We start from the raw sequence: 72,089 nt of genomic DNA on the forward strand, positions 1-72,089 counted from the left end.
TACCACCAGTTGACCTGGACCATACCGACCACACTTAGAGAAACAAAGGTCCAGGGCTGTACCATCCAATATAGCTAGGCAGCTCTAGCTACTGTGGCTTTGAGCACTTGAAGTGTAGTTGGTCAGAAATGAGAGTTGAAATGTGCTGTGGGTATAAAAGACACAATGGACTTTAACTTAGAATAAAACAAAGAATGCAAAAATCTCCATTTTTAGAGTGAATATAGGATGCGATGATAATATTTTGGATATACTGGGTTAAATAAGCTATATGATTAAAATTAACTTCACTGTTTCTTTTTTCCTTTTTTGGAATGTGGTTACTAAAAAATTTTAGACAACAAAAGGGCTCAGATTCTCTTTCTCTTGGGCAGCCCTGATCTACAGCTCTCCCCAAACTTTAAAGCTATGATTCTTGGAAGTATTCTTAAAGACCATTTTATATCCGATTGCCTCTTTTTCGAAAATCCACACAATTTCTCGGCTTGTCAAAATGGTCTTGTCATCCCACCTCTTCTCATGAGAAAGGAGAAGGAAAAGGCTAATGGAACCAGATATTTATCTGCCACAAGTTATCCCTCAGCCTCGCCAAGGCTTCCTTTGAAAATTATCATGGTGGCCTCTGATTGAACATATCCAGTTCCAGGTATCAGAGGCTCATCCTTTAAATTGATCTTTAAGTCTATCCTACTAAATACTAACCTGCTATCACCCTCTGATAAAAGCAACAAGCATGATTGGAGTCCCCAGCTGATACTTTGCTTGACCAACATGATTAAGCAAATTGTTTTTTCCTAATGATACTCCTGTCCCTTTTGTTACCAAGTCCAAGCTTATACGGCTCGCTGCACAACAGGCCAATAAATCAAGAGCCAAGTTTTTGGGGCAAGGAATATTGACTTTATTCAGAAAGCCAGCAGACCTAGCAGATGGTGGACTAGTGTCCCAAAGAACCATCTTGCCTGAGCTAGAATTCAGGCTCCTTTCATACTAAAAGGAGAAGGGGTAAAGTCCAAAATTTCTTGGTTCTGGCCAGACTCCAGAGAGGTTGTGTTACTTTCTTCCTTCCTGCAGCCATTCGCAGGTAGGCCTGGTCAGGATGTTTCCTGTGAGCTAAACAAAGGTACTGTAGCTTAATGCTCATTATCTGGGAGGCAGGGTTCCCAGAGATGGGCCACTATGTATAATTTAAGCTTATAGGCAATATCCCTTTAGTGATTAACTTGTAAATAGAACACAAAGGCTCTTCGCTATTACCGGTTCAGCTGAAAATGAACAAAACATCTCATTAGCTGACATTTTTATTGAAGTATAGTTGATTTACAATATTGTGTTAGTTTCAGGTGTACAGCATAGTGATTCAATATCTTTGCAGATTATACTCCATTATAGGTTATTACAAGATAATAGGTATAATTCACTGTGCTATACAGTGAATCCTTGTTGCTTATCTATTTTATATATCACCAACGTTTTTGAAGCAGAAGGATTGTTTGTTTTAGGCTTCAAGACTGAGGCAAACATTTGTTATAAGGCTCCAAGGGATTTTGCAAACAACTTCCACCCATGACTTCCAAAGCTTATGCAACATTTTGTGCAAAATGCGTGGTCTGCTTCCATGAAGAAAGAGTTTCCAGAGATGTTTACTTTGCAGAAGTAAGCATGCATGTTCGCCCATTCCCTTGAAAACTTCCACATGTCCACACAACAGCTGGAGTGTTGAGCAGACACATGCTCTCCTCTCCACAGATGGCCCTGGCCCTCTCCATGCCTGTCCTTTAATGAGCTGACTTCCTGTGACTTGACCCCTCTGGACTGGCCGTGGCTGTCACCTTGTGAACTGTCATCAGTTAAGACTGATTGTTCACAGGCCAGATATAGATGGGCTCTCCAGCTCTCTGAATGTAAGCCATCCAACCAAGTCTCAGAAAGGAAAGGCCCTGGACAGTCCTAGGGCCGTGTTATGCATTGAACTGTGTTCCCAAAAGAGATATGCTGAAGTCCTAACACCTATGCTATAGACTGAATATCTGTGTCTGCCCAAAATTCATATGTTGAAATCCTAACCCCCAAGGTGATGATATTAGCAGGTCAGGCCTTCAGATGATGATTAGGTCATGAGGGTGGAACCCTCTTGAATGGGATTAGTGACCTTATAAAGAGACCCCAGAGAGCTCCTTCACCTCTTCCACCACGTGAGGACACAGCAAGAAGATGTGGTCTGTGAACCAGGAATCCGGCCCTCGCCAGGCACCTTGCTTTTGAACTTCCCAGCCTCCAGATGGTGAGAAATAAATTACTGTTGTTTACAAGCCACTCAGTTTATAGTATTCTGTTATAGCCTCCCAAACAGACTAGGACATCCCTGTACCTCAGAATGTGACCTTATTAAGAGATCGGGTCTTCACAGAGGTAATCAAGTTAAAATGAAGTCATGAGGGTGGGCCCTAATCCAATATGACTGGCGTCCTTATAAAAAGGGGAAATTTGGACACAGACACACACAGAGGGAGAGCTGTGAAGAGATGAAGGAGAATAACATGAGAAAACTGGAGTTATGCTGCCACAAGCCAAGGACCATCTGTGGCCCCAGAAACTGGGAGAGATGCCTGCATGGATCCTTCCCCAGCACCATCAGAGAGAGCACAGTCCTACCAACACCTTGATCTCAGACTTCTACCCTCCAGAACAAAGAATAAACATCTGTTGTTCTAAGCCACCAAGTTTATGGTACTTTGTTACAAAAGCCCTAGGAAACTAACACAGACCAGAATTCCAACAGTTCCCATTATTGGTTTATTCTCCATCACTCAGACATGTCAGCCCAGCTTGGGCTCCAGACCCACATCAGTGATTTGGCAGCTCCCATATATAGCCCCAGGTGTCCTAAGAATGCATTAGATGTAGAGTTATCAATTTCATAAATAAAAACACAAGATACCCAGTTAAATTTGAATTTCAGACAAATAGTCAATAATTTTTAGTATAAGTATGTCCCATGCAATATTTGGGATATATTTATGCTAAAAAATTTATTGGTTGTTTTTCTGAAATTCATCTTCAACTGAGAATCCTGTATTTTATCTGGCAACCCTGGATAGGGAGCATCTTCGGAATACTTCTGACTCCCTGGGAAAGACATGTACTTGGTGCTACAAGACGAACTGGGAAAATTTCCACAAAGCTGGGCCAGAAGACAAGGCTTGTTGTTTGGCATCAGGTCACTGATGCTCACAAGATGAATGGCAGAAACTTAAGTACTCTTAACTCTGGCATTTTCCATGTAGGTGACACATTTCTGTTGTTGCCATTTATCTTTTTTTGTTTTGGCCATGCCACATGGCTTGTGGGATCTTAGGTCCCCGACCAGAGATTGAACCTGTGCCCCCTGCAGTGGACACACAGAGTCTTAACCACTGGACAGCCAAGGAATCCCCTGTTGCCATTTATCTAATACCTATGTTGTAGTTCAAAATATAGAGCCCATCTCTGTGACCAAGTTATTCCACCTGAAATGAGAATAATCACCCTAACCTGTTCAGAACAGAGAGGGCCAGTCACACAGGGCCCCGCGCTCAGAAGGGCCCACACAGCTGTTGCCATACTGAAGTTCTTAATTTTTGAGCAAGAGTCCCTGCATTTTTCTTTTGCACGGGGCCCGCAAATTACATAACAGGTCCTGAAGATAAGTGTAAAGACAAAGAAGGAGGCTACACTAAGTGCTTTCATGACTAACAACTGCCAGGTTGCAGCTTTTAAAGCACCGTTGTTGCTGGTAGCAACTTGGAGGCTGGGTGGAGATTCTCCTAAAGCCCCCTGAACCTGCAGATTTGGGCTATTTGTCTTCCCACCAGTGTTGATTCCCAAGCTGTGTTACACGGAACCAAGTCTCTACCATCAGCTATGATGGTTTTCCAATGTCTGCTTTCCCTTCCTTCCACACACAGCTTTCTGTTTTCCTCTTTCTCCCAGCCTTTCTCTCTAAATTTCTGACACACCCCTTTCTTTGTCCTTTCCCCATTACTAACCCCTTCTGTAATTCCTGTCTTTTTGCTTGGCTCTCTCTCCAACAAAGGAAACCAAAAGATGAAATTCAAGTGTTTTCTGCTGAATGTTAGTGTCCCTTAGTGCCTTGTCAAGGGCACAGTTCAGGGGCAGAAATTATGAAAGTTGATTTTCCAATTCATTCCATTTCTACACCAACCTCTTCAGTGATTACATCATATGAAGGGCATCAGAAAAGAAAGACAGAATTATGACTCGAAGTCTCTGCTATGGGGCTTCCCTGGTGGCGCAGTGGTTGAGAGTCCGCCTGCCGATGCAGGGGACACGGGTTCGTGCCCCGGTCCGGGAGGATCCCACGTGCCGCGGAGTGGCTGGGCCCGTGAGCCATGGCCGTTGAGCCTGTGCGTCCGGAGCCTGTGCTCCGCAATGGGAGAGGCCACAACAGTGAGAGGCCCATGTACAGCAAAAAAAAAAATTAAAATATAAAATAAAATAAAATAAATACAAAGTCTCTGCTATGTAACCTTGGATAAGGCACTTAACCTCTTAGGATCCTGGTTTCTTCAGTTCTCAAATAAGGGCGTTAGATGAGATAATGATCTCAGATGAGTCTATAATTTGAACATCAAAGTTAAAGCTAATCAGTCTGGTGAATTGGTTTTCTCCCAGGACCACTACGTACAATTGCTCAGGTTGTGCACTACCCAACCCCAGGGACTCCACGCACATAGCCATTGTGTTATGGTGCCTAAAAACTGTACAACTCAGCAAGCATCCCTTCAACAAATTATCCCTCCCTTGTCTTCATGCTAACTGTCCACGGGGACTTTCTCTCTGACCATAGTTCTCAGTCTCTCCCATTCCCAGTGCCATCCCCATCCTGTCCCTTACAGAACCCTGCAACTGTCTGTGTTAATGTATTTCCACCCCATTCTCTGCCTTCCCTGCCCACCTACACCTCCCAGAAATGTACATACATCTAGCATGGATGAATTGCGGAAAATAGGCTTCTATCTAAGCAAGGAAACTTTAAGGAGCATGAAGGTTGGAATGGGGAAATTAGTTGGTAATTGATGGGATCTACATGATGGAGAAATTCTGAAGAGGGATAATGAGACTCTGGTTGCCTACCTAACAGAACTCCACCCGGAGGACACCATGTATATGGTGTTGCATTGGAAGGGACTTGGGGTTATCATAGACGCACAAGCAGAAATGCATCGCAGATGCGGGGAGGCTGGTGCACCGAGGACTCTGAGGCTGCAGATGCCCCTCTGGGATATACCGTACTGTTTAGCATCCCTGTCATTTTTTTCAGTTGAGGTGAAATTCACACAATATAAAATTAACCATTTGAAAGTGAACAATTCAGTGGCACTTAGTACATTCACAGTGTTATACAATCATCACTTCTATCTAGTTCCAGAGCATTTTCATCATCCCCAAAATAAAACCCCACACCCATTAAGCAGTCCTTCCCTCTTCTCCTCCCACACAGCCCCTGGAAAGCACTAATTATTTCTGTCTCTTTGGATTTACCTATTCTAGACATTTCATATAAATGGAATTATACAATATATGACCTCCTATACCTGACTTCTTCCATTTAGCATAATATTTTCAAGGTTCATCCATGTTGTAGCATGTGTCAGTACTTCATTCTTTGCTATGACTGAATAATATTCTATTGTATGGGTATGTTACATTTTGTCCATTGATGGACATTTGGGGTATTTCCACCTTTTGGCTATTGTGAATAATGCCACCATGATTGTTCTTGTATGACTATTTGTGGAGTCCTTGTTTTCAACCCTTCGGGGTCTATACCTAAGGATGAAATTGCTCTGCATCCCCAATATTTTGATTTCACAGCAAACCCTGCTGAGACCTTACATTTCAGTGTATTCTGTGTAATATCTGCTCATATTTTCAACATTTATCTTGAATCATTTTGCTGTAGATCAAAGGTCAGCAAACTTTTCCTCTAAGGACCAGATAAGTAAATAGTTTAGGTTTCATGAGCCTTGTGGTCTCTGTTGCAACTACTCAGCTCTGCCTTTGTAGCATGAAGCAACCACAGACAATATGTAAAATATTCATGGTGCTCCGATAAAACTTCATTCACAAAAATAGGCAGCAGGCCAGATGTGGCCCTCGTGCTGGAGTGTGCCAACCTCAGCTCCAGGATGAGCACAAAAGGATGTGACCTCCTTCTAGGTGCTGCATCCTCCAAGGATGGACGGGACAGGATAGGACAGAATGCATATACATATACACATATGGGTATAGGCACAATTACATCTCCACTGCCAGGGAGGATGCCAAGGGAAGTGAACTTCACTAGTGGCAGAAGCGTCTCGAGACAGCACCTTAAGAACTTCTTGATTATGAAACATCTGAAGTCCTGGGGTGTGTCCCCGACATGAGCAGCTGAGTGAGTTTGAGGGAATGTGGCCACCCTCTGGCTGGGCTGGTTTTGAAGATGAAAGGCCAATGACTTCATTGACAAATCCCTCAATGTCTTTTCTAACATTCACCCTGTCTAAGATTCCTCAGGGCAAGAAAGGGGCACCCAAGCTCAGAAACTCATTCATCCAAAAAGCATTTATTGAGTGCCAACCGTATATAGGCACCATGCTACATCTTGAGTATTCCAAATCATGCATTCCAGGAGGTCTTCTTGGGCAATTTGGTTACTTCCATTAGTGGAGAGCTCATGACCTGCACAGAGCAGCCTACCCCATGGTGGACAGTGCTTTGCTTCCTCAGAAACACCTAAACCTCCACAGCATGATTCCACACTTGCCTCCCACCAGTCAAATATCAACAGGCACCCCCGCCACATACAGGTACAAAGAAAACAGGCAAGGACACAAGGAAATAGCAGGCAAACAAAGGAACACGGACAACAGCTCTTATCACTCCCGATGTTTTTAAAAGCAAAATCGATTTCACATCTGATGACTTCCTGGGAAGTTCCCTAACTCGGGCAAAGTTGACAATCAAATTCTAAGGAACTGTTTCCCACGTAGAAGAGCACATCCTCCCTCCAAGGACACTGTCAGAGCTCTTGCCTTAAACCGTGGTTTCCAAAAAGGCAAAGAGAGTCTGGATGGAACAGAAATGAAAATCACAGTCCTGGGGGCCAGGCAGGTCTGGGCTGGAGGGGCTGCCCTTTCCCCTACTTGCTGCAGGACCTGGACCCGGGGCGAGTTAGCAGCTAGAGAACTGGGTGACAACCGAGCAGCTTCACAGAGTTGCCTGGATGAGCCACCCCATCTGCAGTGACCACGAGGCTAGGCGCTAACAGTCAGAGGCCTTTCCCACCTGGCCGCTCACGAGAGGCTAAAGAGAATCCAGTGCAGGCCTGGGCAGAGGGGACCCCATGGAAACCAAGCAGCTGTGGGGTGAGGGATTAGGCTGACAGCCTGAGGTTAAAACAAAAAAAAATAAGTCTGATGGAAACAGAGGCAGACAGAGGTCAAGGCCAGGAGACAAGGGGAGGCGCTCCAATGCTGAAGCCACAAGAAGCAGGCCCACCCCACCCCAGCCCAGGAATTCCTTGGCTGCATCACAAGCCTCAATGCATCCTGCTCATGCCTGTAAGATCTGTTCCCCAGCAGCCATCTGTACGGGGGCTCAACCCCCCAGTAAGTCATGAAATCAATTGAGATATCACAGCCAGCAATTGACAAAAATGAAACAAGAATGGAATAGAATAGAATATGTAAGAATGCATAGCATATGTAGGGTGAGTGTGTTGTGTTACACTGTTTCAGCCACATGCACATGTGTATACATGTACATACATGTGTACACATACATGTACATACATGGATACACACATGGATACAGGTATACTCACATGGCCTAGAACCAAAAATGTCAGCGTGTGTGTACTTTAATTTGCAGAAACCTGCCCAATTGTACACACACACACACACACACACACACACACACGTATATATGTATGTATGTATACACATATTTTGCTAAACTTTTCTCAGTTACAGTTGGGAAGGATTGGAAGCCTCTGTCTAATGCATCCCTCAGGACCTCTGGGAGCCAGTGAGGGGAAACACCTGTGGTTCAATTTCATGACCCCATCGTGCTGTCTGGGGAAGGTAAACAGGGCAGTAGAAGCAGACAGTAGAGCCAATCAACAAGTATTTTATGTATGGAGAGCCATGAGGTGTTCATTTATTTCCTGAAGAGACAGGTTCATGAAATTAATTCTAAAGGCAACAATGAAATTCCACAGTCAGCTGAAAAATGTGGAAAAGAGCTCTAATCGTTACCAGCCAGTGCCTCTTTGCATCTTTCCCAGTCCCATTCGCATAAAGTATAAGCCAAGCTTGTACCCGAGAAAGATCTGCATTTTCATAAACCCAGTGTTCCTATGCTCAGGAAGCACAGATTAGAATATTGACTTTTCTAGCTTTCAGCACCAGCTAACAGCACCTGGCAGGGGGCAGTGGGCATATAAACTGCAACAAATCCACTAAAATATCAGTGCAAAGAATAGAATCCTGATTTTACAACACTCATGTAGAGATACCAAAACCTGTGGGCCTGTAAAAAATTTTCTAGTCACCAATCAGCCTGTTGTTACAGCAAAATATCCAAGTCTGAGAACCCCAGGCAGGTGTCACCAGCCTGGGAAGTCCATGATGAAGCAGGACCCATGCAGGTGGTGCCCAGGACTCCCTCTCAACCTGTCCGTTCATCGTGCTAGGGTTATGAGGTTTGGGCTTTATGTCTTCCCTCTTTTGAGGCACTCAATTTTAAATCAGGTCACAAAGGGTGGGCCTCCTTTTAAGTGAGTTGCAAAGAAAATCAAAATCCCACAGGATTCCCTCCCCTTGAAGGTCAGGCTTGCAGCCTCCCACCCTCCACTAACGCCTGCCTTTCCTTTCCTCCTGCTCGTGCCCTGGCAATGCCACCCCACAGGGTGACGGTAGCTAATGCTTGCTGAGCACCCAATGGGGTGACCAACTCATCCCCATTTGCCTGGGACTATCGAAGTTCTAACCCTGGAAGCCCGCTTTCCAGAGAACTTCAGGAAACCCCAGGAAGTTCAAACAACTGGTCACCCTGACCATTTACCCAATGTTCTAAGCACTCCTGAGTTATCAGCTCATTTGACCTGGGCCACCCATGGATCAGCCCCTGATCTCCTCTCCTCTTAACAGGTACGGAATTGAGACATCAGGCAGTGATGGGACTAGAAGAAATGATAATTATGGGATGTGGTGGAAGTGTTAGCTAATGCTACAGTGGTAATCAAACTGCAATATAAATGTATCAAATCAATCTGTTGTACACCTGAAATCTACACAATCTGTCAATTATATCTCAATTTTTTTAAAAAAACAGAGGTGTCTGGGTCACACCAGTGGTGAGGATGGAGTTGGGATTCTGACCCGGAGCCCAGAGCTCTATGGCAGGGCTCCTTCTCCGCTGCCTCCAACCCTGGCCAGCTGGGACCACGCCCCAGCCTCAGAGCTCCACGTGGAGGGCGGGGACCATGGTAGAGCTCTTCTTTATCGACACATGACACAGCACTGGGCTCACGACACAAGCTGCCCTCATGCCTATAACCGAAGGAATCCGTTCCTTCCAGAAATATTTATTAAGGGCTCTTTTGTATCAGGCTGGGAAAAATACTGGGGAAGGAAAGGAGGGAGGGAAAGAAATGCACAACATGGTTGCAGGAAGCCAGGAGACATTCCTAGTGAGTAAGCTCTAATTCTGGGGGTCCTAATCAGGAGTGTCCATGGGGAGAACTTAGGGGGTCTTTGACATTGCATAGGAAAATAATGACATTTATATTTTCACTAACCTCCCACTGAAAATCAGCATTTTCTTCCATTACAAATGGACACAACCAACAGCACAGACAGAACCTTGTCCTTGGTCATGGATTTGAAATCACAGATACTTTGATGGAACATTCCATGTGCTCCAGAAATCTCAGAATAGCACTGATTGCCCACCACTACTTTCATACGACTGGTTATCAAAACTGCTGGTAGGTCTTATTACAAAATACAGTAAAAATAAGAGCACACGTTTTTTAATTTGATAACTGTATCGATACACTAACTGATTTCTTTTGCAATCCAGAGGGTTTTATTATTTTATTTATTTTATGCATTTAAAATCATTATCCTAACAAAGGGTCCACAGGCTTCGTCAAAGACGTCATGGCACCCGCAGAGGGAAGAACCCCTGTCCTAATCAGAACCCAGCTCACAATAGCTGGGAGTACACCCAGGAGACCCCGAAGCGAGGCTGCCCCCCTCCAGGTGAGCAACTGAGCAGCTCAGACTCCAGGGAAGGCGGCAGGAAACGGCTGCTCCTGGGGCATCCATCAAAATCTTCGCCACGTTCACACTTTAGTGTAACTAAACTGTCCCAAAGCTTTTCTGCAGAGCGGAGATGGCTGGTTATAAAATGTTTCATTCTCACCTAACAGTTTCCAGACAGTATGCGAGCCATGGCACTAGAACCCCGTAACTGCAAGGCTGGCAGGTTGGAGATTTTGCCATTTTTTAAATAAAGAAATTGAAACAAAGAAATACATTTGTGTCTTGCCCAGCATCACACAATCCACGTGCCAGTGGTGGAGCGAAGCCTCACACCTCGGCCTGCGTGGACCTAAGCCTTGGACCTGGAGCTGGCCGCCCTCTGCCGGGGCATCCTTCACGCCTGCCCACGCCGTGCATGCGCTCTGTGAGGCCGCCCTGCAGCCCGGCCTCCCAGCACGCCTGCCTTTGCCCGCCCCTCCGCCTGAACTTAGGTGGATGCGACACCACGTGACAAGGTCCGTTAGGACAAGTATGCCCTTGTCTATTGGCCTGGGAGTCCCTTGGTTTCTCAAAGCATGGTGCTATCTCCTCGTCTTCCGTTCAGGTGCCCTTGAGGATGCCATGAAAGCCAGGCAATGACAAATAGAATCGATGAAAATAACAACGAGGTAAGCACACGGCCAGTCGCCCACTTCCTCCAGGATATTCGTAAAAGTACACATAAAAGGTCAGAAAGGGGCTTCCCTGGTGGCGCAGTGGTTGAGAGTCCGCCTGCCGATGCAGGGGATACGGGTTCGTTCCCCGGTCCGGGAAGATCCCACATGCCGTGGAGCGGCTGGGCCCGTGAGCCATGGCCGCTGAGCCTGCACGTCCGGAGCCTGTGCTCCGCAACGGGAGAGGCCACAGCAGTGAGACGCCCGCGTACCGCAAAAAAAAAAAAAAAAAAAAAAAAGGTCAGAAAGCATTTTGATTTCCTGACCCACTGCTGTCCTTAGACTCCTCGGGCTTCTCCAGATGGGTTCCCCATTAAAATCCGACACCTGAAGGGGGTAGGGGGTAGGGGGTAGGGGGCGGCTGCCTGCTCCCAGCCACTGTCACTGGGGAAGGCCCAGCGGGCAGCCTAGTGATGGTAGCCCTCCCAGGAAGCAGCCTCAAGTACAGCACATCCTCTCAGATGGCGCTCTTCAAGGAGTCGGAGCGACAATTTCCTCTCGTTTTACAGATGTAGAAACTGAGGGGCTCCACTCGGGTATGGGGGAGACAGGTTGGCGCCCGGCCCCTGTCCCGAGCTCTCATTCCGCCCCCTCCCCACCGTTGGTGCTGCAGAGGGGAGAGAGAGCGCGCGCACACAGGCTTCAGCTTTCTGCATGAGTCTGGAGTACCCTTCCTCTGTGATCTACAGTCGTGATTGCCCCAGAATAGAGTCTGGCAGCAGCAAAACTGCCCTTTGCCCTCTTACCCTGCCCTCTGACCTCTTAAATCTCCCTTCAGGCTCTGGGACTTCCTTGGAGGAATCTCCCTGAAGTACTAGTCACAGGATTGCATGGGGTGGAGCTGGAACATTTTGCTTAAGAAATCAGATCCTGTTTAAACTGCACAGTTTTGCAAGCACCCACGTTTAGCATCCTTCAATCTCCTGAGTGCTGGGGTGGGGCACGGTGGGTGGGGAGGTCACTCAGTCCGCTAGGTTGCATAAGCCTTGCACAAGAAAGATGAGAGAGAAGCCAGGAGCACATATGTGCATGAGCATCTGCATATCATCAGCCATTGGATAACATCTCTGTTTTCTTGCAGATTGGAGGTAAGGATTCAAAATGCTGCAAATGGGCTCGCCGAGCCTCTTACCGAGGAAACAGTCAACAGCAACTGAAGTTGGGGGGCAGGGAACACTGGGAGGTCCAGGACCCAGCCCTGATGAGCTTGAGCCAGGTCGAAATTTTCCTCACAGCTGCTGGGCATTTCCACAGTTGAGAATACCAAAGGGTGTGGGCAACTTACTAAGTGCCAAGCATAACAGGATGGACAATGGGCACCTCCTGGACCCACACTAGTGGCTGCACTGCTGCCATTGGGCGGGGGGGTGGGGGAGGGGTGTGGCAGTGGGAGGTGGGAGACAACCAAGGCTTGACAAAGGGACAACAGATGCTTCCTCCCTGGTGAAGTAGGAGCCCCCACTCCCACTCTTTCTCCCCCACCTGGCCAGTGTCATCTGGCCCTTTGTAAGAGGCACAGGCGTGCTTGTTAAAGATGCAGGTTTGACCTAGAGAAGTGGGGTAGGGAGGGTGGGAGGGAGACACAAGAGGGAGGAGATATGGGGATGTATGTATATGTACAGCTGATTCACTTTGTTATAAAGCAGAAACTAACACACCATTGCAAAGCAATTACACTCCAATAAAGATGTTTAAAAAAATAAGAATAAAAATAAATTTAAATAAATTTTTAAAAAATGCAGGTTTGGACCCTGCCCCAGAGCTCCAGAATCCAGCTTGCCAGTGGCAGGACCTGGGGAGCTGCAGCAACAAGCACCCCCGTCCGTATGCCGGTGGCTCACAAATATCAGAAACCCCAGGAACGTTGTCAAAATGCATGCACCTTCTTTCCACGCCAGATAAGGGTCCATACGGCTTTGTTCTGGATTCCCGTCATAACTTAAAGGGAAACTTTCACAATGTCCGGGGCCCTTGATGTCCTGCAAATGAAGCAGGAGGATGTCCTCAAATTCCTTGCAGCAGGAACCACTTAGGTGGCACCAACCTTGACTTCCAAATGGAACAGCACATCTACAGAAGGAAAAGTGATGGCATCTACATCATAAATCTGAAGAGAACCTGGAAGAAGCTTCTGTTGGCAGCTCGTGCCACTGTTGCCATTGAAAACTCAGCTGATGTCCGTGTCATATCCTCCAGGAATACTGGCCAGCGAGCTGGGCTGAAGTTTGCTGCTGCCACTGGAGCCACTCCTATTGCTGGCCGCTTCACTCCTGGAAACTTCACTAACCAGATCCTTCCGGGAGCCAAGACTTCCGGTGGTTACTGATCCCAGGGCTGACCACCTGCCTCTCCCAGAGGCCTCTTACGTTAACCTGTCTACCATTGCTCTGTGTAACACAGACTCTCCTCTGTGCTATGTGGACATTGCCATCCTGTGCAACAACAAGGGAGCTCACTCAGTGGGTCTGACGTGGTGGATGCTTGCCCGGGAAGTTCAGCGCATGTGTGGCACCATCTCCCGTGAGCACCCATGGGAGGTCATGCCTGATCTCTCCTTCTACAGAGATCCTGAAGAGATTGAAAAGGAAGACCAGGAGACAGCTGAGAAGGCTGTGGCCAAGAAGGAATTTCAGGGTGGATGGACCACCCCACCTCCTGAGTTCCCTGCTCCTCAGCCGGAGGTGGTGGACTGGTCCAAAGGTGTGCAGGTGCCCCCGTGCCTATTCAGCAGGTCCCAACTGAAGATTGGAGTGCTCAGCCTGCCACTGAAGACTGGTCTGCAGCTCCCACTGTTCAGGCCCCTGAGTGGGTAGGAACAGCCACTGAGTGGTCTTAAACTGTTCTTCCACAAACTCTTAAAACAGAAATAGGTTGACGGAAAATAAACAGTTTCCAAAAAAAAAAAAAGAAAAAAAAATGCATGCATCTACCCCAATACATGACAGACTTACTGAAGTCGAAATTTCCAGAAACTAGGCCCAGATGACTCTCAGGCATCCGAAGTTTGGGGCCCCATCTTAGACGTGTGGTTCTCAAAGTGTCGTCCCCAGGCAAGCAGCATCAGCATCACCTGGGAACTTGTTAGACATTCAGGTTCTCAGGCCCCACCCCAGACCGGCTGAATCAGAAACTCTGGGGGTGGGGCCCCACCCTCCAGGTGATTCTGATGCAGCTGAAGTGTAAGAATCTCAGGGGAGACTGTGAGCTCCCAAGGGCATGGACGTGTCCCAGTCTTGGCTGCCCCAGAGGGGGCTGTCTGCGCCTCCCAGCTCCCAGGGCAGCTGTGTCTGCAGGGGAGACACTGCTGTGAAGGGAGAGAGCTGCCTGCCTACTGCTGTGGCAACCTCTCGAAGGTTCTGGTTTGGTCTATCTTGCACCAGGTCGGCCCTAAAACCTGACCAGAGCCTTATGCATTTCCAGAGTCCCAGGAGTGCAAAGTCCAGTGTGGAATGTGCTTTCCCTACTTGTTTGAAGAATAGGACAAATATCCCCAGCTCCCAAATGCACACTCAGGGCCAGTTCTAGGGATAGCTCTGAACAAAACAGGGAACCCTATATGGTCCCCATTGAATTGACTTGGACTTTGCATTCCTGCTGCAATTCTGCTCATCCCCTGGGAATCACGTGACACATGGAGCCTCCCAGCCTTTGCCACCACCCCTCCCGTCCCGCACCCACCTGTCCCTTGTGCTTTGAAGCCCTGCTCAAGCCGTCCTCGTCCATGAATCTCCTCTGGCCCTTTCCAGCCCTCACTGACCTGTCCATTCTCCACTCATGGAGACTCACTTGCCCTCAGCATTGGGCACTTCTGGGGCTCTTGGACTTCTGTTTTATTTCCCCACTGAAAATACCAGTCTGTGAAAGCAGGCCCAATATTCATATACTGTTTTTCTTTTCCTTCCCTCGAATTGTTCAGCACCCAAGAAAGTCATTGCCTAGGTGCTCAGTAAAGATCTGCTGATGACAGTAAAATCCTCATCACGAAAGGCAAGAAATCTATGTCACTCTTGCTGAACGAAGAGCTCTAGATTTACACGCACCTTAGGATGGTTCCAGATCAACAGGGCATTTGACCTGAGGCCTGTGGGTGAGCTTTGGGTCCTTTATAAAGACAGGAAAACAGCACCACCCCCTGAAAATCATGCCTCATGGTCAACCTGGCTCCGAGGGACTTCACACAAGCCCCCACACGTGCTCCTGTTGACAACGTAACAAGGGCTTGGGCGTCCACAGACCTGGGTTCAAGTCCCAGCCTCACGGCTTATTAACAATATTAATATAACTGTTAACCAGAGGGGACCTGCTTCTCCCTGGAAGAGTCTGGCTTCACACACCCAGTGTCTCCCCTTCCTGCACCCGCCCAGGCAGGGGTCATGCTCTGGGAGGCATCGGAGTTTGGGAATCAAGAACTGGGAGAGCATTTCAGAGAGGAGCCTCGGGCATTGGAAAGGCGTCCAGAGAAGAAAGCTGCAGTGCCCGGGAGAAGGAGGAAGGAGCTGGACGTGATCGACTGCAGCCCTTTCAAGTCTTTCCAGACCACGGATAAAGAATGGCATTTCCGGGCTCCCCTGGTGGCACAGTCATTGAGAGTCCACCTGCCGATGCAGAGGACACGAGTTCACGCCCCGGTCCGGGAGGATCCCACATGCCGTGGAGCGGCTAGGCCCATGAGCCATGGCCACTGAGCCTGCGCGTCCGGAGCCTGTGCTCTGCAATGGGAGAGGCCACAACAGCGAGAGGCCCGCGTACCGCAAAAAAAAAAAGAAAGAATGGCATTTCCATCCACCTCACTACAAATATCTCAATTTCCTTTCTTTTTATGACTGAGTAATATTCCATTGTATCTATGTGTCTGTCATACAGAGTGAAGTAAGTCAGAAAGAGAAAAACAAATACCGTACACGAACACATATGTATGGAATCTAAGAAAAAAAAAAATAAAGGTCATGAAGAACCTAGGGGTAAGACGGGAATAAAGACAGAGACCTACTAGAGAATGGACTTGAGGATATGGGGAGGGGGAAGGGTAAGCTGGGACAAAGTGAGAGAGAGGCATGGACATATATACACTACCAAACGTAAGGTAGATAGCTAGTGGGAAGCAGCCATATAGCACAGGGAGATCAGCTCGGTGCTTTGTGACCACCTAGAGGGTTGGGATAGGGAGGTGGGAGGGAGGGAGATGCAAGAGGGAAGAGATATGGGAACATATGTATACGTATAACTGATTCACTTTGTTATAAAGCAGAAAGTAACACACCATTGTGAAGCAATTATACTCCAATAAAGATGTTTAAAAAAAAAAGAATGGCATTTCCCTTACGTGATCTTTGATGACCAAGCTGTGCCCTCCAAGGCGAAGCAGCAAGAGGTCAGGGTGACGTGAGGGGCAGTGAGTCAAGAACTGAAGGCACATCTGGACGCTGACAAGGGGAAGAAAAGGGATTCTCCCCTCGCAGCCTCCAGAAGAAATGCAGCCCAGCCCATACCTTGATTTTAGACTTGTGACCTCCAGAAAGGTAGATGGAAGCAGATTATGAACAAGAACAGGAACAGGAAATGTGAACTTTAAGGTGTTTTAGGGGTAAGTCCTTAGATGCTACTGCTTTTGGTGACCAGCCGGATGATCCACCAGAAACAGATCAGTATATTCTGTCGAAGTAAATTGTGGTGGGTTGTTACAGTAATGGAACCGATGAATTACACCTCCCAATGTTTAAATCCATGCGTAGGCCCCTCTCCTGTGTAACTCCTGGTTGGGCCATATGATTTGCTTTGGCCAGTGGGATGTTAGCAAACGTAACACGAGCGAAAGCTTAAAAAGAATTTGTAGTATATATCACATGTCTGAGACTGCCATGTGAAGAAGCCCAAGCCACCTCTTGGAGGATAAGGACAAAGGGAGCAGAGACAAGCCATCCCAATGGAGGCTCCATAGCCCAGGCAGCCCCAGCTTATGCCCCAGGAGATCACAGCGTCGGTAGTGACCCAGCAAGAAGAGCAGAAGTGCCCAATGACCCCAGCCCAGTTGCTGACCGACAAAATCATAAGCAAATAAAATGGCTGTTATTTGGTGGTAGTAGTTTGTTACACAGCAGCAGATAACTGACATACTCTATTTCCCTAAATGTCAGGTCAAAACTTAAATAAATTGAAATTATCCTTTAAAAAAAAAAAATTCTCAGGCCGACTCACAGCTTCAATAAGGCCCCAGCATTGATAGCGAGCTTTTACTGGGCAGGGGAGCTAAGGGTCACACGTGATCACCCCTTGTCATAAGCACATTATGGGGGTTCAAGGAAGCACAGAGAGGTTAAGAAATTGCTCCAGGTCCCGCAGCTTGGCGTGGCAAAGCTGGGCTGCGAGCACGAGCCTGTCCCGAGGGCTGTGCTCTGGGGCGGGCAGAGATGTGGATCCCACAAGCCAGCCCTCTCCACGTGGGGCTTCACCAGGTTCTCATCTCCCTTCCCTAGAAGTGAGCCAGGTCCAGGATTGAAAGCCTGAGGCCGCCAGCCCTGGAAACTAAGCCCCGAGCTGACGTCTAAGGCTCCTGTTTGCTCTGGTTCTGCCCCATGTGGAGCCAGCTGAGGTCTGAGCCGGGGCAGTGGGGACAGAGCTACCCGGGGGGTCTGGTGCCAGTGAGGCTCCCACAGGAGGGGATGCAGCCCTCGGGTGGAACGGAAACCAAGCGGGGCTGTCAGAGCCGCAGGGTCTGCTGTCCAAGGGCCTGCAATTAATTAAGACAGAGGGGAGCACTGAATGGCCCTTTTGTGGGTCAAAAGCCTTCGCTTGGAAACCCAGCTGACAAACCCAAGAAAACCGACTTCATGGTTTCTTATAAGAAAACCATTAATACATCGTCGAGGACTGAAGAAACGCTTTGTTCCAACCTTCGTGTGACCACCAAAGATTCGGATTACAAAGCAGCTGGCACTGCCCAGTGACAACAAACATCACCTCGCAAAGCCAAGGCTGCCCAGGTATAAGAAAGCCAGAAATAACACATGACAGCTGACTCCAGAGCTAGGGTGCCCACAACTGCCCTTTCACGATGTTTCATTTACCAAAACAAGATACACACACACACACCCTACAACTAAGGACCCAGCAAGACTAGAAATTGCATTGACCCCCTCTACCAGGTGGATCCTCACTGAGCCTGTCTCGGTTTAGATTTTTCAGTATAAAAGGCAAGAGGGAAGAGATATGGAAACACATGTACATGTATAACTGATTCACTTTGTTGTAAAGCAGAAACTAACACACCATTGTAAAGCAATTATACTCTAATAAAGATGTAAAAAAGAATAAATAAAAATAAATAAAAATTAAAAAAATAAAAACATTAAATTAAATTTTTAAAAGGCAACTGAAAACACAAGACTCCCTTGGGTTTTTCAACCAAGGCTGCATGTTGGAATCACCAGGAACTTTGAAAACTCCCAGGTCTATGTCCCGGTCCCAGGTCTGGTGTAACTGACTTGCGGTGAGCCTGGACAGCAGGACTTTTAAAACCCTCCGGGTGTCATGGGCTGAGTGGTGTTGCCCACCAGAAGATATGGCCCCCGGAACCTCAGAATTTGACCTGGTTGGGAATAAGGGCCTTTGCAGATGTAATTAAGGTAAAGCTCTCTAGATGAGATTATCCTACATTAGGGTGGGCCTTACATCCAATGACTAGTGTCCTTATAAGAGACAGAAAAGAAGAGACACAGGACGAAGGCTATGAAGATGGAGGCAGAGATTGGAGTGATGAGTCCACAAGCCAAGGGATGCAAGGGCTGTGGGAGCCACCAGGAGCTGGGGGAGAGCCTGGGACAGATTCTTCCTCAGACTCTGCAGAAGGAACCAGCCCTGCAGACACCTTGATTTTGGCCTCCAGAACCATGAAAGAATACATTTCTGTTGTTCTGAGCACCCAGTCTGTGGTTCTTTGCTACTCGTAGCAGCCCCAGGACAGGATTCCATGGGTGAATGTCAGGTGCAGCAAAGGCTGAGAATGGCTGGCGGGTCAGGACTGAAGGTGACGCCTGGAGAGGCTGGGGGTCAGGGGTAGGCCAGGTTGTTGGCCGGATCTAGAACGCGCCGCCCACACCTCCTGGGCCAGTGGCCCCCAAGCCTGGCTGTGCACTAGAATCCACTTTGTAAAATCTTGCTGTCCAGGCCCCCCTGGAGATTCTGATGACACTGGTCTGTGTCAGGCTCTGTTGGGGGCACATTTTTAAAGCCCCCGAGGTGACACTAACGTCCAGCCAGGGTCAGGAGCACCTGCCAAAAACTCAAGGCCTTTTGAAAGCAAAGCTTGGCTGTGTCCACATGCTGGACACCAGAGATCTGGCCCCTAATTAGCACGATGCACACAGAGTGACAGTTCCGGGCTTTCTTTGCTGAATTTCCCACAGCTTTTGCTGAGCTGAGCAGCCTTAACAGCTGGAGAGGAAGCTTCTCTCACCAGCCACTTCCCCGGTGGAGCTGGACCCAGAAGGTATCCAGTTGTCATTTCTTTGCTTTTTGCTGTTGCTGTACGGTTGGTTGGTTTTTGTGGGGTTTTTTCTTTGGATTTTGAGATGCTCCAAAGAAGTGGTGCCTGAAAGCAAACCAGAAGTGTCAAGAAAGCAGAGCCAGTCAGGTTTCCCAGGAGGTCAATGCAGGCAGGTGCCTGGCTACCAAACAGAGTCCCACAGACTAAGGGATTTAAACAACAGGAATTTACTGACTCAGGCTCTGGAGGCCAAAAGTCCAAGGTGAAGGTGTGGGCAGGGTTGGGTCCCCCTGAGGGCTAGCAGGGGGGATCTGTGCCAGGCCTCCCCCAGTTCCCGGTGGTTTGCTGACAATCTTTGGCCTGAGAAGCATCTCCCCAACTTCTGTCTTCCTCTTCACGTGGCCTTCTCCCTCTGCTTGTCTGTGTCCAAATTTCCCCTTTTAATAGGACACAGTCCTATTGGATTAGGGCCACCCTAATGAGTTCACTGTAACTTGATCACCTCTGTAAAGAACCTGTCTCCACATCGTCACTTCTGAGGTACCAGGGGTTAAGATTCCAACATATCTTTTGGGGAACACAAGGCAACACCTAACAGGCCCCGAGCTCACACACCTGCCCAGACCCCAGAGGCTGGCACTGGTCCTTTCAGGGTGGAGGAGAACAGGGCCCAAGGACTTCTGGGATGACTGAAGGCCTCCAGGCTCTGGCCGGCTCCTGAGTTATGGGAACCAGCAGATTTGTTCGGGCTGTCCACAGGTCCCGGTGCTTCGGCCTAAGACCCCTGGCCTTGTCTTCAGGATCTTTGGTCCCAGGTTGAGGGTGAGTGAAAGAGGGGGTACCCTGAGGTCAGAATGGAGGTGACCCAGCTCCTTGGCAGGTGTTCGGGGGCAAGGAAACCTCCAGAAGGGGCTTCTTCCAGTGGCAACCGGAAGGGTGACACTGTGTGTTTATTAAGAAAAGGTACATTCAGGCTTCCCTGGTGGCACAGTGGTTGAGAGTCCGCCTGCCGATGCAGGGGACACGGGTTCGTGCCCCGGTCCAGGAAGATCCCACATGCCGCGGAGCGGCTGGGCCCGTGAGCCATGGCCGCTGAGCCTGCGCATCCGGAGCCTGTGCTCTACAACGGGAGAGGCCACAACAGTGAGAGGCCTGCGTACTGCAAAAAAAAAAAAAAGAAAAAAAAGAAAAGGTACATTCACTTACAACAGGGACTAGATTTTAGCTCTTTTAATCCCAACAAAACTCCCCACATTTTATACTGAAATAAGCTGTTCTCAAGCACCCTTACCAAAAGTATCTATTTTGATCCTTAAAACAGGCCAGACTCAAAAAAAAAGTAGGTGCTCAGCTAAAGGCCACGAATGGTAATCTTAAACTCAAGGTCTGGTGCTGACTAGAGACAAATCCAGGCCCAGGTCCCCTGGGTTCTAGAAATTTCTGTACTCAACACACCACTCACCTCACCCCACTTTTTTAGGAAGTTGACTCATGGCTCGGATGACACACTCTCTCGCCCCTTCCTCCCTCACAGCCCCTGGACGTTGACCACCTCCCACCCTGCTCTCCCCCCTCCTGGGCTGGGGAGTGGGGAGCCAGCAGAGGGCAGCTCCCCTGGCATCTGACTGGTTCCTGGGCCGCAGAGAGAGTGCGTGAGTTTGGGCTGAAATTGTTCATGAATGGACAACTAGCCCAGCTGGTTACTTGGAAGGTTCGATTTTGATTTTAATTTCTATGTCTCACAGTATTGCCAGAAAGAAACAAAAGCCTCTTTTATAGATTGAGACCCAAAAAATCAGACCTACTCCTGAGCTAAACAAATACTGATTCAGGGACACAAGGTGGGCATCATTTCTAATAGTAAAAAAATCACTGTGCTAACACCAGGACGTTGAACAAATACATCGGGGATAAAAATTAATTCCATACTGACAAAGCAAGTCGTATTGAAGGAACAGTAGCATAGCAAAACATTTTAACGTGGGAAGATGTTCATAATACAGTGCTAAGCAAGAAGAAAAGCAGGTCACAAGCAGTGTGGGTAAGATGGAATGATCAACCCCACATCCTGGGCAGAGTATTTGACAGAAAGCAATGTTGACATTTTTCCTTTTAATTGATCTGTTTTCTACAGTGAACAAACATTAATACTTTCATAACAAAATAGCTCTTTTTCAAATAAAGTTAAAGGAAAAAAAACTTCCATTCATCTCACTGACCCCCTTGGTTGTCCAGGGACCTCCCAGTGGAGGAGATTTAGAAACCGGACACCCGTCGAAAGACCAGCCGCATTGGAGGGGTCTGAGTTCGAAGTGCAGCCTTGAAGAGGAAGCCAAAGAAACGCCAAGTCCAAGACCAGCCTTTCATCCACTCCCCGGGCACCTGGCCCCCATGCTGACCGAGCCTCTGACCCTTCCCACCGCAGGGGCTTTGCCATCCTGGCCTGGAAGGCAACGCCACCCTCCGCCCAGCTTGGTGCTGATTCCCCGTGAAGCATGGGATCAGGTTCCAGCTGAAGCAGCCCCAGAATCTCCGTGGGAGGAATGCAGTGTTGGATGCTGAGGCCAAAGGGAAGGAAAAAGTCCTCTGTATCCAAGGCTCCTGATGTGGGTGGCCGTGTGGGGGGAGCCTCTGGACCCCCTCACAAAAGAATGTTCTCAAATACGTAAAATAAAACACATACGATTACAAAGGAAGCCAGTGATACTGATACATACCGTCTGATCGAAACAGTGTTTACTTTTCTGTTATAAAAATAGATGTGCTATCTCTTAACGATATTTTTTCCTTGATTGTCCTACTAGCCTAACTTAGTCCCAATTTATCAGATTACCTTACCTCTTTCACAGAATCATAATAAAAACAAATATTATCTTTGGTGAAAAAAAACTAGATGTGCTCCTTTAACTCATTCGATAACAAGGGCGGGCAGCGAGTCTAACACGCCCGCCCGATGTTTTGAAGGAGTAAAGGGTAAACCCAATTTCTCCAACTCTGTAGCAAGTGTACCACAGCGGGAAGTGACCTGGGGTTTCCGTGGGGACAATGTGGCAGGAAGTTCTGCCACCGCTGCTTCTGGGCACTGGTCCTACGGTGCAAGGAGATGCCAAATTTGGTCCAAGGCTGGAGGTGGTGAAAATAGGGATATGGTTTGTTCCCAAGCGGGTCCGGGACCCTTGAATTGGATCTGTGCTTGAGAAGGGCTCCCCGAGGAGGAGGGTGAGGGGCCCACCGTGCTTCCTGGCCCCTCATCCGCCTTCCCAGCATCCCTATCGTCTCGCGTCTCCTCCACCAGCCTGGCCGGGCACTCACGTACACGTGGGCCCCGGCTGAGCCCTGCCTGTAACCGTGAGACCATAATGATGACTTGCCAGTGGCCCCGTGCGGACAGCATCTTTCGCAAAGATTCCTACAGTCTGAGCCCTCACAACCAACTCCAACCCTCAGCGAGATGGGGCCGCCGACAGGTGCAGATGCTACCCAACTCACCTGCCGCTGTGACAACAGGTGAGGTAGCCTCCCTTCCTGGTGACCCTGAGAAAAACTCAGGAGTCACCAAGGGAAGAAGAAAGTGTCCAAGAGACACCTCTCCTTGTCCCCTTCTTGTCCCCCATACATCGTAGCCCATGTGTAGAAACTGGCCAACATACACTTAGGAACTCCTGTTTCCCCAAGTGAGGGGAGCCTGTCCAGGTGAGGAGCCCATGGAAGGGGCGACCCATTTTGGAAGGAGCTGAGAACAGTAGAAATGGCGGCTTGCCTGTCTTGAATTAAACTGAATAAGCAAAGTCACGACATCATTCGAAGCCACAAACAAGACACGCAGTGCTTAAGAGGACTTCTCTCAGCTTCTTTAACGTCAGTGGCCCATGGGCAGTGTTCCAACCATGGACCGTGGCTCTAGGTTTGGCAGGGGTGATCTTCAAACACCACAACCAAGGCAAGCCCTGAACCCCAGGAGCCCAGGATGACACCTCATTGCCTCATTCCATTCTTAAAAAGCCCTCTCAGAATCTGTGCTGAGTACCATCCTTATTTTAGATGCCTGGTTAACTGAAGACATAAGTCATAGTTCTATGGGCAGTTTGTGGTTTTTTTTTTCTTGAATTGAATTGTTCTGCTCGTTTGTTTCACTTCCTCTTTGGGGAATACCGGGGAGCACAAGTTCCCCTTTTCCTGGTATTCAAAGTACGTCAGTTCAAGTCTGATTAAATGACAAGTAAAGAATAAGAGGCTGGCTTCATTGTTTGACAAATCACATCCGCTGTGAGATTTGGGAATCTATGGTTTGTCACTGTTTTCTTTTCCAAAGTGCCTTCAGAATATGAGTGAGTCTCTGAAGAGACATCTGCACCTGGCAATGCGTGGCTTCGATGGCAGGATGGGGGTCCAGGGACGTGTCTGCCCACTAAGCTCCACAGCCTCGCAGCCTCCAAGTTAGAACCGAACAGAGAGCTCAGCTCAGCAGTGACCCTCTGTGCTTTCTCTGCCCCTTTAGAACCTTGAACCTTCTGAAAGCTTCGGTGTGAATAATGAATTCTGCACATGAAGAGGACGGCTTCTGATCTATTCGTTTATACCATCTCAACATGATTCAAAAATAGAGTAGCAACTATATTGATAAGAAAGACTGTTTAAATACACTATTAGAGTCAGAGAACATGGGAGGTATATGTGGACGGCAATTTGCATAAAACTGACATTTTTCATGAGAGTTTTAGATTATGATTTTATTTTGTAGCTTTGCCCAGAATACCACAGAAGTGATCATGTGTCTTGCGTGCTTCAGGCACCTAATATTCATTTGTCCCCTAACACCTGCTGCTCCCTAGTTCAGGTGCTTTCTGCAAGATTCTTCCACTATGAAGTTCATATATTGTATCTTTAGTAAATGCTTGATGTGATTCACTGAGAAATGTGCATAAACCATCAAGGTAAATGTGGAAAATCCCGTTTCTTCTTAGTTTGTTTGTTTGTTTGTTTTTTTCTGCTTGTAGTTTGCTTTGGAAAATGAACATTGTCAGCTTTGTCGATTAAAGATATTGGCTTTTCAAAAAGAAATAAAGCAGAGTAGCAAACACATATTTACCCCAGGAATTCCCTGGTGTTATAGTGGTTAGTCCTCTGCACTCTCACTGCCGAGGGGCCGGCTTCGATCTCTGGTCGAGGAACTAGGATCCCACAGGACATGCGATGTGGCCAAAAAAAAAAAAAAAAAGTTACCCCTCAAAATGCCACATTATCCAATGTGAATGGCGATATGGATTTCCTCCCTAGCCCAGGACAGAGAAACAGAAGTGCTGTCAGGGCTGGATACACAGGCCCAGTATGACGGCAGATAAGAATATAATGTCTGGGCTTCCCTGGTGGCGCAGTGGTTGAGAGTCCACCTGCCGATGCAGGGGACATGGGTTCGTGCCCTGGTCCGGGAAGATCCCACATGCCACGGAGCGGCTGGGCTGGTGAGCCATGGCCGCTGAGCCTGCACGTCCGGAGCCTGCGCTCCGCAACGGGAAAGGGCACAACAGTGAGAGGGCCGCGTACGGCAAAAAAAAAAAAAAAAAAAAAAAAAGAAAAAAGAATATAATGTCTACATAAAGAGCACAATGTCACAGAGAGCTTCAGTGGATGAGATCCATAAACTCTGGTATCACACGACCTATAAAGGCGCACGGTACGTGTATGCATCACTTTACACAGAACCTGACAGACAGGGTCCTCCTGGGTGTCAGCGACCTTCAAATGAGGCCAAGTTCTAATCCTCCTTCACCAAGTCCTCATGAGTTTAAAATAATTGCATTTTTAAAAATCTGTCCCCTTTTGAAGTTTTCCCAAGCTCTCCCTCTCCTCTGGAAGAGGCTGTTTCATGTAGACCCCCACACGCTTCTCCTGTCCAAAGGCTGGGGACTTCCAGGTGGGCCACCAGGGCTGCTCTGACAGGTGATTTTCTTCTACATGTTCTCTTCCTTGGTATTTATCTCTACATTAACCTGGTAGTATAGGAACTCAGGACATAGGAGTCCCTTGTGCTGTGTAGCTGAGTGAGATATAGGAAAGCATGAGCACAGAGGTGAAGGGAGAAGATTTGGAAGCCAGACACACACGGCAGGCCTGGTTCTCACCTTCCTGCCTGGCCATGGGCGATTCCTGTGTTTTCTCTGATGAAGGCAGATAACTCGTGTAAAGCCCTGACCTCTCTTTCCCTCCTGAGTCAGGACTCAGTAACAGCAAGGCATGCCCAGTGCTGAGTATTAACACCAAGCAGCCCAGGGAAAGGCTACAGGGGGGCCCCGTCAAGAAGCAGGGTCCTACCCAGGCCCAGTCACCGTGGGAGACCCAAAAGCATCCCCAGGGTGAGTTTGCGATTGGAGGGTCCTGCTGTCCTGGCAGAGCCACCCTCAGAGCTCTCAGTGGCCAGATCGGAGGGTACTAAGGTTTGATCTGGCTTCATAGAAGTCACCGCACACCTGGAAAAGTCACTGTCTTTTCCAAGCAGTGGAACCACATACAAACGCCCTTGGGGGGAGCGTGTCTAGATCCTTCAGAATCTCACTCTGTGCAGAGGCTGCCAACAAAACCGCATCCTATCACATTACAGGGTGAATTTCAGAAGTGGAGGTGGGGCGGGGGGGTCCTGCTTCACAGGACCACCAGCGGGGGAACGGCAGCAGATAAAATGAGAGGTTCGAGAGACACGCGGTGAAAAGTGCCCATGGGGAAACTGTGACATCGAATATTAAACTGCAAAGGATGTGCAGCCCAGATAAACACGATGAGCTAATATCAGCTGAGGAAAGTGTGGTTTGCTTGGAGGAAACGGGCACATTCATGTTAATGAATGTGCCAGTTGTAAACGGGCCTCTTAATAATTTCTCCCCAAGGAAGGACCTTGAGAGCTGATTCTTCACGGTGGCCACAGATGAGATGATGCTCTTTCAAGTGACTGACTTGAAGTCTTTGGGCTCCTCTCCAGGCTCCCAACAGGGGGTCCAGAGGAGCTCACCAGCAAAGCCCACCCAGGTTTAATCTGGTTGGAAACAGACAGAAGCATCTGAAAAAAAATTAAAAGAATATACATGTATTTGTATATATACAGATGTGTTTATATGTATATATGTGTGTGTATTTATAATATTTTATTTTATGTATTTATTTTATACACACACACTTTCTTTTTTTTTTAATCACAGAAAGACATATCGGAACAGTTCTCAGAGCTTTCTGAGATGCTCTTCCTGGGTTATAATCCTCAAATTTGGCTCAAATAAAATTTTCCAATTATTTCTTTAAAAAAAAAAAGAGAAAGACAGTATATCTTTCCTGTAATATGGAATAAACTCTACTGATATAGATTCAAGTGGTCCAAATGAAAGAAGGGGAACATGGAAAAAATTTCTGCAAAAGCATTCTTCTCAGTGAGAAGGGGAAATGCAGGAGAATGAGCTCATTAGGGAAGATGGGAAATGCACAGAAGTGCGATGAAGAAGACGAATCACCCACACCCCATCGCTCGAGCTGCTGTTCACATCTGTGTCTATGTCCTTCCAGACTTTTTTTTTTTTTTTTTTTTGCGGTACGTGGGCCTCTCACTGTTGCGGCCTCTCCCGTTGCAGAGCACAGGCTCCGGATGTGCAGGCTCAGCGGCCATGGCTCACGGGCCCAGCCGCTCCGCGGCATGTGGGATCTTCCTGGACCAGGGCACGAACCCGTGTCCCCTGCATCGGCAGGCGGACTCTCATCCACTGCGCCACCAGGGAAGCCCCTTTCCAGACTTTTTTATTGAATATATTTATTTCAAATGTTATATACACTTTTTCACTTAATATTCTATCACACAATCTCCCACATTATTGCCTGGCCTTAGCAGCCATCATTTTCATGGCCATGTAACATTACATCAAGGGATACACTAGTGGACATTATCCATTCCCCTACTTTCAAATGTTGTTTTGAAATTTCTCCTGGTATTTAACACATAGCCATGAAAATCTCTAAGAAAAAAAAATCTAGATACTTCTCAAGCCTGGAAGCTTGTCTTATATGTTTTCATATTCTCATCAGTATTGGGGGAAAATGAAGGGAAATAAATACATGAATAAAGGTTTGGATGGATGATTTCATAGATGGATAAATGAATGGATGGATAAATTGATGGTTTGATATGGATAAATGGGTGAATGGATGGATAAATGGATGGGTGGATGGATGGATGAATGGCCTGAAGGCTTTAATCTTAGGCTTCTTTTGACTCAAAATTCTCTTACAAAATATCATCCCTCCAGCTATGATATGGGTCACCTCCTATTTCTGATATGATAGCCAAACCTCCTAGATATTTCTTTTGGAGCACAGCCTTCACGTACTCTTTTTTTGTGTGTGTGTGTGGTACGCGGGCCTCTCACTGTTGTGGCCTCTCCCGTTGTGGAGCACAGACTCCTGACGCACAGGCTCAGCGGCCATAGCTCACGGGCCCAGCCGCTCCACAGCATGTAGGATCTTCCCGGACCGGGGCACGAACCCGTGTCCCCTGCATCGGCAGGTGGACTCTCAACCACTGCGCCACCAGGGAAGCCCCTCACGTACTCTTTTTTGAAGGTGAACTCTCTTTTGATCCCTTGAAAATCTGGAAGAGGATTCCACCATGTAACCCTTTTGTTCCTCCAGCTGACATGTATTAAACACCTGTTGTTTGTACTTGTTTGGAACAAGTACAAAGAGATGAAGGTGAAGAAAACCATGCTGGTCTCTGGATAGCTGGGCAGCACCTGGACACCAGGTAGATCAAGGCTGGCTCCAAAGTGCTTTCTGAGAAGGAGGGTAGACCATACTGGCTCTGGTGGCTAGAGAACTGAGCTACGGTCACACAGATGGGGGGTCACAGAATTGACCTTTGGTCTGTGTCTGATGAACGCAGGTGCTGCTGGGCGTGGAGGGTAGTGAGGGCATCCAGACGATGAAAAGCTGGCTGTAGAGACCAGGAGCATCCAGAACACCCCAAGCGCCCAGTTAGGTGGAGCACGGGAACCATGGAAGGAGGGGATGACACAGGGGAGGCCAGTAAATTGAGGCAGATCACGAGGGCTGCACAGAACAGGCAATGGGATCCCACGAAGCCTTGGAGCATGCGTACAAGCCCTGAGGCTGCTCCCACCCTCCCCGCAGAGGTCCTGGGCTATGAAAGGGAGGTTCTTCAAAGTCAGGTCAAGACTTGGCCCCTGAGGTGACCATGACCCCAAAAGAAGGCAGACCCGCCGTCCTGGGTCAGTTGGTCCAGTGTCTGGAGCAGTGAGAAGAGAGAGGACCCGCCTCCCTAAACCGCCACCATCATGGTAAACATAAAGGCAACTGGAATCTGTCCTGATTTCATCCTCTCTCCCCTCCCTCCCCTCCCCATGGCCTTCCTGCCTTGTTATGCTCAGACATGTCCTGACTCCCAAGGTCCCTCTATATGTTTTCTCTGCCTGGATCATTCAACTCAAAAGTTCACCGGATCAGTGCATTTCTCCATCGAGGCCAGGAATCCTGCTGCCTTTGAAAGCCAAATGTGCTTCTACAAAAGATGACCTTTGGCAAGAAGCAATGTTTTCTTTTTCCTGTGGTTTTAACAAGATATTAGGGAAGTGAAAAACACAGTCGGCCAAGGAAGTGGAAGTAAACTTTGAGGGGAATCAGACAAGACTTGTAAGCCTCCAACTTAAGCAATAAACATGAATGTGCAGTTTTCGTTTCTTGCCAAAGTGGTCTGGGCCCACCTGTGGGCTGGACACCCTCCAGTCCAGTAAGACATGTCCCCCGATGGTGTCCCAAGTTCACACAGGACCCGTGTCACAAAGTCATGAAACAGTCATTCCAAAAGCAAAAGTACTCTCTTATTCTGCCAGCTCTTCCCCATCCAAGTAAGGAAGTGTCAAACATGCAAAAATCGCTGGCGTGATTTCTTGAACAAGCAACTGCAGGTCATCGGCAGCATTTCAAAGTGCCGATGAAAGCGTCTTCATTTAAAGACAGAACAAACACAAAGCTTGCCCTTCCCCTGTGTGGCCTCCTCGGCAGAGCCCCCATCCTGTTAACGAGCTTTTCTGCAATTACATCAGTCCCATTTGCATCTGGTTTCCATCAGTAGCAGAAGTGTCAGCTCTCTTGCACTGGGGCCAGCTGGTCATTACGCCTGGGACCAGAGCTGTCAGTGACACCTGGCAATCTCTCCCCGTAAGTGCAGGGTCCATGCTAACCACTCAGGGGACGGCCCCCGTGTAACTGGGGTGAAAATCTAATAGAGCACCGTCTGGAAATTTTCCCCCATACACCTAAGTCAGGGCTCGGGAATTAAAGTGTCTCTGACGTTACGCTGCCATCAAATCGCCTGCACACCCTATTTGCAGAGTGAAAATGATCCTCGGTACAAAACCCGGCTCTGTCTGAAACCTACAAGGGAGTTCAAAAGAGAGACGTGACAGACTGCAGTTTCAGCTCAGTCATATCCATGAAAAGATAGCTTTGATAGAGAGGGGCAGACAGGAGGGTGGCAACACGAGCAGGGCACGGCATCTAATTTTTTAAATCACAATTTGGTGTGCCAGATTCTAGAAAAGCCCGATTCTAGAACCATATGATCATATCCCCCACATTGCTGTTTCCCTCAAGGTTAGTTCTCAAGAAATCTGGAAAAATCCTCTATGCGTGGGGGGGGTGGGTGGGGTGGAGACACCAGAGTCATCGATTAGAGGGCCAACGTGGTGCATGTCAGACCCTAAATTGGCCTCGGGTTTTCCAGCAGCAAAGCCATGCTTAATTATTTGTGGTGTGAAGTGACCCAGCACAACATAGGGAGGTACTGTGTGCTCTCACGTGACCCCCCAGGAAAAGGACAGGGTCAAAAGTCATCCCAAGAGGAAATTTGGCCTCTTGGCACCCAAGGCCTCCCTCCATCTCTGTCTCTCCAGGAAACTCACAGATCTAACACAAATCAGAGATTCGTGCCATGAACCCTGAGTGAGACCCCAGGCTCTGAACTCATTCAGCTAACGACTAGCAAACACTTGGAGTCATTTACTCTCCTCAGTTTAGCCTCGCAAGGGCAGCTCAGCCGAAGACAGAGAGTGAGAGAAAAGGAACCACACTGCAGGATCTTGGTGGACATTTTTATGGCCATATTCTCACTTGTTGTTGGCGTCTTTATCACTTTACTCCCCAGAAGGACAATCACTATGGCAACAGGTGATTTTTGCCTTTAGCCGTCAATAAATAAAAAGCCTTCTTAAAAGTTTTTTTTAAATCTCTTTCAAGCTTCATCTCAATTATCTCAGGAAAAAAGTCTCAACTGCATCAACTGGGTCTTTTAAAAAAGATTCATTGGCTGTCGTAAAGTTCTAAGTTAAACTGAAAAATCACGAGACATGTAATCCCAGCCAGAGCAAATGTGGGCTTTCTGAAAAGGAGCCTTTCATCCCCAAAAGCCTCTGAGAATTTGTATTACACTGTTTCACCTTTATAGCTGGGGGAGTAAGAGTCTTCTACAGCCTGTAAAGAACTGTTTTCCTTGGTAACCTGGGGACTGACCCCACCTGATGAAGGGATCACCCAACCCTGCAGGAAGTGTCCCCTGATGAATTCATCAGAATAAGGTGCTCTTAGAATTCTTCCACAGGCCTACAGCACCTACCAAGGGCCGAGCCTTCACTCCTTCATTCTTTCATTCATACATGCATCCAACGATATTTATTGAGGCTAATTATGGGTTAAGTGCTGACTGTATTCAATACAGGAGTGAAAAAGACACTCCCTGCCCTCATGGGGTTGCCATTCCAGTGACAGGGCCCAAATAATACATAAATACACACGTAATAATGAGTCAGGTAGTAAAGAAAAATAACACCATGGAAGTAGACAGAGAACCATGGGCAGGGAGCCAAGGGACTCCTAGGGTGGTCGGAGAAACCCTTTCTTAGGAGGTGATGTCTGAGCAAAAACCTGAGTGATGTGAGGGAAGAAGCCAAACAAATATCTGAGAAGAACTTTCTAAGGAGAGGGAACGGAAGTCCTGACTTGGGAACAAGCTTGCTGTCTTCAAGGAACAGCCAATCAAGAAGGCTGGAGTGACCTCACACCTGTTAGGATAGCTATCATCAAAAAGACAAGAGAAGACAAGTGCTAGTGAGGATGTGGGGAAGAGGGAACCCTTGTGGCTGTTGATGGGACTATGAATTGGTGCAGGCTCTATGGAAAATAGTAGGGCAGTTTCTCAAAACATTAAAAATTAGAATTATCTTGTGATCCAGCTATCCTATTTATCCTATTTATTTATCCTATTTATCCTATTTATTTATTTATTTATTTATTATTTATCCTATTTATTTGGGTATTTATCCAAAGGAAATCAAATCACTGTCTGGAAAAGATATCTGCATCCTATGTTCAGTACAGCATCTTTTACAATAGCCAAGACATGGAAACATCCTGACCGTCCATTGATGGATAAGTGGATAAAGAAGATGTGAAGATATATACACACACATATATATATGTACAATGGAATATTATTCAGCCATTAAAAAAAAAAGAAGGGGCTTCCCTGGTGGCGCTGTGGTTGGGAGTCCGCCTGCCGATGCAGGGGACGCGGGTTCGTGCCCCGGTCCGGGAGGATTCCGCATGCCATGGAGCGGCTGGGCCCGTGAGCCATGGCTGCTGAGCCTGCGCATCCGGAGCCTGTGCTCCACAACGGGAGAGGCCACAACAGTGAGAGGCCCGTGTACTGAAAGAAAAAAAAAAAAAAGAAGGAAATCTTGCCATTTATGACATCATGGATGGGCGGGCCTTGAGGGCATTATGCTAAGTGAAGTAAGTCAGAGAGACAAATACTGTATGACCTCACTTACATGTAGAATCAAAAAAACTCATAAAGAACAGATGGATGGTTGCCAGAGGTACAGTGTGGGTGAGATGGGAGAAGGGTGTCAAAAGGTACACATTTCCAGTTATAAGATAAATAAGCCCTAGGGATGTAACGTACACCTTGGTGACCCTAACCCTAACCAATACTGTACTATATATTTGAAAGCTTCTAAATCTTAAAAGTTATCATCCCAAGAAAAAGAAATTTGTAACTATGTGAGGTATAGATGTTAACTAAACTTATTGTGGTGATTACTTAGCAATATATACATTCATCAAATTATTATGTTGTACATCTTGGATTAATACAATGTTATATGTCAATTATGTCTCAATAAAACTGAGGGATAAAAGGTTAGAGTGACATAAACAAGGTGGAGGGTTGCAGGAGATGAAATTGAACGGGAGAACCAGGTCGTGCAGTCTTTGTCAGCCATTGTAGGGAACTTGGATTTGATTCTTTTGAGGTTTCCCTTTGTCTTTGGTGGCCAGCCATTTTACTGTAATGCACTTAGATGTGGTTTTCTTCCTAGTTACCTTGCTTAGGGCTCAGAGTCCTTCTGGAATATGTCATTTGATATCTATTTTGGATTTTTTTCTGTCATTATCTCTTCAAATAGTACTTCTGCCTCATTTTCTCCCTTCTCTCCTTCTGAGACTTCAGATATATACATGTTAGAGCTTTCTCTGCATTGTATGTCTCTGGTTCTCTTCTGCTTTCTTCTCTGAGCTTCCTTCTAGATATTTCTATTATCCTACTTCACTAATTTTCTCCTCAGCTGTGTCTAATCTGTGAATGAAAACTTAGTGTCTTAATTTGTTACTTTATGTTTCATTTGCAAGATTTTCTTTTGATTCTCCTTGACAGTTTCTAGTTTTCTACCAAAATCCTCATTTTGTATTCATTTCCTTGAATATATTAAGCATAGCTATTTTCCCTGTTGGTATGTTTCCTTTATCTCTTAATTCTCTCCTTTTTGAATATCATTGTTTTGTCTCCCCACGCACAGGTTATTTTGTTTGAGTGCCAGACATTGTGTATGAAAAACAAGATCTGGGAAGGTGTTTCCTTGGTCCAGGGAGAAATTGCATCTACTTATGGGAGGCAGCTGTGGACACTAGCAATGCCTAATCTCCTTAATCCAATCCAGGATTGAAAAAATTCAAAGCTGGGCTTCATTTCTTCAAATGAATTTCTTGTCACCGCCTCACTCCTAGACCGAAGCCCTGTGCCACTTTCCCAAGCCAAATGTTCTGGGGGAATGGGGGTGTCAAGGGTCTCCAGTTCCTTGTGGGCCCCAAATGCCAATGTTTGTTCTTCTATCCCCATTTGTCTATCAACAGCTCTGTTAGCTTCTTCTTCTTCTTCTCAGCTTCTTTCTTCTCTGGAAAAAGAACACCTGGGGGAAAGGAGTCACAAATGCTGGCTCACATTGCTGTACTTTATTCCTCTCCCAGATCTTGGCCCTAAAATTCTTCACTGCTCCGTTAACTCTCCAGTGCCTTCAAATACTTTTCCTATTGTCCTCATTTCCAGCTGTTCTCAGGAGGAGAGTTGGATTTCATTCTGTGTGTGTGATGGATTGCTTGCAAAAATAACTCAAATTCTCCACTCCTCCCTCTATAAACATAGACACACACACAAACATATTGTTTATAAATTATCAGCGTGTTCTGTTTTAGTAATAGATTATGTACATTAGCAAATGCACAATGTGTACATTTTTAAATAGACGGAAGGATGGGAAATGAGAAAATGTAAATAAAAGATTTAGTGGCTTCCTTTCCTCCCTACTCTGGAGACCACTGGTCTAGGAATATTTGAGGGATGGGATGCTAACTATTATAGGTCAGGTGGTGAGGGTGGAGGTGGTGAGAAGTTGTTGGATTCATCATGTGTTTTGAAGGTTGAGTTGAAAAGACTTGCTGATGAATTGGATGTGGAGTGTAAAGGAAAGAGGACAAATCCTGTTTTTGGTCCAAGCAACTGGATGCAGGTGCTATTGACTGAGACGGGGAGGACAAGGCTCGGGGCGGGCAGTGGGTGGGAAGGGGAGGATGAAGATTGTATGGTGCACAGTGACTATTAGCTTTCCCCCAAAGAAACCCTCTATCTGAAGTTGAACCCAAGAAAGTTGTCTAGGCCCCTCACCTTCTGAGATGGTCCACACCGTGGACTGTGTTTCTCCCAGGCTGCTCTCACCTTTTCAGATGGACCTTGTCTGTCTATGGAATGTGTATCTCTCTAAATAAATCCACTTCTTACCTATCAAAAAAAAAAAAGTTGTTTAGACTTAAATCCCAGCTTTTCCAAAAACCCTCCTTGGACGCTTCCCACCACTTTCAAACTGTGCTCAACAGGTTTAGGACCTCTAGGCCAACATTTCCCAATCTGGGTTCTTCAGAATACCAGTTCTACAAGGAGTTAATACATATCCTATGGTGAAGAAGGAGGAGGAGGAAGATTCTCAGGACCAAGGTTGGGAAGTGCTGCACTAAGTAAACAGTGGGAAAATGCTTGGGCTTCCCTGGTGGCGCAGTGGTTGAGAGTCCGCCTGCCGATGCAGGGGACACGGGTTCGTGCCTCGGTCCACGAAGATCCCACATGCCGCAGAGAGGCTGGGCCCGTGAGCCATGGCCACTGAGCCTGCGCGTCAGGAGCCTGTGTTCCACAACGGGAGAGGCCACAACAGTGAGAGGCCCACGTACCGCCAAAAAAAAAAAAAAAAAAAAGAGAGAGAGAAAATGCTGCATAGGTTACTCAATTGCAGGACTTCTCAGAAACTTTATTATGCTAATGTGTACCATGACTCTCTAAGAAGGATACAGAGTCTGTAGTAGTTCCCAAACTTATTTTTCTGCATGCCTATTCATAGCCCATGAAGTAATTTTGTCCTACTAACCAATTCAGGAGACACATCTTTAGACCAGGGGTCAGCAACTACAGCCCACAGGTCAAATCCAGCCCACCACTTGTCTTTGTACAGCCAGTAAACTTAGTTGTTACATTTTTAAATGCTTGGAAGAAATCCAAAGAAAAACAGTATTTCATTACAGGTTAAAAGCATATGAAATTCAAATTTAGCATCTGTAATAAAGTTATACTGAAACACACTCATGCTCATTTGGTTATATATCATCTAGGGCTGCTTTCTTTATATATATATATATTTATTTATTTATTTTGTTTATTTATTTTTGGCTGCATTGGGTCTTTGCTGCTGCACACAGGCTTTCTCTAGTTGCCATGAGTGGGGGCTACTCTTCGTTGCGGTGCGCGGGCTTCTCATTGTGGTAGCTTCTCTTGTTGCGGAGCGTGGGCTCTAGGCACGCGAGCTTCAGTAGTTGCAGCACATGGGCTCCATAGTTGTGGCTCGTGGGCTCTAGAGCACAGGCTCAGTAGTTGTGGTGCCTGGGCTTAGTTGCTATGTGGCATGTGAGATCTTCCCGGACCAGGGCTCAATCCCATGTCCCCTGCCTTGGCAGGCGGATTCTTAACCACTGCACCACCAGGGAAGTCCTAGGGCTGCTTTCTTGCAACAAAAGCAGAGTTGAGTAGCTGCGACAGGGACGGTATGGCCCATTAACCCTAAAATATTTACTAACTTTATAAAAGAAGTTTGCCAACCCCTGCTCTAGACTCCCAACACAATAGAGTATTAAAATATGTGCTCTCAGAGGATTTTTAGGACAACGAGACTGTTTGGTATGATGCTATCATGGTGGATACATGTCAAACATTTGTCCGAACCCATAGAATGTACTGCACCAAGAGTGAACCCCAATGTAAACTATGGACTCTGGGTGATGAGGATGAGTCAGTGTAGGTTCATCAATTGTAACAAACGTACCATCTGGTGGGGGATGTTGATAACGGGACACATTGTAGGTGTGTGGGACCAGGGGCTATATGGGAAGCCTCTGTACTTGTGTTCAGTTTTGTTGTGGACCTGAAACTACCTTTAAAATAGTGTACTTTTGATGAAAACTCTAATTCAAAAAGAAAAATGCACCCTAATATTCATAGCAGCGCTATCTGCAATAACCAAGACATGGAAGCAACCTAAGTGTCCATCAACAGATGATTGGATAAAGAAGATGTGGTACATATATACAATGGAATATTACTCAGCCATGAAAAATAATGAAATAATGCCATTGGCAGCAACATGGATGGACCTAGAGACTATCATACTAAATGAAGTAAGTCAGGCACAGAAAGACAAATAGCATATGATATCACTTATATGTGGAATCTAAAAAATGACACAAATGAACTTATCTACGAAATAGAAACAGATTCACAGACATAGAGAACAGACTTGTGGTTGCCAAAGGGGAGGGGGAGTGGGAGGGATAATCAGGAGCATGGGATTAACAGATACAAACTACTGTTTATAAAATAAACAACAGGGCCTACTGTAGAGCACAGGGAACTAGATTCAACATCTGGTAATAACCTATAATGGAAAAGAATCTGAAAAAGAATATATATATGTATACATATATATGTATATGTATAACTGAATCACTTTGCTGTACACCTGAAGCAAAGACAACATTGTAAATCAACTATACCTCAATTTTAAAAGATAGTCTAGGGGCTTCCCTGGTGGGGCAGTGGTTGAGAGTCCACCTGCCGATGCAGGGGACACGGGTTCGTGCCCCGGTCCGGGAAGTTCCCACATGCCTCGGAGCGGCTGGGCCCGTGAGCCATGGCCGCTGGGCCTGCGCGTCCAGAGCCTGTGCTCCGCAACGGGAGAGGCCACAACAGTGAGAGGCCCGCGTACCGCAAAAAAAAAAAAAAACGATAGTCTATGTTTTTAAGTGCATAATGTATTACCATTTGTGTAAGAGAGAGAAGAAATGCGTGTGTGTGTTTATTATATATATATATATATAATGCACATGTATATGTATTGACATATACATATATTTACATGTATATATATATATATAACATGTATAAAATACATATACATAAAACATCACTGGAAGAAATTAGTAAGATTGATTGCTTATGGAGAAGAGACCTGGGTGGCTGGAGGATTCGTGTCGAAGGAAGAGCCTTCTGTGGCTTATTAATTTTGAGCCATGTGATCATATTACCTATTCAATTTTTTTTTTAATTAAAATTGTTGAGAAGTAAATTTTTTAAAAGCTTGTGTTGTCTCACACTATATTTCTTCCTCAGTTCTAGTCACTATTCAGAGAGCAGGAACCATGTCCTATAATCTTCCATCTTTGGCAGAACCTGGCACAGCCCTGAGCACAAACATCCCTATCGTGATTTTCTTGCCAAGTGTCCAGTATTTGTTAGGAGGTGGCATTTCCAAAGGCCATGAGGAGGCACGTAAAGCATGGTACCTGCCAGAGTAGATCTATTAGGGAATCAAAGCCACTCTGTTTGTTACTCAGGACTCAGGTCTGCTGCATGGAAGAATTCCCAGTGCTGGGTGTACATTGGCCCCATGTGTGCAGTGCCTTGATCATTTTTCTTCCAGGAAAGAAATTTAAACTACACGATGGAATTACGTGATGTATTAGCTTCAGAGCATTCAGTACTGTCAAGTGGGGAGTCACAGTAATACCCCAGACTGCGGTTGCTTTGATAGTTAATAAGAGCAATGAAACGAGATAATGTAAATTAAAATCACTCAGTCGATGGTTGAGGCACCATAAGGGCAACTCAGGAACACCATTCCAATTGGACCCACCCTTAACACTGGGGGGACCCAGGCTGAGACGTAAAGTGGAGGCATACAAACCGCACATTTAAATATTTTAAAGTGATAAATCAAGTGGACAAAGTGTTCAACTGAGTCCTAGCCTTCCACCCCTATAAATAGATCTTATAACAACCTGGAAAACTCAGGTTGAATGTAGACGACTCCCTCTCCCAGGGGTTCTGGAATCGGTGGCGGGGGAGCAGACAGCCTCCATCCACCAGTCCAGGGCCCCTCCCTCACTCTGTCGTCTCTATCCCCCCGCCCCCCAGCTCCGTCCATCCCCTGCGAAACCTCCCAGCCGCTGTAGCGGTCCATCTCACTTAGCTGTCCATCATTCATCTCACAAACAGCCGCTCCACAGCCTCCCCCCTGGGCCTAAGGGGGCACAACCTGCCGCAGGTTCACCCTGGGGAGGGGGACAGACCCCAGGGAGATGCAGTCTTGGGACCACGGGGGTGGGAACTCCAGAGTCGCCGGCACCTGGAACAGGGTCTAGAAGGGGGGCATGGGCTCAGCCCCACAGATTTCTGACCCCACGGGGAAGCCAAGGTGGAGCCCTTCTTGTCCAGACCTCAGGGCAGGACTGATCATGACAAGAAGCTCAGTGACCGTCACTCATAAAAATCAGAATGTCAGCAGCTCCTTCCTGTGGAGGGCTCTGTATGCCAGGAACTCATGTGCGCGCTTCACACAAATTACCTTACTCCATAACAACTCCGATTGTCAAGTGGCTTATCTGTTTCCATCTCAGCAAGACTGTCCCTTGGAAGGCTGTTCTCACGGAGAAGGAGGATTTTCTGAGTTCTAAGCGGAGGGAGTGTCAGATCATCAAGATGCTTCCCTGGGGAAGGGAGGGTCCCCCTTTCCTTGTGGCGACCAAGGCACGGGTAAGAGAAGACTGTGAAATTGGAAATGACAAGGAAATTCGCTGGTGGTTAAGACTCCGGGCTTTCACTGCCATGGGCCCGAGTTTAGATCCCTGATCGGAGAACTAAGATACCAAAAGCCATGTGGCACAGCCCCCAAAAAAAATAAGTTTAAAAAAAAAAAAAGAAAGAAAAGGTCAGAAACCCAGCTCCTGCAGCATGTGAGCAGGGAGTCAGAGAGAGGAGGAGAGAGAGCAGGAGGAAGTGAAAACCTGACCCCTTCTGGCCCACACCTCAGTGGCTGGGACACAGAGCCTTTAGAAAAACCCAGAAAGATACCTGGAAGGCTTAGAATATCCCAGGCACAGAGGAAGGATTTCTTCACGCCCCATGGAGAACTCCAACCCTCAGCTCAGATAAGAAGATGGAAGAGGAGGGGACCACAGATGGAAACCTAGATGAGACTGAGAAATGGCCCCCACGACCTGTGTACAGCGTGCAGGGGACCAAGTGCCCCAGTGAGGGGGTGTGGACTGGCTGAGCATGTAGGTGAGCTGGAAGGAAACTGGGGAGCACCAGAGGTATCTTTTCCCCCTTGATAAAGTCATGTGAAGAGAAATGGGTCTGCCTCTAAACAATCTGTATGTTGCAGTGATCGCTGGAGCAGCAGCAGCCATCTTTTGACCAGAAGGGGACAAGGCTACGAGCAGCAAATCCAAAAGGGAAAAGGATTCTGGTCTTGGATGACGTCTGTGGGCCACTGAGCCCCAGAAGGGCTGCCGCTGGGCTTTAGAGAAGTGGTGTTTTGTTTTGTTTTGTTTTCATATTTAAGCCTTTGTCACTAGGATTCTCAATGGCTCATAGCCCAAAGCTCCCTAAGGACAATGAACCCTTTCCTGGTCACACGTGGAAAGTTTCTTTTCTGCAAAGGGACTTAACATCTTTGATTTTCCTGGAGAAAGGAAAGGGAAAGTAAACAGATCACCAGCAACCACTAGTGTATTTTGTGAGAAAAACATTGTCTAAGCAGAATGATTCTTGTGAGAGAGAAAAACACTTGAAAGTATTTAATGAAACAAAGGACATGTGGTTGAACAGCAGCTTTGAAGGAGGCAGCCCAGGACGAGTGGTAAAGAAAAGAGGAGGATGAAGTGAGGAAGCCCAGAGCAATCTGCCTCCTGAGCTGACAGATATGGAAGATTGTCGGGTTTTCCTCAGATCCCTGGCACTGAGATGCCAAGGGAAGCTGTGCAAGTCCAGTGAGTTCTCTGAGCTTCAATGTCTTCATCTCCAAATTGGGCATAATGACAAAACCAGCCCTATCTACAGCGGGTGAGTGGGTGTCACATGGTGAAAGATGAGTTTGGCTCAGAGTCCATGGATGTGGAACCACTGTGGTCCACACGACAACCCCATGTAGCCACTGAGGGGCGTGGGCGTTCATCTTCCAAACTGCTCTGATGAAGACAAAGCAGCTGCTCAGCACTCCTCCCCAGCGCCAGCCTGGGCCACACGCTTTCCTGGAACCCATGCCCCCTCCAATGAGAGCCCACCCCTGCCTCTGCCGCCCACCCAAGGACTTGGGGGGATGGGGTTCTTGGGGTGTCTTGCCCATTCTGTGAACAAATCTGGTCAGATGTCCAATCACCACCACCTACATCAGCTGTTTCCTTCTCAGCTCCTCCTGGGGGTCCAGGTCCAGGCCCTACCATGCCCACCAGGCGCCACCTGCTCCCAGATTTCCTTCCCGCCATGTGTACCAGGTGGTGGAGGATGCCAGCAGCTGCCCCATGACTGTGCACACCGGACACTAAGAGCACGGGTCAAAGCCAAGGGCTCTCTCACCGACACACACGGTAACACACGTAAAAGGAAGCAGTGAAAACAAATCCGTGTAAAGTACAAACATGGGTTGGCTATTCGAGCTAAGGGGTGTTTGTAAGTGTTTATAAACAAGTAAACAAACTTCATAGTCCCTGGTTATTGAAGTAAACCAAGTCACTCTCCGCTGGGTTTTGTTTGTAACTTTGCCACAAAGACGGCAGGGATCTCGGGCGCAGATCTCGAGGTAGAGCAGCTTTCAGGCTGACTATTTTTCTTATAATCCCCCAAATTATAAATTCCATGTTGAATCAGAAGTCACTCGTTTAGAAAATATCCCTGATTGATACAGAGACAGAAAATGCATTGTCCAAGATAATGAAGCCTGGGCAGTGCCCAGCATACGGACGGCACACAAGAAAGGTGTGGTGGGAACTTCCCGGCCGGTCCAGTGGTTAAGATTTCTCGCTGCCAATGTAGGGGGCACAGGTTCGATCCCTGTTCAGGGAACAAAGATCCCACATGCCGTGTGGCCCAGCCAAAAGATTAAAAAAAAAAAAAAAGATGTGGTGTCTCCTGCAATTTACAACTAATGCCACCAAGGACCAATGATGTGAGCTACCTAGCGGCACACAGCGCCTGCGAAATTTAAAAATAAGTAAATAAATAAAGAAGATAATACATGAATACAGTCAACTGATCCCGTCACCCACCATCTCAGACACACCAGGAAGACAGATAGGGTGGAGACAGAAACAGCAAGGCTGATTCATTTCGTCTTGGGCCTCTGTTGTTTTGCTGTCCCAGTAATACATTCTTGACTTGCAAGCCTTTCAAGAGAGGCTGAAAAGGAACGGGGGAAAAGGAACAGCCTTGGATAAAACTTTGGCCGCCAAGTTGAGAGGCTGGTCCATATGCATGTCTTTGTGTGGGTTGAAATCTATTTTCTCTGGGTTCGATGGATGGTTATAGCACCCAAAATATTCCCAAAAACGTCAGACGAGTTTACCACAGCAGTTAAGCTGTCTGCCATCTGCAAGAGGCTTGGCTTAAGGTTTACTGAAGTAAAATATATTTTGAAAAGAAAAAATTAAGTCTTTCAGTGTTTTGAGTATCAGTCAAGCCCAGCTGCGTAAGGCCTCGGGATTCTCAAGAGAGGGTTGTTCTCTCTAAAGGGATAGTGTAGTGTTGGCACGTTGAAATTTCAGAACACAAGGAACACTCTGAAAAATGAGTTATTCCTTACGAAACACTTCACCTAGTCTTGGGATTGGCAAAGTTAAAACTTCTCTAGGAAATTCAGCCAAGCAGTTGAGATCAACTCTCTTTATCTTCTTCCCAAACGGCAAGTTATTTTCAGAAAACCAGACTCGAATAGCAGCTGAATCTCATATTCCCACCCCACGGTTTCCTTAAAGTAAATAAGTGTCTAAAATGATGACAGTAAGACCTGTGGTTTAACATTCTCAGTGTCTGCAAAATCTTATATTCTCTCAGCAAAATTCCCTGGCTGAACAAAATCTTTCATGAGAAAGGGAGCGGGGAGGAGTTGTTTACATTTCGATAGTACATGTGCCTGGGAATATTAAGATTATTTTCAGTTGCCCATCTTTAACCCAGAGTTACTTTTTATTCTTTATTGAGAAAAAAAAGATTCCAGAAAGCAAAAAAGCATAGTCGGTTTTATCCTCTGAACAAATGGGGGCGGGGGATGGGAATCCATGCATCTTCCTCATTCTTCTCCGGGAATAAATGACAGGAGATTTTCTCATCTTCAAGCAGTGGTATGTAGGTAAACCATCTCTCTGAGAGGACAATTTGCTGCCTTTGCCAGTTTCCATGGTGTAGCTCTTCCTACCTTGGCCAATGTCAAGGCATCAACAGTTTAACAATCAGACCCCTCAAATTCCTGAATATTTAACAACTGCTTCTCAGAAGAGGGCATAAGCCAGTTTCAGCTCACCACTGTCTTGAAGAGAATTACTATTATTGTCCACAACATGTATTACTCATCTATGTAGCTAACTTTACGAGGCATTGGTAAAATCCCAATAGGAAAGATAGAACATAGGAAAGGTCTCTGCTGTTAAGAACCTTACAATTTAACAAGAGAGAAAAGACATACAATAGAGGGCTTGAAAAGCACAGCTGGGTAGCGTCCTCTTTTTTGCTACATCAGTTTGGAATGTTCTCTCCCCTTCCGGACACAACATTTAAAGACAGTCATAGTATCCAAGAGTGTCCAGGCAATTAAGATGGTGCCAGGCATTGAAACTGGTTTGGGGATCATGGAGGAGACCCAAGTGTGTCTAGCATGGGATGGAGGAGGTACGAACCCACAGGATGCACTTCAGTACGTCAGGCATAGACAAATATCACATGATAGCACTTAATGTGGCATCTAATTAAACAATGATACAGGGCTTCCCTGGTGGCGCAGTGGTTGAGAATCTGCCTGTCGGTGCAGGGGACACGGGTTCGAGCCCTTGTCTGGGAGGATCCCACGTGCCGTGGGGCAACTGGGCCCGGGAGCCACAGCTACTGAGCCTGCGCGTCTGGAGCCTGTGCTCCGCAACAGGAGAGGCCGCAATTGTGAGAGGCCCGCACACCGTGATGAAGAGTGGCCTCTGCTCGCCGCAACTGGAGAAAGCCCTCGCACAGAGTCAAAGACCCAGCGCAGCCAAAAATAAATAAATTAAAAATAATAATAATACAAGTGAATTTATTTACAAAACAGAAACAGACTGTAATTTGAGAGTTTTTTCTCAGAATGATACTAGAATGTGCCACATTGAAAGGTGACCGCTGGTTAGAGAGCCTGAAGTGAGTGCAGTGCCAGGAGTCCCAGGCCAGGCACCCCCCTCCCAGGCACTGGATTGGGGGTGTGAACTGAATCCAGTCTACATACAGGCACGGTGGGAGTGAAAGAGTGTTCTCCTGGAAATGGTCCTAACTTACCGATTTAGACAATCTGAGTGGGAAACAGCGAGTCAATCATAAGAGGTGCTGCTGAAGGTCCAAGGTCCCCGTGGACATACTCCTGCAGGTACAGGGATGCGTCCTCCAGGGATGGCTCGGAGCAAGTTGATCCCACTCCTGGGGACATGTCAAGGTAAATATTCTATACTTTGAGCCACAATCCACCAGAAATGAAAACATTGCTCATTCAAAGATCACAGAACATAATTCTGAGGAGAACAATGGTTTCTTCTCTGGGGGTTGTTAAGGGTCGTCACAGATTCAAGAAGTTTCCAGAACAAGGTAGACATTCTTCTCTCCGCATTGGTCCAGCCACTGTCCACCCAGCCACCTGCATCCCAAGCCCTGCACTTAACCCAGGGCCCAGACGGTAAGACCACAGGCTCCCGACATTGGGGTCTCTCTCACGAATAGCTATCACTTTGTAGATAGAAATTGCAAAGCACAAACCAATCTGCAGACCTCAGAATAAAACCTGGAGATCTTTCAGGTGGTGTTTTTAAGCTGCCAAGGCACCCCTAGTTGGGATAATCGTGCAGATGTTGGATGCTCCTCTGAGCTGACCGTGAACTCAGGACATACAAGGCCAGCTGAGCCCTGCAGTCCCCTCTCACCTCCCCACACAGCCATCTCTCAGGGGAGCTGACCCCGGCCAGTGAGGGCTGGTGGCCAAGCTTGCCTCTGGCGACACAGCCAGCCCCCAGCAAGGGGACAGCCCCTCCAAACGCCAGGCTTCAAGGCCCCCTGGAGGGCTCGCCCCTGCTGACACTCGTGCTGTGAGGCAGTGTCGCCACTCAAGGGCTAAGTGTTCAGTGAGTGTCTTATCCTCTCAAAGACAACAAATGCATTACCCTACAGCTTGGGGAGCTCTGGGTCCTTTCAGACAATAGGGGGTGGTGGGTGGAAAATGAAACCTCACTGGGAAGGCACTGAACGGTCTCCAAATAACACAGTGGGAACTGACAAAGAAAACCAGAATGTTTTCTATGCACACATGTGCGAAACCACAGCAGCTCCTGGGGGGAAACAAGTCTGCACCACACTTTGCCCCTAAACAAGGTCTCTCATCTCTCTGGATTTGGGCGTCTGGAGATGGTCCTCCCTGGTGACTTGGGGAGGATGGTGGAGCAGCAATGAGGCCTCTGCTCAGGCTGACGTGCTATCCATCCATTCCGGTGTTACCCCCCAACCGCCTCCAGCCCCTGGGAAGGCAGAAAAGCTGTCGGACAATCTCCAGGCTTTGGGGGAGAGAGCAGCTTTCCACCAGCCTTGCCCTGACTTGGTCTCCAGCTGAGGTGTGCTATGCGTGCCCCCCACTACAGAGGGTGATAATGCTTCTCCTGCAACGATCTTGCCTCTGCTCAGGATTCTGGAACCTCAGCCCTCCAGTCTCAAGAGCCCAGCACTGCGGCCGCTATGGCGTCCCTGTGCACAACACAGCGGCTCACGGACCTGCCCACAACAGCCAGCCTCGGGGTCTTTCCCACCCCACCTCCTCGGCGGCCCAGGCCCAAGGCAAATGCCAGGAGCCTTCCTGCCACCCACCACATGTCAAGCCTAATGAGACCCTCTTCCAAACATCATCCCCTCTTCCAAGTGGTTCTTGGGGAACCAGGGGAACCAGGCCCCAGGGGAACTGAGTCCTCAGGCTCCCACCCACTCCCAGCCCAGTCATGCCTTTGTTACATTTGACTTTTTTAATTTTTTAAATTGTTTAATGGTTACTGGTTGCGATGGTTAATTTCATGAGTCAGGTTGGCTGGGCCACAGGGCCCAGTTGTTGGGTCAAACACAGATGTGGCTGTGAAGGTATTTTTTGTTTTTATTGAAGTATAGTTGACGTACAGTGTTGTGTCAGCTTCAGGTGTACAGCAAAGCGATTCCGTTATATATGTACACATATATATTCTTTTTCATATTCTTTTCTGTTATACATTATTACAAGATAATGAATATAGTCCCCTGTGCTATACAATAGACCCTTGTTGTTTATCTATTTTATATATAATAGTGTGTATCTGTTAATCCCAAACTCCCAATGTATCCCTCCTCTCCCTTTCCCCTTTGGTAACCAAAAGTTTGTTCTCTAAGTCTCTGAGTCTGTTTCTGTTTTTGTAAATAAATTCACTTGTGTCATATTTTAGATTCCATATATAAGTGATAGCACATGGTATTTGTCTTTGTCTGACTTACTTTTAGATGTGATTAACACGTAAATCAGTGCATCCTGAGTAAAGCAGATTTCCCTCTGCAATGGGGGCAGGCCTCGTCCAAGCAGTCGAAGGCCTTAAGAGACAAGACTACGGTCCCTGGGGGAAGAGGCGGCTGCCACCAGACTTCCTTTGGACTCAGGCTGCAACATCAACTCCTCCAGGAGTCTCCAGCCTGCCAGCCTGCCCTGTAGATTTTAGATTTTAGAAAGATTAGATAGTTGGATAGATAATCGCTAGTTAGCTAGCTAGCTAAATGATAAATATATATGCATATTATTCATTAATTACAAAAGTCTTTTATAAATATGTTCTCTCTCTCCATATATATGTGTGTGTGTATATATGGAGAGAGAGAGACACGGAGAGACAAGTATTCACATCCTGTTTGTTCTGCTTCTCTAGGGGACTCTGACACACGCAGGTAGACATACGGGCCTCCCCAAAATGCTATCCGGATAGTAAGTCACGAAGAGGCACAAGCTGAGTGTCTTTGACCTCTGTGACCCACAGCAGGTGCCCAGCCCCCGACCTGCCACAGAACTGACCCTCAATAAACACACATTGGACGGGACCGGCCCCCAGCCTAGGCCGGGCAGGGCAGGTTGACGCCCCGAGAGCCCGGGCGCCTCCGGCGGGGTCTGCGGGGAGGAGTCGCTGGGCCACGTGCACGGACGGCGCCCTTCTCCTCCTCCCCCGCCCACAGGGCCAAGCGCCTGGCTGGCACCGCCCTAAACGCTTGCGGTACCCGCTGGGCATGAAGGAGGGCCGGGGATGCTCTGCAAATTTCAGCTGACCACAGCGTCCCAGGGAGTCAGAACCTTCCAGACCGCGCGCTGTTCTGCGCAAAGGCCGAGCGGTGCCCCTTTCCGACAACCCAGGGCGGCCCGCAGCACAGGGAACGGGGACCCTGGCCCGGCCGCCCCAGCGCTGAAGCTTCTCCTCCACGAAGGACGTGGCCCCAGGTTCCCTCCATCCCGGCAGCGCTCACCGTTTCCCGCTAATCTGGGAGGAAACGGGTGCTGGTACAAAACCCCGGCGTCGTGCCCCAGGGCCTCGCAGCTCCACGCACAGCTCACACCCCCAGGGCGCCCTCGAAGGTGCCTCCTGTCTTGTCACCGCTGCTCGTGGCTTTTCCTGTCCGGAATCCCGACAGTGGACCCACATCCTTCCTGGGGCCTGGAACGCTGGCTCTCCTTGAATCCGCAGCCCTTTGGGGATGGAGCCACGGAGTCAGGAGCCACAGAGGCCTCCCCTGGCCCCGCCCCCGGCAGACCCCGGCGTGTCCCCCCCACTTCCTAACCCCTGCCCATTCCCGTCACCACCACAGAGTAAGCAGAAGTACACACGCCTTCTTACTTTGCGGTGTCGGCACGGGCGTGACTCAGGGATCTGAGGACATCTCAGGTCACAAGAGGCCGTAAATGAAATTCTTGATTTGTTCATTGATCCGTTTGTTTTGTGCAGTCCACGCAAAGTGGAGAACTCTGGGGGCTGCCAGGCGCCTCCTGGGGACCACCCCCTGAGATAAAACAGCTGATGAAAAAAACTCGGCAGGTCTAAGAGCCCCTTCAACGCTGACAAAACAGCTGGTTTGGCCAGGTGGGCATTGAGGGTGGGGTGAGGCGACGGGCAGGTAGGAAAGCCGTCAAGGCCATGGCTCCCACATGGGGGCTGGAAAGGCACCTCGACTTGTGGCTCTTTCCCTCTCCCCGGAGCAATCAGGGCCGACCCCTCCCAGCTCCCCCACCAGACTTGCATTGCTCGGCTGAGGGCCGCAGGGTTTCAGGGTGCTCAGGGCCCCGAGAGACAGAGGGCGCAGAGAGAAACCACCGCTATGCACACGCAAGCTTGGAGCCCGGAGCCCCAGCGTCCTTGTCCATCCCAGTCTATCCCCACCTCGGGGAGGGGGCTTTGTGCCAGCCTGGCTATTCCCGGCAGCCCTGGAGCCAGGCCAGGGGAGCCCCAGCAAAAGTTGCCTTCCCCAGGCCTCCCCAGGGCAATTATTTGGAGGCTGGCTTCCCCCCCACAACATAAAGGGAAATGCTTGGAAGGAGGTGGGAGGGCGTCTGGGGGTGAGGGATGAGGCTGATGAGCCCTTTTCATACTAGAAGCTTCTATCTTCCTAAAACTCACCCCAACCACCTCAAGTAGGCCTTTTATCCAACCTCTAGGGAGACAATATCAACCTGCTGATAGTAATAAGAAGATAAGAATTAAGGAGAAAGTGAAATTTCAAATCCCCCAAAAGGAAAAAGTAGATTACCTACTGTATTAGTTTACCTGGGCTGCCCTAAGGAGGTACCACAAACTGGGTGTCTCAGAACAACTGAAATGTCTTCTTTCATAGTTCTAGAAGTCCAAGATGAAGGTATGAGGAGGACCAGGCTCCCTCTGAAGGGTCTAGGGGAGAATCTGTTCCAGGCCCCTCCCCCAGCTTCTGGTGTTTGCTGGCGATCCTTGGCGCTCCTTGGTTTGTAGACACATCACTCCCATCTCTGCCTCCATTGTCACATGGCATCTCCCTGTGTCTCTGTGTCTCTTCTAGTCTTCTTACAAGGACACCAGTCGTATTGGATCAGGGCCCCCCCTACTTCAGCCTGACCTCATCTTAACTAATTACATCTGCAACAACCCTATTTCTAAATAAGGTCACATTCACAAGGTACCAGGGGCTAGGACTTCAACATATCTTTTTAGGGTACACAATGCAGCCCACAACTCCTACAAAAGGTCAAAACCAAATTTTCACAGAGCTGTCAATGGTGACAGATACAAGAGAACAGCAGAGAATCACTTAAATATTTTGAAGGAAAAGCATTTTAGCCTAACACAGTGTATCCAGCTTTGTGACGAAAACTAAATTATTACTTAACATTATAAGTAACATTATTCTCATACATACATGATTTCAAAGAATTTATCCCACAAAGTCCTCTTTGAGAAAATCCTTGAGTTGTTGACTCTGGTAAGAAGAAGAAGAAGAAAAAAAAGGAATCCGGAAGAAAGCAGAAAGGTACAACAAGTAGGGATCAGGATAAAATTTAGCAAAAGAAAAAAAAATGTCAAAAATCATCAACTGTTACCGAGTCCAAGCTTGTACTGCTCGCCACACGACAGGCCAATAAATCAGGAGACGAGGTGTTGGGGCAAAGAATAGTGACTTTATTAGAAAAGCCAGCAGACCAAGAAGATGGCATTTGCCCCATCCCAGGGCTGACTTCAGCCAGTGATGACCACTGGTGAGCTGATTAGAGCTGGATTCCAGCCACTCACAGCCTTTCCTGCCGTGTACCCTCCCCCCACTCCTCCCGAGCCCCTCATATACCCCTTCCCGAGACCCCCTCTCCAAGGCTCTGCTTCCAGGAACTTGGCCTGAGGCACGAGGAACCAAACTTTTTTTTAACATTTTAAAAAATTTATTTATTTAATTTATTTATTTTTGGCTGTGTTGGGTTTTCATTGCTGTGAGCGGGCTTTCTCTAGTTGCGGCAAATGGGGCTTCTCTTGTTGTGGAGCACGGGCTCTAGGTGCGTGGCTTCAGTAGTTGTGGCACGCAGGCTCCGTAGCTGTGGCTCGCGGGCTCTAGAGCACGGGCACAGTAGTTGTGGTGCATGGGCTTAGTTGCTCCGCGGCATGTGGGATCTTCCTGGACCAGGGCTCGAACCCGTGTCCCCTGCATCGGCAGGCGGATTCTTAACCACTGCGCCACCAGGGAAGCCCAGGAACCTAATATTTTGGACTCATTGTGTAATAGGGAAGACCAAATCTAACTCCATATTGGATCTGTTCCTTTTACTTTAAACTTTGTATTCTATTGCTTTTGCTTTCAGTTAAGAATGTTGCCTGTAGCCTGAAATATACAGGACAGCCCATTCTCAAGGCTGTGACCTTTAAGAGTATAACACTTTTCCATTCATACAGAGATAAAAAGTTGCATAACAGACAATACCATTTGTCTCCTTGGAGGTTTGTGACCTGACCTACCTGGACAGATGAAAGAACAAAGGATTCCTGCACCAAGAAGTTTCCAACAACCAGCCACCCTCCCTCTCCTTTTAATATAAAAGAAGCCTGAATTCTAACTGGGACATCAGTCTGCCATCCTCTCGGTCTGCTGGCCTTTCTAATAAAGTCACTATTCTTTGCCCCGACACCTCATCTCCTGATTTATTGGCCTGTCATGTGGCGAGCAGTACGAGCTTGGACTCGGTAACAGTTGATGATTTTTGACAACATTTTCTTTTCACTCTGGAGCCGAGAAGCTCAGCCCCAAGACCCTCTCCCAGCTCTGTGGGCCTGAGAAGACCACCCTTCCCCAGAAGCAGTTCACCCCTTGCTTTGATGCCAGCACTGTGTTTGAGGGGCTTGTGCGATCCCCAGATCCCTCACAATCAATACCACACTCAGAAGCTCATCAGGGGCCGCCAGTCTTGGGGGAGGAGGTCTGGGGTGCAGCCCTCCAGAGCAGGGGGTCTCACTGTGGATGCAAAGACGCAACCATCTTCAAAGATGCTCACATATTTCATTTTAAGAAAATGGAACCAACTTGTTTCTGTCAAATTGAGCACACGTGGAACATTTCTTCACGAACCCCAGTCGGCCAATCTGCCAAAGTTAAAGACGTCAGAGGAAACAGAAAACTCACCCACACTCACAACCAAAGATGTCGTGAACATCCAAGAAACGCAGGAAGGGTCCAACCAGCATTGCTCAGTCTCATGGTCAAGAAAAAGGAGGGCTTCTTTCCCACTCTGGTAACAACTGCTTTCCTCCGAATTGTCCCCCCAAAATGACTTCTCAAACACACACGTGCACATGCACACATGTGCACATGCACACGCACCCCATCTGTGTCCCAGGAGAGCGTGTCCCACTGGAGGCGGCCATGCACGTGCAGCTGTGAGTCCAGACACAGGCTGATTGGGGCTGCACACTCGGGTCCCAGCACCTGCCCTGCTGGGAAATGACCAAAGCTGAAAACAGGCTGAAATGGAGACTCTAGTTAAAGAAAGCTGGCCTTTTGCTCCTCAGATAATTTGAGGGCAAGATATGATTCTTTGTCTGAGTATATTTATGGTATTTTTCCGTTTGAAAAAGCATAACAAAGGAAAAGGAAACAATGCTAAGAAACACTATTTCCGTTTTCAAGGGTGGGTGGGAACCCCTTTTGGAGGGGCTGTGCCCAAATCTGTAAATAGCCAACCTTGGAACGAACACAAAGGAAACCAGTGTGCGTGCCTATGTGTGAGTGGGGGGCAGGGCAGCCTGACCTTCCAGACGTCCCCATCCCTTGTGGCGGAGGGAAACCATCTACAGCTTGAGGGCTGCAGACCTGACAGGAGCCCAGGCATGAGGAGCTGCTCCTGGGGTCCAGGTAAGACCCTGTCTCACCACCATGAGCTTGCGGGCACGCGCACGCGCGCACACACACACACACGCATTACATACACTTGTTTCACTGTGTTTCTTTCCACTGCAGGAAAGGGACAAGCAGGGGCTGGGGGCACAGTGTAAGGGACGCTTGCTTTACACTGTCTATCTCTTTGTGCCTTGTGTGTGTGTGTGTGTGTGTGTGTGTGTGTGTGTCCTTCGGATGAACTGTTGTCTTCTAAGAGACTCTGGCTCTCCTTCCTCATCTCTAGCAAGAACCCACCCTCCTCCTGGAACACAGCATGCCCTCCCCTCCCCGCCCACTCCGACACACACACCACATACAGCACCCACACCACCCACACACCACGCACCCCACGTGCACGTGCACACGCCCCTGGCCCATAGGACACCTCCCACAGAGTTTCTGAACCCAGGTGCTGGCAGGGCTCAGCTTGCAAAACGGGTCAAAGTCGGGTCAGGATGCACCCTCGGATGGGACGGGAAGAGCCCTGCCGAACAAACCTCCAGGGTGCAGCGCCATCTAGAGGCTCCTCTGTGGCACTACTTCCCAACTCCGGTGGAAAGGGAACGCCAGCGCTTGGCGTCGTGAAGGGTCAGGAGGGCCTGGGATACAGAGGAAAGCGCCACGTTTCCTAGGAGGACTCGGGAGCTGGGGCTGCCCCTTTGACGTGCTGGCCTGGCCACCAAGGCAGCCGGATGTGCTCCACACTCTTGCAATTTTGTGGCTCCACCTTTTATATATTTCTAACTCCTCCTTTTACACACATGCACACACATATTTACATTTTTTTCGAATTATAAAAGTAAAGCATTGGAAAAGAGGCCAAATGTCATTCGTCATCGAAAAATGCAACCTAAAATCATACACTCTTACCCGAATGCTCATAGGAGGAACACTAAGTATTGGTGAGACCGTGAAGCAGCTAGACTCACACCACACACATCAGGGCGTAAACCCAGTCACCGGCGGAAACTATGTAGTGCTTACCTGTGGAAGTCGAGCCCGGGCAGCCCTTGGCACTGCCGTCCCCATCCTGCTGTACTCCTAACACTCAAGCCGGCACTCAGACCCGCTGCCCCCCTCCCAGGTGGATAAAACGAGGGTCTGGAGGACTTCAGCTCCCTCGCTGGGCCCTTCACCCCTGCATGGGAAGTTCCCCCCAGGTACAGTGGCATCGCGGGTGTGGCTGGCCCCCTCCACCTGCGATCTCTCCATCCCCTTTCGAGGCAGCAGTCCTCCACCAGGGACAGTTTGGCCCCCAGGGCGTCTGGAGACATTCCCGGTTGGCAGCATGGGGGAGGACGTGCCTCTGGCATCTAGTGGGTGGAGGCCCGGGATGCTGCCCGTCATCTTCTAGCGCACAGGCAGGCCCTCACCATCGAAGGCCCATCTGGCCAAAATGCCCATAGCGTGAGGTTGAAAAACGCTGCCTGAAACACCCGACTGTGGAGCAGTGGTGTAAATTATTACTGCTTTTACATAAATGGACGTTTTAGCTAAAAGTTTAGAATAAAAAAATTCTAAGTAGAATTAAGCAGGACACGGTTATAATGTAAATACATTCAGCCTGTATCAAAAAGGACAAAGCTGCAGAACGAAAAAGTCAGGGAATGAGAGCTCGTGTTTTCCGGGGCTTATGTGCAACTTTTAATACTTCCTTTATCAGCAGCGGGGCCACTCTGGTCTCCAGCTAATACTTCTCTCCTTCACCTAAAGGCTGTATGTCTTTGGGCTTGTGAGGGTATCCACATCCAAATGCGTCTATATGGAGCCATTCAAGAAATACGTTTCTGTGTATTCTTCTCTCCCCTAAAGATAGTGTCTTGCTCGACATTCCTTTTGCCTAATTGGGTAATTTGAGTGATTTAATTATTTTAACTATGATGATTGATGGTTAAAACATAGTCAAAATGAACTAGTCATATGATCTATTATCGTCGACATTAGCCATGAAAATTGTTTCCACCCACCATGGAGTTATTAAGCATTTAACTTAATACTACATAGAATTTACTGGATGCCATGGAAGACACAAAAAAAGTAGAAGACGTGGTGTCTACATGTGAGGAATTGTGTGTGTTCATTTTTTGCCAAATGCTGTCTCGATTGTGGCTCTATTTGGTGTTTTAGAAACACTGAAGCCTCTTTCAGTAACCTTTATTTGTTGATTCACATCATTCAAATACAATCCGACAAAGTTTCAAAATTTATTCTGGCTGTTCTGCTGTTGAAGAATTAAGTATTACCCTTTGGAAAACAGTTTTGTAGAAGAAACCAAAACCCAACAGCTCAAACATCTCAGCAGAAACCAACATAAGGAATCAGTATAATCCTCAAGGGCTGGCCCCAGAGTAATCTAAGGAATCAATGTAGGAGAAAATCCAATCTACTCATTAATAATTTGTTTTAAATTTTAAAAGTAAGACACGTACGTCATAAACTAAAATTCCAAACAGCACCAGAAAGCATACGAAATTTGGTCTCCCCCTCATCTGATCTCCCAACCTCCCTACTGTCGGTTTTTTTGTGTACTCCTTCAGAAATTCTTTATGTATACAACAAACAAGCATACATATTTTTATAAATTGCGGTTGTGTTACATATTATTTTTGCAACTTGCCTCTTTTCAACTTTTTATACATATAAAATTTACCATATTAACCATTTTTAAGTGTACGGTTCAGTGGCATTAAGTACATTCACATTGCTCTGCAAACGTCACCACCATCCGTCTCCAGAACTCTTTTCATCCTGCAAAACTGAAACTCTGTCCCCATTAGACAACAGCTTCTCACTCCTCCCCTGGCACCCACCATTCTACTTTCTGTCTCTATAAATCTGACTACTTTAGATGCCTCATATAAGTGGAAGCATACAGTATTTGTCTCTCTTGGGACTGTCTTATTTCCCTTAGCATTATGTCATCAAGGTTCATCAAGGTTGTAGCATGTGTCAGAATCTCCTTCCTCCCTTTTTTTTTTTTTTTGCGGTACGCGGGCCTCTCACTGTTGTGGCCTCTCCGGTTAGGGAGCACAGGCTCCGGACACGCAGGCTCCGCGGCCATGGCTCACGGGCCCAGCTGCTCCGCAGCATCTGGGACCTTCCCGGACCAGGGCACGAACCCGTGTCCCCTGCATCGGCAGGCGGACTCTCAAACACTGCACCACCAGGGAAGCCCTCCTTCCTTCCTTTTTAAAGCTGAATAACATCGCATCGGGTGTATAGACCACAGTTTGCTTATCCATTCTTCTGTCTGTGGATACGCGGGTTGATTCTACACTTTAGCTACTGTGAATAAATAATGCTGCTGTGAACATGAGTGTACAAATATCTCTTCAAGACCCTGCCGTGAATTCTTTCAGGTATATCTCAGAAATGGAATTGCTGGATCATATAGTAATGCTATGTTTCATTTTTGGAGGAGCTGTCAAACTGTTTTCCTCGGAGGCTAGACAATTTTACATTCCCACCAACAGTGTACAAGGGTTCCAGTTTCTCCATATCCTCGCCGACACTGGTTATTTTTTTAGAGTAGCCACCTTAATGGGTACAAGGTGGAATCTCATTGTGATTTCAGTTTGCATTTCCCTAATGACCTAAAGATTAATGATGTTGAGCATCTTTTCGTGTGCTTATTGGCCATTTGTATGTCCTCTGTTCACATTCTGTAGATTAGAGCTTAGTCACATGGCAACATCTAACTGCAAGGGAGCCTGGGAGATGCAGTATAGTTGGGTTTGCATTAGCTATCTATTATACCTTATAATGTTGCCATTAAGTTAGTATCTTAAAACTAAACATTTCTTAGCTTGCAGCTCCTGTGGGTCAGGAGCTTGGGCACAGCTCAACTGGGTCATTTGCAAGGTTGCAGTTAAGGTGTTGGCTAGGGCTGCAGTCTCATCTGAGTCCGGACTAGGGAAAGATCTGCTTCTGGTTGTTGGCAGAATACAGCTCCTTGCAGCTGTAGAACTGAAGGCTTCAGTTTCTTGCTAACTACCCCATCAGAAGCTTCCCTCAGGTCCTAGGAGCCATGTTCAATTCTTTGTCATATGGGATTTCCTCAAAGCCAACAAAAGAGAGAGAGACTCCAGCAAGATAGGTGGTGCATCTTACATTACATCATCACATGCACACAAGCATGTGTGTCCTGCTACCTTTGCCATATTCTATGGTTAGAAACAAGTTGCATGCCCTGCCCACACTCAAGGGGAGGAGACTATGCCAGGGCGTGAACATCCGGGATTGTGGGCACCATTCTAGAGTCCTCCTGAGGCCTCCCTAGTATTCCACAGCAATGGAAGAAAGAATACAGATTTCAGAGGACACTGGCTATCAGCCCACACCACATTAGGTTGCAAATATTTTTCTTAGCAATGGAAAATTGCTAGGTTGAAGATTAGCTTCATATTTTAATTTGATGGTTACATTTTAAATTCGTTTATGGTACTCTTGACATAACAAAATCTTTCAAATTGCGTGAAGTCAAATGTATCAATATTTTCCTTTACAGCTCCTGAATTTTGTCATGATTTGTGTCATGTCATGTAAGACCTCCCCCCTTCCAAGATTATATAAAATCCCATTCACATTTTCTCCAAAAATAACTCATTATTATGGCCAAGCATCCCATTTGGGGGAATTTTTCTTCACTACTAATGTAATTTGTTTATGTAGACTATTTTGCTGCTGACTTGCTTGAAAAGCTATTTGTTCACAATTTTGCTAATCAGTGACTTTTTAAGGGGAAGAAGTAGGATTTCAGCAAATTATTTTCACCCTTTAATATATGATTCTTAGTGTGGTTCTCAGATAAGCAATAAAAAATTTCATGGGAAGCTCTTTTTGGTGCAAAATCAGCATTATTCACATGTAGTCACTGATACTGTTTATTCCGGTTCTGAGTTCCCAGCCTTTCTTGAACAGGGCATGATTTTATGTGCTCTGGGTTGTTTACCCTCACAGGTCACTCTTTTGCTGAGTGTTTACTTCCAATAGAAAATAATGATTGTGCCAATAGTATTCACTCAAAGTCGCCTGCCTCTCAAACAGAGGCAAAATCGTTTGGGAAATCAGAAAGAAACAGAGTTTCCTTCTTTTCCCTCAGCAAATATTTAGTGCACTCCCTACTCTGGACAAAGCAAACTATCCAAAGTGGGTAGCTGCTAGCAAAAAAATACTTTGAAAAATTGCCACCGGCAAAGGAACCCCATAATTTAGTTCTACAGATTCTACACTCGTGATAATAGTATAATAGCCCAGCATTCTTCAGACATCCAAGTAGCATGAGACCTTCAAGCTTGGCCACCTTAGGCCCTGGTGGCTTGAGTGGAGAATGAAAGGATAGAAAGAAGAGACCAATGTCTCCTGCATCTCTGTGTCTGTGACAGTTTTTGCATCTGCAATACTCATTATTTTGCCAGGCCCAGAACTGATGTCCATAAAGGCTTGTGTAGTAGATAAAAATATCTATTGATAAAAGCAGGTGTAACTCTGTTCATTTCTCTGTAGCTCAGCATAATTTCCACCAATCGAATCTGGGTCCCCAGTCTTTCCTGAGTTGCAGCTGAGCTCAAGGAGAAGTTCATGGTTCCCTGGTGTTGGAGAGGGGCTCAGGGGGGGTCATCTGTCCATGCCTGCCCCTGCTGAGGTGGCCTCAGGCCCACCCATCCTGCTGAGTCAGGCCCCTCTCCCCAGCCCAAGGCCCCCAGGGCCCGGCTTTCTGTCTGGGTCTCTCCCACCTGCTCCCACTCAGTGGTCTGTACAGAGGAGTCCTTTCTGATGCCCCCCAGGGTTGGCCCAGGCCCGACTCCAGTTTTTTTCTTTCTGTGGTCCCCTCCCTTCCCTGAGACAAAAAAATAAATAAATAAAACCCACCTGAGTGAAGGATCAGAGGGCAAAAAGGAAAACATCAACTGATATTTCCAAATCATAGGCTGCTACACTTGTCAGATAGGCTGACACACCACAGGGAGATCCAGACCCAAGAGCAAACTGGACCATCAACCAACCGTAATGCAGAAAACTCCTTTTTTTAAAAAGGAGGCTAGACATTGTTGCTTAACAATGCAAGGCTGGGTAAGCATTGATTTGGTTAAGTGTGATTAAAGTTAGCTTTCGGGCTTCCCTGGTGGCGCAGTGGTTGAGAGTCCGCCTGCCGATGCAGGGGACATGGGTTCGTGCCCTGGTCCGGGAAGATCCCACATGCCGCGGAGCGACTGGGCCCATGAGCCATGGCCGCTGAGCCTGCACGTCCGGAGCCTGTGCTCCGCAACAGGAGAGGCCATAACAGTGAGAGGCCCACGTACCGCAAAAAAAAAAAAAAAAAAAAAAAGTTGGCTTTCAAGAGGCACTAAATCTTATTATTTTACATTACGACATAGGCTCATAGCTTTACCAGAGCTGTAGCCACGTTAATACTGGTTTAAACAAGAAAGACTTTTCTTTTCTGTCACATCCGGTCTTGGTGTAGGGATGTCTCATCGCTCCATCAGTCCTGGGGGTGGCTTCAGCCGTGGCATCCAAACTGGCTAAGTACCACCATGGCCACCTGCCTGCTGGTAGAAGAGAAAAAGGGAAGGGTGTCACTCCTGGGAGTTGCACCTAATGCTTCCTCCCCTTGGCCACACCCAGCTTCAAGGAAAGCTGGGAAAGGTAGTCCTTAGGTAGCCCCCAAACTGGGGGCGTCATTACTTCAGAAGATGGGACAGTGGCTAGTAAAGGACAATTAGCAACCTGTGATGGCCTTCTATAATAAAACAGCTACTTTGTAAAAATGCTATCCATCCTTCAAAGTCTAGATCAGACACCTCCTCCCTCATCAGTTCTCTGAACTAAGTGATTCCTTCCCCCTCCAAACTATACCCACACCATTTATGTGACAATTACCCTCAAACAGCCTCCTCCCCACAAGCTGACCCCTAAACCTCCTCTATGTCCTGATATGGCAGCATCCACCTCTGACAGCACCCACCAGGGGAGGAAGGGTCGCCTTTCCCAATCACATAAAGGGCCTGTTTATTGAGTTTGTGGCAACAGACCCCTTCTATTACCCCCCAGCATCCATTCAACACACACACACTCACACACTCACACTCACACACTTCTCTGCTAACAACCCCCCATGTCTTCAGCAAGCCCCTGCCCAGTGCTGGGGGAACCATGATGGGTCTAGACCCATCTTGGCAATTTCTTTCCACTCTGATGTCCAGATGTGGCCACATGACCTGGTTCTGGCCAGTGAGATGTAAGGGGACATTGCCTCCAGGGGCTTCTAGGAAATTGTTGTTTTCCAGCAAAAAGGGTGCAGCCTTGGCTGCCAACACCCTTCCCCCTTTTCTTTCCCTCTTCCTCTGGCCTCTGTCCTGGAGGTACTTTCTGGAGACGCAACTGCCTCTGCAACCACGAGTGGCCAAGGCAACGGGCTGCAAGGGTGGAGCCAAAAGAGTAACATGGGTCTCTGAGCCCCCGCAGCAGCCCATGACCAACCCACTTGGACCTCTTGATAAACGGGACTATTCCATTAATCAGGCTAAGAAGAAATGCACTATCACGCCACAAAAAGACCTGCGTGTTGCTTATCACTGAGTGAAAGAAGTCAATCTGAAAAGTCTGCACACTGCACCGTTCCAACTCATGACATGCTGGAAAAGGCCAAGCTATGAAGACAGTAAAGAGATTAGTCTCCAGGGTCTAGGGGGAGGGAGACGTGGAGCGGCGGAGCACACAGGATTTTTAGGTACTGAAAATTCTATTCTATATGATTCTCTTTTTCTTATCAGAGTATAATTGCTTTACAATACTGTGTTAGTTTCTGCTGTACATTGAAGTGAATCAACTATATATATATCTATATCCCCTCCCTCTTGGATGGACCTCCCTCCCCACCCTGCCATCTCACCCATCTAGGTCATCACAGAGCACCGAGTTGAGCTCCCTGTGCTATACAGCAGGTTCCCTCTAGCTATCTATTTCACACATGGTAGTGTATTTATGTCAAACTTAATCTCCCAATTCGTCTCACCTTCCCCTTCCCCGCCCTCCACATGTCTGTTCTCTACGTCTATGTCTCTATTCCTGCTCTGCAAATAAGTTCAACTGTTCACTTTTCTAGATTCCACATACATGCATTAATATATGATATTTGGTTTTTTCTTTCTGACTTACTTCACTCTGTCTGACAGACTCTAGGTCCATCCACATCTCTACAAATGACCCATTTTCATTCCTTTTTATGGCTGAGTAATATTCCACTGTATATATGTACCACATCTTCTTTATCCATTCATCTGTCATTGGACATTTAGGTTTTCTCCATGTCCTGACTATTATAAATAGTGCCACAATGAACATTGGGGTAAATGTGTCATTTTGAATTATGGTTTTCTCAGGGTATATGCCCAGTAGTGGGATTGCTGGGTCGTATGGTAGTTCTAGTTTTAGTTTTTTAAGAAACCTCCTCCCTACTGTTTTCTATAGTACCTGTATCAATTTACATTCTCACCAACAGTGCAAGAGGGTTCCCTTTTCTCCACACGCTCTCCAGCATTTACTGTTTGTAGATTTTTTGATGATGGCCATTCTGACTGGTATGAGGTGTTACTTCATTGTAGTTTTGATTTGCATTTCTCTAATAATTAGTGATATTGAGCATCTCTTCATGTGCCTCTTGGCCATCTGTATGTCTACTTAGGTCTTCTGCCCATTTTTTAATTGGGTTGTTTGTTTTTTTGATATTGACCTCCATGAGCTGTTTATATATTTGGAGATTAATTCTTCATCCATTGCTTTGTTTGCAAATATTTTCTCCCATTCTGAGGGTTGTCTTTTAGTGTTGTGTATGGTTTCCTTGGCTGTGCAAAAGCTTTTAAGTTTCATTAGGTCCCATTTGTTTATTTTTGTTTTTACTTCCATTTCTCTAGGAGGTGGGTCAAAAAAGATCTTGCTGTGGTTTATGTCAAAGAGTGTTTTTCCTATGTTTTCCTCTAAGAGTTTTATAGTGTCCAGCCTTACCTTTAGGTCTTTAATCCATTTTGAGTTTATTTTTGTGTATGGTGTTAGGTAGTGTTCTAATTTCATTCTTTTACTGAAAGATGTAAAATGCAGCTGTCCAGTTTTCCCAGCACCACTTATTGAAGAGGCTGTCTTTTCATCATTGTATCTTCTTGCCTCCTTTGTCATAAGTTAGGTGACCATATGTGCATGGGTTTATCTCTGGGCTTTCTATCCTGTTCCACTGATCTATATTCCTGTTTTTGTGCCAGTACCATACTGTCTTGATTACTGTAGCTCTGTAGTATAGTCTGAAGTCAGGGAGTCTGATTCCTCCAGCTCCGTTTTTCTTTCTCAAGATTGCTTTAGCTATTCGCAGTCTTTTGTGAAAGACCATACAAATTGTGAAATTTTTTGTTCTAATTCTGTGAAGAATGCCATTGGTAGTTTGATAGGGGTTGCATTGAATCTGTAGATTACTCTGGGTAGTATAATCATTTTCACAATATTGATTCTTCCAATCCACGAACATGGTATATTTCTCCATCTGTTTATGTCATCTTTGATTTCTTTCATCAGTGTTTTATAGTTTTCTGAGTACAAGTCTTTTGCCTCCTTAGGATTTATTCCTGGGTGTTTTATTCTTTTTGTTGCGATGGTAAATGGGATTGTTTCCTTAATTTCTCTTTCTGATTTTTCCTCCCTACCTCCCATGGTCCTAGGACCCACATGGCCCGGAGGAGGCCTCAGAGGGCGGAGGACCCGGCCCGGGAGCCCAGCAGGCTTCCCAGAGCCCGACTGGGCAGGGAAAATGCTAGGCTCACTCCCCCCTGATCCTTCAAGCCCCCGAGCGTCCCTCCAGGAGTGGGAACCCCTCCCTTCTCCAGAGCCACCCCTCAGGGGTGCTGGTCCTGTCCAGCCTCCACTTCTTTTCCCCCCTCCCTCCCCGCCATGTCCTACCCAGTTGCTCGGGGGTTCCTCCCGTCTCCTTGGGCATTGAGGTCCCCCACCAGCATCCGGCAGGTGCCCTAGGTGTGGGGAGACACAAATTCCGCATCCTCCCATGCCCCATCTTGACTCCGCCCCTCTATATGATTTTACGGTGGTGGATACATGTCACTGTACATTGGTCCGAACCCCCGGCATGTACAGCACCTAGAGTGAACCCTAATGTAAACTATGGAGTCTGGGCGATGATGCCATGTCAGTGCAGGTTCATCCATTGTAAAACGTCCCCCTCTGCTGGTGGGTGGTGATAGTGCAGGAGGCTGCATGTGTGGGAGCAGGGGGTAGATGGGAGACCTCAGTACCTCCTGCTCAATTTTACTGTGAACCTAAATTTGCTCAAACAAATAAACTCTATTTATTGAAAATAAATGTTTATGACTATTCACCCCTGTGTGCTTCCACCTCTGCCATCAGGTGTTCTGATACGAGCAGCCAGATGTGCTTCCATCTGACACGAGCTGCAACCTGCCTTCTCTCCACCCTGATGTGAATTCACAGAACCCACCAATCCCCTTCCCAGGCAGAAGGGCTAGGAGACAACCCACCTGAGTCCACCGGCACCCCGTCTCCCTTGGCCAACCCCCTCATCTTGGTGGCCGGGGATGGCCGTGGGTTTTGTGGACAAGAGCTGGGATCCAGGCTGAAGCAGACCCAAGAGACCAGACAGCTCCCAGACCACAGCCTCGGGTCTCGCGACCACGTGAGTCCAAGGTGACCCAGGACTCCCCTCGCAGGGAGATCTGAACTCTTGGGATGCTCCATGCTGGCCTTAGTCCTGTGATGGATGGATTAGCTCCCTGGGCTGCAGGCTCCCAAAGGGCGGGCCCAGGACTGGGCCGGGCATCACATCAGTGTCCGTTCAACAATATCAAGCTCCTATTGAAATTCTGCCGTGGCCTCAGACAAAGAAGAGAGCTCCCAGCAGGCCAAATGGAAGCCACCAGAGAGAACACGGAAACTGTCACCTTCCATGTCACCGTGGATCCGGCCTCTTGAGTCTGCAGCCACTCCAAAGAAAACCCACATTGATGGCTCGAAAGCAGGGCCCTGTGTGGGGTGCAGATCTACCTGGAAGGAAGCCCGGCAGACACAGACAATTTATGGTTCCCGAGGGGGCAACTGGAAGCCAGCCTCTTCAGAGGTGGCCGCGGGAGCATGTGGGGTCACATATGGAAACAATCTTGGCGTCGGGGGGTGAAGCTGGCCTCTGGAGATGTGGCCGGGCGGAGCGCGCAATTAACCCAAGAGGAAGCCTCGTTAACGGCCCGCAAAACAGCACACGCAGCCCCGGGGTCCAGGAAGGAAGAAAACGCCTCGCGTTCCAGCAACTCCTAGGTCAGGCGTCTCAAAAAGGGACAGTGCAGGAATCCATGCACTTTGAGTTTTGATAAACGTCACCATCTGAGACCCGTGCAGAGCAGCATTGGGGGGGATGTGACGGGGCTCAGTTGGGAACAGGCGACGGTGGACAAGGACACTGTGTTCTGGGGGACCCCTCGGCTGTCCCATTCACTAGTGACCGTTGCCCCTCAGAAGACACTGAGGCAGCAACTGAAACATCCAAAATAACTCATTCTTGAGTTTCTCAGCCAACAGGCTTTCTCACAGATCAATATCTCCTCGGGAGCAAAAATTCCTGAATCTTAAAAATATTAATGTCTCCGGGGCTGGATGTTCCAGCACTGCTGATAAGGAAGAGCGTCTTCCAGGAAAGGATCACTTTTTCATCTTTGGTAATAATGAGCTAGAGTCGCATAAAAATTTCAAGAGAAAAAAGTCCCTAAAAATATTTTTAAAAACAGTCAGGGCTTCCCTGGTGGCGCAGTGGTTGAGAGTCCGCCTGCCGATGCAGGGGGCACGGGTTCGTGCCCCGGTCCGAGAGTATCCCACATGCCGCGGAGCGGCTGGGCCCGTGAGCCATGGCCGCTGAGCCTGCGCGTCCGGAGCCTGTGCTCCGCAACGGGAGAGACCACAACAGTGAGAGGCCCGCGTACCGCAAAAAAAAAAAAAAAAAAAAAAAAGTCAATAGACATTTTTATAAAGGTCCAATGCCTACAGATTTGGGGGGCATGTTTTAGATTGCTTCCGGGTCTTCGAAGAAAGAAGAACAAAGAGTATTACTGATACATAGACATATTTAAAAAGAGCAGGTGACCAGCTTGCAGCTGGTTCAGCAGCCGAAGTGGAAAATCTTTGTGGGGCAATACTGCCCCCTCGTGACCAACTTTTACTTAACTATTTCAGGACGTTAATCTCTGGAAACCGACATAGGTGCCTGATTTGTACAATCTGCAGGAATATATTTTCACCCCCCGGGTAACGCTCTTGTACTCCTGAAGGAGGCGGGCGGACACAGCACCACCTCTAAGTAAGGAGAAATTTGATTTAACAACAATGTCAGCAAAGAGTCACAATGGTGTTCCCAGGACAACGTTAGAAAATGTGGACTGCTGACATGGTGAAGAAGGCCTCACCTCCATCCCAGCTGTTTTATTTGTTTGTTTGTTTAACATTCCCCACAAATAAGGGAGCTGAAAATGCCTGAGGGATTTAAAGTATAAATTCCTTCCAGCCCACATAACTTACCTGCTGGATTGTTTGCTGTAAGGAGAGATTGCTGTTCAAAACATTTCCAGCGATTTTTAAGGCTGTGTAAAGAGCATTCACTGTGGTCATTTTGTTTGTTTGTTTGTTGTTTCTTTGTATGTTTTTAACTTTTTATTTTATATTGGAGTATAGTTGATTAACAATGCTGCGTTAGTTTCATGTGTACAGCAAAGTGATTCAGTTATACATATACATGTATCTATTCTTTTTCAAATTCTTTTCCCATTTAGGTTATTACATACTATTGAGCAGAGTTCCCTGTGCTAGACAGTAGGTCCTTTTGGGTTATCCATTTTAAATATAGCAGTGTGTACATGTCAACCCCAAACTCCCTAACTGTGGTCATTTTTACCCTGTGAATAAGGGGTAGTCACCCCTATGGCACTTAATCCTCATCTTCATCAAATATTTATCCTATTCACCAGGGACTTAACTGAGCATCTACTCTATGCCAGTGTCGCTGGGACGCCATGCTCAGCTGAGTCCGCCCACCAGCAGAAGCTGCAGCACTGGGAGCTTATGAGGCAGGATCACAGCCCCGCCCCTCCCCAGCCCCCAACCCCTGAGCCCAGAGTCTGAATCTGCATTTCGACAAGATCCCCACATGGTTGAAGTTGAGCGTTTGGGATGCTCTGCGGAGGGGGATGAGGGGTTCCCAGGTGTGAAATTGGTAGTAATAATAACCACTGGGTTTTTAAAATTTGTACAGGTAGACCTAAAACCCCATTTGATAGTCACATAAGTCAGGAGCATGAATAGGCTGAATGTTTCCTAAGATCTGTGTATTATCTAGGAGAAGAGTAAAGTTTTCATAAATTTTAAACAATAACTTAATTTTTTATGTTGTTATTTCTAAAGTAACCACTAAAAGAATAAAAACAGACAATATAATTTACAAAACAGTGAATGGGGAAAAAATGGAATGATATAAGAAGAACTCATTAGATCCCAAAAATGTTTTAAAAGAGAGAGAGAGAGAGAGAACACAGACAGCACAAAATAAGATGGCAGAAATAATCCAAATATAACAATTACATTAAGTATAAATGCAGTAAATCTCTCACTTAAAAGGCCGTCCACTTTTTTAAATCCAATTTACAAGAGATACAGGGAAAATATATATTTATATACAAACACTAAGCAAATACTAACCAAAAGAGAGTAAATGCCACTAATTAATATCAGATGAAATAATATAATTCAGCCTTGAAATAGAAGGGAATTTTGCCTTTTGCAAAAGTATGAATGGACCTTGAGGGCATTATGCTAAGCGAAATAAGTCAGAAAGAAAAAGACAATTGCTGAATGTTCTCACTTTTATGTGGTATCAAAAAAGCCAAACTCAGAGAAATAGTGAGTAAAACAGTGATCGCCAGGGGCTGAGGTTGGGAGAAATAGGAAATGTTGGTCAAAGAGTACAAACTCCCAGTTTTAAGATGCATACATTCTGGGATCAAATTTACACACGGTGACTCTAATGAACAATACTGTATGATATACTTGAAAGTTGCTAAGAGAGATTGTAAATATTCTCACTACACACAAAAAAAGTGTAACAAGTGAGGGGATAGATGGGTTGACTAACCATTTTTGTGGTAATTATTTGCAATATATACATGCAGAAATCAACACATTGTACACCTTGAACTTACATGTGTTGTATGTCAACGGTATCTTGGTAAAGCTGGAGGAAAATTAAAATATAAATAAATAAAAGTAGTGGGTGAGGGACTTCCCTGGTGGCGCAGTGGTTAAGAATCCACCTGCCAGGAGCCGGAGGAAGATGGCGTAAGAGTAAGACGCGGAGATCACCTTGCTCCCCACAGATACATCAGAAATTCATCTACACGTGGAACAACTCCAACAGAACACCTACTGAACGCTGACAGAAGACCTCAGACCCCCCAAAAGGCAAGAAACTCCTCACGTACCTGGGTAGGTCAAAAGAAAAAAAGAATAAACAGAGACAATAGGATATGGACGGGACCTGCACCAGTGGGAGGGAGCCGTGAAGGAGGGAAGGTTTCTACACACTACAAGCCCCTTCGCGGGCGGAGACGGCAGGTGGCGGAGGGGGAAAGCTTCGGAGTAGCGGAGGAGAGCACAGCAACAGGGGTGCGGAGGGCAAAGCGGAGAGATTCTGGCACAGAGGATCGGGTGCCCTCAGGCACACACCAGCCCGAGAGGCTTGTCTGCTCGGCCGCCGGGGCGGGCGGGGCTGGGAGCTGAGGCTCGGGTATCGGCTTTCAGTCGGAGCGCAGGGAGAGGACTGGGGCTGGCGGCAGGAAGAGAGCCTGAAGGTGTTAGTGCACCACGGCTAGCCCGGAGGGAGTCTGGGGAAAGGGTCTGAAGCTACCGGAGAGGCAAGAGATTTTTTTCCCTTTTGTTGCCTGGTGCGCGAGGAGAGGGCATTAAGAGGGCTGCTTGGGGAGGCGCCGGAGACAGGCGCGAGCCGCGGGTAAGGCGCGGACCTCGGAGACGGGCGTGAGACGCTGGGGCTGCTGCCGCCACCGCCGCCGCCGCCGCCGCGGGGCCTGTGTGCGAGCGCGGGTCACTGTCCGCCCCGCCTTCCGGGGGACCTGTGCACCCCGCCACTGCCGGGGTCCCGGGACCCGGGGACGGCTTTCCTGGGAGGGCGCACGGAGCGCCACGGGCTGCTGCAACGTCACGCTGGCCTCTGCCGCCGCAGGCCCGCCCCACACTGCGCGCCCCTCCCTCCCCTCTGCCTGAGTGAGCCAGAGCCCCCGAATCAGCGGCTCCTTTAAACCCGTCCTGTCTGAGCGAAGAACGGACGCCCTCCGGCGACCTACGCGCAGAGGCGGGGCCGGGTCCAAGGCTGAGACCTGGGAGTTGTGAGAGCAGAGACAGGGAAATCTCTCTGTGCAGCCTCGGAGGCAGCGGATTAAAGCTCCACGGTCCATTTGATGTGCCCTGCGTCTGTGGAGTGCATGGATGGACAGCGAATCATCCCAAATTGAGGAAGTGGACCTTGAGGACAAGATTTAAGACTTTGCCCCCTTTTTCCTCTTTTTACAACGAATTATCCCAAATTAAGGAGGTGGACTTAGCAAGATTTCAGACTTCTCGCCCTTTTCCTCTTTTTACAACGAATTATCCCAAATCGAGGAGGTGGACTTGGAGAGTAAGATTTTTGATTTTTCCCCCTGCTCTCTTTTTGTGAATGTGTATGTGTAATCTTCTGTGTAAGATTCTCTCTGTATAGCTTTGCTTCCACCATATGTCCCAGGGTTCTATCGGTCCCTGTTTTTTTTCAATAATTACTTTTTAATTTTAATAACGCTACTATATTTCATACTTTATTCTATTTTACTTTACCTGCTCTTTCTTTTTTTCCTACCTTCCCTTCCTCCCTCCCTCCCTCCCTTCTTCCATTCACTTTTCCTTTTGCTTTCATTCCTCCCTCCCTCCCTCCCTCCTTTCTTTCCTTCTTTCTTTCCATCCTTCCTCCCTCCCTCCCTCCTTTCTTTCTTTCTTCCTTCCTTCCTTTCTTCCTTTCTTCCTTTCTTTCCCTCTCTCTTTCTTTCTTCTACTAATTCTTTCTTTCTACTTTTTCTCACTGTTATTCTGAGCCGGGTGGATGAAAGGCTCTTGGTGCTGCAGCCAGGAGTCAGTGCTGTGCCTCTGAAGTGGGAGAGCCAACCTCAGGACACGGGTCCACAAGAGACCTCCCAGCTCCACATAATATCAAGCAGCGAAAATCTCCCAGGGATCTCCATCTCAACACCAGCACCCAGCTTCAGTCAACGACCAGCAAGCTACAGTGCTGGTCACCCTATGCCAAGCAACTAGCAAGGCAGGAACACAGCCCCACCCATTAGCAGAGAGGCTACCTAAAAACATAATAAGGCCACAGGCACCCCAAAACACACCACCAGACGTGGACCTGTCCACCAGAAAGACAAGATCGAGCCTCAACCACCAGAACACAGGCATTAGTCCCCCCCACCAGGAAGCCTCCACAACCTACTGAAACAACCTTAGCCACGGGGGACAGACACCAAAAACAACGGGAACTACGAATCTGCAGCCTGCAAAAAGGAGACCCCAAACACAGTAACATAAGCAAAACGAGAAAGCAGAAAAACACACAGCAGGTGAAGGAGCAAGATAAAAACCTACCAGACCTAACAAATGAAGAGGTAATAGGCAGTCTACCTGAAAAAGAATTCAGAATAATGATAGTAAAGATGATCCAAGATTCTATTTCCAAGATCCAAAATCTTGGAAATAGAATAGACAATATGCAAGAAACAGTTAACAAGGACCTAGAAGAACTAAAGATGAATCAAGCATCGATTAAAAACACAATAAATGAAATGAAAAATACTCTAGATGGGATCAATAGCAGAATAACTGAGGCAGAAGAACGGATAAGTGAGGTGGAAGATAAAATAGTGGAAATAACTAATGCAGAGCAAAATAAAGAAAAAAGAATGAAAAGAACAGAGGACAGTCTCAGAGACCTCTGGGACAACATGAAACGCACCAACATTCGAATTATAGGGGTTCCAGAAGAAGAAGAGAAAAAGAAAGGGACTGAGAAAATATTTGAAGAGATTATAGTTGAAAACTTCCCTAATATGGGAAAGGAAATAGTTAATCAAGTCCAGGAGGCACAGAGAGTCCCATACAGAATAAATCCAAGGAGAAATACGCCAAGACACATATTAATCAAACTGTCAAAAATTAAACACAAAGAAATCATATTAAAAGCAGCAAGGGAAAAACAACAAATAACACACAAGGGAATCCCCATCAGGTTAACAGCTGATCTCTCAGCAGAAACTCTACAAGCCAGAAGGGAGTGGCAGGACATAATTAAAGTGATGAAGGAGAGAAACCTGCAACCAAGATTACTCTACCCAGCAAGGATCTCATTCAGATTTGATGGAGAAATTAAAACGTTTACAGACAAGCAAAAGCTGAGAGAGTTCAGCACCACCAAACCAGCTTTACAACAAATGCTAAAGGAACTTCTCTAGGCAAGAAACACAACAGAAGGACTATACCTACAATAACGAACCCAAAGCCATTAAGGAAATGGGAATAGGAACATACATATCAATAATTACCTTAAATGTAAATGGACTAAATGCTCCCACCAAAAGACACAGAGTGGCTGAATGGATACAAAAACAAGACCCATATATATGCTGTCTACAAGAGACCCACTTCAGACCTAGAGACACATACAGATTGAAAGTAAGGGGATGGAAAAAGATATTCCATGCAAATGGAAATCAAAAGAAAGCTGGAGTAGCAATTCTTATATCAGACAAAATAGACTTTAAAATAAAGACTATTAGAAGAGACAAAGAAGGACACTACATAACGATAAAGGGATCGATCCAAGAAGAAGATATAACAATTGTAAATATTTATGCACCCAACATAGGAGCACCTCAGTACATAAGGCAAATACTAACAGCCATAAAAGGGGAAATCGACAGTAACACAATCATAGTAGGGGACTTTAACACCCCACTTTCACCAATGGATAGATCATCCAAAATGAAAATAAATAAGGAAACACAAGCTTTAAATGATACATTAAACGAGATGGACTTAGTTGATATTTATAGGACATTCCATCCAAAAACAAGAGAATACACATTTTTCTCAAGTGCTCATGGAACATTCTCCAGGATAGATCATATCTTGGGTCACAAATCAAGCCTTGGTAAATTTAAGAAAATTGAAATTGTATCAAGTATCTTTTCCGACCACAATGCTATGAGACTAGACATCAATTACAGGAAAAGATCTGTAAAAAATACAAACACATGGAGGCTAAACAATACACTACTCAATAACGAAGTGATCACTGAAGAAATCAAAGAGGAAATTTAAAAATACCTAGAAACAAATGACAATGGAGACACGACGACCCAAAACCTATGGGATGCAGCAAAAGCAGTTCTAAGGGGGAAGTTTATAGCAATACAATCCCACCTTAAGAAACAGGAAACATTTCGAGTAAACAACCTGACCCTGCACCTAAAGCAATTAGAGAAAGAAGAACAAAAAAACCCCAAAGTTAGCAGAAGGAAAGAAATCATAAAGATCAGATCAGAAATAAATGAAAAAGAAATGAAGGAAACGATAGCAAAGATCAATAAAACTAAAAGCTGGTTCTTTGAGAAGATAAACAAAATTGACAAACCATTAGCCAGACTCATCAAGAAAAGAAGGGAGAAGACTCAAATCAATAGAATTAGAAATGAAAAAGGGGAAGTAACAACTGACACTGCAGAAATACAAAAGATCATGAGAGATTACTATAAACAACTCTATGCCAATAAAATGGACAACCTGGAAGAAATGGACAAATTCTTAGAAATGCACAACGTGCCAAGACTGACTCAGGAAGAAACAGAAAATATGAATAGACCAATCACAAGCACTGAAATTGAAACTGTGATTAAAAATCTTCCATCAAACAAAAGCCCAGGACCAGATGGCTTCACAGGCGAATTCTATCAAACATTTAGAGAAGAGCTAACACCCATCCTTCTCAAACTCTTCCAAACAATATCAGAGGAAGGAACACTCCCAAACTCATTCTACGAGGCCACCATCACCTTGATACCAAAACCAGGCAAGGATGTCACAAAGAAAGAAAACTACAGGCCAATATCACTGATGAACATAGATGCAAAAATCCTCAACAAAATACTAGCAAACAGAATCCAACAGCACATTAAAAGGATCATACACCATGATCAAGTGGGGTTTATTCCAGGAATGCAAGGATTCTTCAATATACGCAAATCAATCAATGTGATACACCATATTAACAAGTTGAAGGAGAAAAACCATATGATCATCTCAATAGATGCAGAGAAAGCTTTCGACAAAATTCAGCACCCATTTATGATAAAAACCCTGCAGAAAGTAGGCATAGAGGGAACTTTCCTCAACGTAATAAAGGCCATATATGACAAACCCACAGCCAACATTGTCCTCAATGGTGAAAAACTGAAACCATTTCCACTAAGATCAGGAACAAGACAAGGCTGCCCACTCTCACCACTCTTATTCAACATAGTTTTGGAAGTTTTAGCCACAGCAATCAGAGAAGAAAAGGAAATAAAAGGAATCCAAATTGGAAAAGAAGAAGTAAAGCTGTCACTGTTTGCAGATGACATGATACTATACATAGAGAATCCTAAAGATGCTACCGAAAAACTACTAGAGCTAATCAATGAATTTGGTAAAGTAGCAGGATACAAAATTAATGTACAGAAATCTCTGGCATTCCTATACACTAATGATGAAAAATCTGAAAATGAAATCAAGAAAACACTCCCATTTACCATTGCAATAAAAAGAATAAAATATCTAGGAATAAACCTACCTAAGGAGACAAAAGACCTGTATGCAGAAAATTATAAGACACTGATGAAAGAAATTAAAGATGATACAAATAGATGGAGAGATATACCATGCTCCTGGATTGGAAGAATCAATATTGTGAAAATGACTCTACTACCCAAAGCAATCTACAGATTCAATGCAATCCCTATCAAACTACCACTGGCATTTTTCACAGAACTAGAACAAAAAAATTCAAAATTTGTTTGGAAAAACAAAAGACCCCGAATATCCAAAGCAATCTTGAGAACGAAAAACGGAGCTGGAGGAATCAGGCTCCCTGACTTCAGACTATACTACAAAGCTACAGTAATTAAGACAGTATGGTACTGGCATAAAAACAGAAAGATAGGTCAGTGGATCAGGATAGAAAGCCCAGAGATAAACCCATGCACATATGGCCAACTTATCTTTGATAAAGGAGGCAGGAATGTACAGTGGAGAAAGGACAGCCTCTTCAATAAGTGGTGCTGGGAAAACTGGACAGGGACATGTAAAAGTTTGAGATTAGATCATTCCCTAACACCATACACAAAAATAAGCTCAAAATGGATTAAAGACCTAAATGTAAGGCCAGAAACTATCAAACTCTTAGAGGAAAACATAGGTAGAACACTCTATGACATAAATCACAGCAAGATCCTTTTGGACCCACCTCCTAGAGAAATGGAACTAAAAACAAAGAT

At 46.9% G+C, this 72,089-nt stretch overlaps 1 pseudogene across 1 annotated transcript; it reads left to right on the top strand.

The window, feature by feature from the left end:
- Positions 1–12,987: 12,987 nt before the first annotated feature.
- On the top strand, positions 12,988–13,878 carry LOC307053663 (small ribosomal subunit protein uS2-like; annotated as a pseudogene). Its single transcript has one exon. The product of its transcript is annotated as a small ribosomal subunit protein uS2-like (transcript).
- The last annotated feature ends 58,211 nt before the right edge of the window (positions 13,879–72,089 follow it).

This window comes from Hyperoodon ampullatus, assembly GCF_949752795.1.
Source record: "Hyperoodon ampullatus genome assembly, chromosome: 5".
In the NCBI taxonomy this organism is placed as follows: domain Eukaryota; kingdom Metazoa; phylum Chordata; class Mammalia; order Artiodactyla; family Ziphiidae; genus Hyperoodon; species Hyperoodon ampullatus.